We start from the raw sequence: 70,683 nt of genomic DNA, 5'->3' as shown, positions 1-70,683 counted from the left end.
TATTTAAATTCAATTCACATATTTTATATTTTTTTTCAATAATATGGCTTTATCAAACATAATTTCTAAAAAAATTACTATCTATTCACATACCTTTTAAATATAATTTGTATGAAATGACGGCATAGGACGCATTTCAAATTTTGAAAAATGACTGGGGATATCAAAGAGCTTAACCTCCAACGATAAAGCGATTTGTTAAGCAGTAATTTATATGTCATTGAAATAAATGTTTTTACTATTATCGATAATATATAGCAATGTAAAGTGATGTTTAATATGTCATATTTATTATTTTAGTGATATACATATGCATATGTAATAGTTTTTGCATATACGTAACATAATAAATACAAACTGAATAAAGTAGTGCATGTAAATATTTTTATGTAACTTTTATAGTAATGAAAGGAGCACTCGTAGGTGCGGATACTTAACTGTCAGCGGCGCATCGAACACGGGAATCCCTCGCCAGAGCGCTCTATATCGCCTTGTGATTGGCTGACGAATTTTAGGCTTGTTTTTTTTAACACGTTCACTGCGGGTCCAATTTTGAAGAACTTTCAGCTGGTGCGGCTGAGGTCGAATCAGCCTCAAGCTGAACTTCCTAGTAGTGCGGTTGAGGCCTTTACTGCCTCATGTTCATCAATATTTTTTACAATATTGTGTCAATGCTTCGCAGACATAAAGAAAGCTATATTTGTCTTTGTGATACCTCATACGGTTGATTGTAAACAGCCGCCGCACTAGAGAGAAAACACGAGTTTTACGCGCCGCACCAGTGCAAAGTTTACCATGAGGCTGAATCGACCTCAAGCCGCAGTGAACGTGTTTATTACTTCAATTAGTTTGTCACAGTCTTAATATATGTGTTACACCTCACACGTATCGGTAGGCTTGCATCGCTCCCGACCGCCGAGTAGTTCTCGCTTCGGAACACTACACTACAGTTATAACATTATACACCTACACTGGTATATTTCCTCTTCGTGCAAACGTCATTGTTGTAACTGGAATAGGATCTGCCATAGCAAAATTTTAGCTCAAAACATAATGGCGAACTGCGTAACGTCAAAGATATATCATACTAAAATATGAAATCTTTTTTGTTGGACTTCATGTTGTCATTACTTCCAAGGCCGGCCTTATGAAGAATTGTACAAACTATAGAAACGAGAATTTTACGAAATACAAAAATTAATATACCTAACGAATAAAAAGAACAACTTGAATTACAGGAATTGTAACTACGATCATATAAATCGTGTTGTATCTCCTTTTTTTAATGTTTCGTGTGTGGAAAATATCAAGAATTTTCGTAATTAAATATACCACCATTATTTATGGTTAAAAAAATTATCAATATATCAAAGTATGTTTCAGTACTTTAATAAATGATACAACATTAGTCAGCGGACTGAAATATAATTCCTCTCAAAACCTAATTAGGTTTAAGCCTCTAGAGATGAAGCGAGAAAGTTTCATTCTAATAAGATAAAGCAACTGTAGTCCATCAGTGGGAGACTGAGACTTGCGATCTTAGGTCGCTGGTTCTATTTCCGGGTTACAATCCTTGCTTGATTACCACAACTCGCAAACGAGTTTTCAGAGGACGGACTGCAGCGTCCTTTGCGTATCATTATACCATAGTAATATCCATTTAATGAAATCAGGCGCTACCTCGCGGAAGTCCATCCTAAGTAAGAAAAGGACCAATATTTAGCCACTTCCACACATGCAGTGGTAGTCGTGCAATAAAGTGCACCGCCCGCCATCCCGCTGATAAATGCGTATGCGGCAAACAATTCGAATTACACAACTACTACCGCCAAATTACCCAACACGTGTTTCACCCCTCCACGTGGCATTTTCAGTAGTAATGTTATACCGATTCGCTAAACCAAACACAGAGTCAATCGACAAAATCAAACGAGTCTCGTTTGCCGCATGCACATTTATCAGCGGGCTGGCGGGCGGTGCACTTTATTGCACGACTACTCCTGCATTGGCGGAAGTAGCTATATATTGGTCCTTTTCTTACTTAGGATAGACTTCCGCAAAATAACGCCTGAATCCATTAGAAACAAGTTAATATCATAAAAGACAAAATATAAAAAAAAAGAAAATGAAATTGAGAAAAAAAATAATAATCAAGATAAAAAAAAACTTTTGTGAATATTTTATATCAATAGCTACTATTTACTATAATTATACATAAATATACCATAGTACATATATGTAAAAATCTACATATACTATTTTTGTAAATATATTAAATAATAAAATCTAATAATAGTAATATTTCAGTTAGCTTGTTTAGGAACAGCTTTCAAACCTTCGGTTTAAGTTCGCAACGATTCCTGATCATCCTGAAATGCTGGGGGAGCGCGGTCCGGAGAAGAATTTTTTATTCTTTAGCCGTTTTATTTATTCTTAATTTTTATTTATTTTCTTACTATCTATATCACACTTGGAAGATACGTTACATCCATCGATCGAAAAATAGACATGTTATTAAAAAAATATAAATTAAACTGTAAGTTAAACATATATTACCTTTTACCTATAAGTAATATGCTTTATTTATTTTCATTAATTTTCAAGATCAGTCCTTTACTCTGTTTGTCCCGCTCCATAGTTCGTTTTTAACCAAGTCGCGAAGAAATCGCGTTTAAAGATAAGTTCGCCTGTAGTACATCATTTCTTTGCCCTATTACATGTTATATCTTTCACGTTTATTGATGTAAAATAAATACAATATGTCGTTTAGTTCACCAGTATGTCTAAAAAGGTTCTATTTGAAATTTATCGAAGCCAACCTCGTGAATGAATGGTCTAATAATAGATTTGCCAGACAGTACAACTCAATTCACAAGTGATATTAAAATCTTCGCAGATATTAAAACGTGTTTTAATAATAAAATATTCCTGTGAATTTTATTAAAGTGGAAAATTATCATTGCGTTAACAAATTTGTATTAAGTAAATAGCCACGTTAAGTTCATACATTCGATTTTTGCAATTAACGCTCTTTGACCAATACTGACTATATTTGTTTTTAATTACCTTTAAACTCTGTGTGACATCTCTTTATGTTTACTGTGGTATATTCTGTGGTGTGTTTATATCGGAAAAGCCCAAATCGAATAAAAATTGAGTTTATTTAGCAAAAGCTCAAACCGGAAATCGAGTCAAAAATAAGAATTTCTCAGATACCAGACAAGATTACCGACGTAGTTGGATGATCTGCCTGTTTGAAATGACAGTCATATCGCTCGTACATCTAACGGCTATTAGCCGACAGGTTCTCGAGTGGCGACCACGAGCTAGCAGATGCAATATGGGCAGACGCTACACTAGTTCGACCAACGATACAGTGGTCACGGAAAGTCGCTGTACGAGGAGATTTCAAGATTAGTCATCGTTGCGATCTTTGGGAGAGATCTTTGCGTTGCAGAGGACGGGTATGTGTTAAAATTATAACAATGAAATCGAAGATGTTCGAACATTTCATTCGATCAGGTTACTACATCTAGACCAGTGATTCCCAAAATGGTCTATATCGACCCCTAGGGGTCTATGACAACCTGCAAGGGGTCTACGTCAGCGAAAAAAAATTTGGGGGTCCATGAAATGAAAATGGGGGTCCACGATAGTGGATCTCATCACATACACTGATAGTACCTATTTACTTACATCATACTATCTTATAATAGCATCAAAACATTTACATTATTTATAAAAGTACTCGTACCTATGAAGTAAAAAAATTGTTATATATGCTTATAAAATTGTGTAAGTTGTAGGATGTTGGTATTCGTTTTGTGATCATAATACATGGTTATTTAATGTTACGTATATTTTACATAACAGATACAAAATTTTATTTTGAATAATTTTAATTTAAATTCAATTAATAAATGTATAAATTAACATGTGTTTTTGTTTTAAGTTTTTAACACTAAACTTCACTACAGTTAGAAATTTACAGTAAATCAATATCAGGTAAGTAGGGGGTCTGCCCAACACGGAAAAACATGGCAAGGGGTCTACGACACAAAAAAGTTTGGGGAACTCTGATCTAGACTAATAAAGCATACAAAATAATTTCTTAAAGCTAGAAGCAGATATAATGTTGTACAAGACAATAAATCTTCCAGGTTCATCACTTTGTACTGTGAATAAATGTTTATAATTGGCTTCACGTTTTCGCTGTACGAACCGTTTATTTGAAAGGACAATGCCATCACTCAGCCGCACGTCTTATGTAATATTACTAAGTGTTGCACGCAATAATTTAAAAGATTTCTTCTCGTTACTCTAGCTGACGTAACCGCTACGAAATTAGAAAGGTGTAGACGCAGTATTAACTTCCGGAACTAGCTTCAAATTATATAAACACCGTAATTATAATTGTAATATTAAGGTTTCGTAGGTTAGTTTGCAGAGAAAGTTGTTGTATATTTATTAAATTTTTCTTCTTGATGTGACGAGTGAAAATTCCAATTTCTCTTTTCGAAATTTCCTACAGTGTAGGCTTGTGATACCTATCTTACAGAAGTTTATAAAATTATATTAGTGTTAAATATCTCTCTTCATCACCAATTATTTTCCTTCACCTTTTTTGCATTTTATTGTATTTTATTACTCTACATATATCCGTTCTGCAATAATCGGCAAACCTCTATGTCTTTCTTCTTGTTCCATTACTTTCATGATGTTACCTCTCTCTTTTCCCACCTGCAACCTAAACTGGAGATCAGTTCCACCTGTACCAAATACGGGACAGCCATAATTTTTTTTTATTTGGACCCCACTGTTGGGGACCTCTCGTTTCCCTATCTCGTGTGGGACAGAGACTTTTTATTTCTAGTAATTTATTCATATTTTTTATTATTATCATTCTTCTCTTTCTTCTGTATTCATGTACATGTACATCTTATCTGTCGTACTGTTTCTTTCATTCTACAATTTTCCCAGTCTTTCTCTTTCATTCCATTAGCCAAATATCTATCCTCAACCACTACATTCTAGGTTTCCTTACTATTTTATTTTACAACATTACATTCTTTGTTCAAATATTTAACACGTATTTTCTTTATAATTCTCTTCATCTTATATTATTCTGTTTATTGCACTATATTTGGTACTACTATATTTCTTTTATTTCTATATTTTAGTGTTTGTTTTATTTTTACCTATTGCATTTGTCACCACCTTCCTGCAGTAGCTGAGGAAGCATTCTCTCTCCCCTTCGTCTTGCATGATGGCCAAGATACTCCTTTCCTCTATCTTTCTGCCCATCCGGCATTCGGAATCTGCGCGCAGTCTTCCGAACGCCGGACAGCGGGCCACAAGGTGGACCACGGTCTGGCCCACGCCCGGTTCACAGAAGCACGAGGGGTCCTCCTTGAGCTTGAACCTGTGAAGGTACTCAGAGAACCCCCCGTGACCCATGAAGAGCTGGGCCAAGACCGTATCCATCTCGACACTGCGGAGCACGCGGTAGGCTGAAATGGCATCCGGGAAAAAAATCCTCGTCACTGAAGCCGTACAGCCGATATTCAGGTGTACCACGGTCTGGTCCACAGCAGGTTTACAAGTGCACGGAGACTCTCCTTGACTTTAAACCTATGCAGATACTCAGGGAATCCCCCGTGTTCAGTTCTAATCGGCGGAGCACGTGGTATGATGAGACGACATTTAGGGAAAAAACTTCCTCGTCTCCGAAACCATCGTGACTTCCACATACCTCGTATTCTCGTAAGCTGTTGTTTGATGAATGAAAAAGAGATTTTTCTGTGATGCACTATCATTGTTAAGGAATGAATTTCTCTAACCAAGTTATTAAATCTTTAATGCCTTTACACCTATAAGCACTTACCGTGTAAATACAAGAGATTTCCTCCCATATACCATATCACCACGATATCTCTGGAACCATAACACACAAAGACCTAAAATTTTAAAAAATCCTGCACTAAGAAAAGGTCTGTTAAAAACGAAGGCATAAGAAGTGGATAGGATACGTCTAAAATGTGAATAAAGATAATGTATCCATAATACCGTAAAAAAGGTATATATAATTTTAATATGATTCAGGCGTACTAATTGACTACTTCGAATTTTCTGCCTTCTTATCTTTCCAATTTAAAAATACGAAATGAAAATAGTAAATTATACATAATTCCCGTTGCGGTAGCAACCTCACGTAATTGGATTTGTAAGTCAACTGTCATTTCGTCGACAAGCACGCATATCCTGTTTTTATTAAGTAAAAAAATATTTTTAAAACGTCGTAATTTAATTTCTTTGAATAATTTTATGCATATTCGTTATGAATAATAAACTTAATGCATCTTATTTTACTGAAGTAACGTATTCATGCTTTAAATTTTATTCTTCTTTCACGTTCTTTTTATTTTTATTTCTGACATTTATGGTTTCAGTATATTTATTTGTTTAAACTTTTTATACATTTTATGTATAACGACGAACTTAATGCGGATGGTATTCTCTGCCAGTTAATTGTTTGGGCGGTACAGAGATATTAATAAATAAACATAGGCGAAACTAGTCAATGAAATAGTAAAATCAAATTCAGAAGGAAAATAATCATATTAAAACACCTTATATATACTCATGGCTACTACATAATACAGTTGTATTTAAATATCTATATATGCTATTTAAATAAATATAATAAGTAATAAAATCCAGCTATCGTGATGATATATTGTAAATGTGATTTCTTGTGGTCGCATCAATCCAAGTTGTTTGTAGTAATTTATTTTATCATTTGATTCTAATTTTATAGACGCATGTCCAAAAGAGTAAATAAATAAATAAAAAAACAATTATTTTCTAAATAGATGATTCATAGTTTTTTTTTTTATATTTATATTTTAAATATTAAATTGTAGCGATAGGCACAAGTTAAGTAAAAAAAAATTAATGGAATTTAATATGACCAAACAATCTACAATACAGGAAGTAAATCTATAAAGACGAATGCATTTTTAAGATTATTTTTTGATTTAGACCTACATAAGGAGTCTGTTCACCGACTGAAGTGGCAGTAGGTGAGGTACATCGCTTGTGCATCGATGGCCACTTGGACCGAAAGAATCTCGAGGTCAGTCTGCTATGACTTCAAGGGGGCGTCTACAGAATGCAGCCTATAGAAGCCCGCTTGGCCGTATGTTTTCAATGATGCAAATAAAATTAATACATATACATTTCGTAACACGTCCACTGCTACATATAGGCTCTTTTTATTCGTTTTTAATAAGAACGATTGAAAGCGTCAAACATCTAGCATCTACCGATGACTTTAACAAGGTTATGTATTCACTACCGGTAGGTGTCCTATGCTGCGCTAGCCAGTTCCTGGTCTCCAGTTGATGATGTTGAACCATGTCATCCGAAAGATATCTATGGGTAGATATATCATAATCGCCATGCTTGGTAGATTGATTTGCGACCGTTGTGTTTTATAATGGTACACAAAGGACACTACTGCCAATCCTCTGGAGACTTGTTTGTGAGCAGAGGTAATCACATTTATTTAATGCACAATACAAAGTGTAAATTATATAAGATTGTCACATGAAATAACACTGTGACCTACGATCGCAAGTCACAGCGTTTTCCTACCATTGTTTAATACAACCTTATTCATTGCTAAAGTGATCGGATCGAAATCGTACCGCTGAAAAACTTTATTAAAGCAATTGCACGCTCAATACGACGGTTTTGCCTTTAATACGCTTTCGATGAATGAAGAGTGACGTAAAACGAATTGATTTGAACGGAACATTTATATAGAGTTTAGTGGTATATAATAATTCGGGTTTATTAATTTAATTATTGAAAATTTTAAAAAATAAAACAGACAAGATAATTTTTTTGACAGTCGTAAATTCTCTCGCTGAAAATCAAGATTTTGAAGCAACGAGGCTTATTTTAATTCGTCGGCCATGAAGAAAATCAAAACTGATGTTACTGGTCTTCATGATTCAGAAATTCTGGAATCGGATTTATTTTTTCGAAAAAGCTTAAGGTTAAGTCCCGGATGTCAATAGTGATAATAATAAACGCATGATTACGGATTTCTTTTTGACTAACCTGCGAGGTCAAACTCATCAGACGTGGTCCCAGCAATATGGTTCTACTCTAAAGGCTTCACCCTTTCCTACAAAAACTAGTCAGTAGTCTTGGGGATATTCGTAAGCACGAAGGTCATCTCAGGTTAATTCTAACGAATTTCTTGTAGAGTACCTCTAAGAGACAAATTACTATAACAATTTTCGAACTTCTGTGACTTTAAAAGTAGATATTTGTATAGAAACCAGCTAGATTAAACCAAGTCTGGTGCAGCGCTTATCGCAGTACACAAGCCTCCATTTTTGCAGTATGCTTAACTCCACAAAAGGTATTTAGCTAATATATTTTTAAAAATTAAAATCCGCATTTATATTATATATTATAATAATCTTGTAAAAACTAAATCATACATATTATATTTTTTATATAAGTTCAAAAATATAAATCTGTTACTGGACACTATATTTTTTGAAAAGTAGGTCCTTTTCTACTGTGGTGAATATCATTAATATTAAATATGTTTTAAATCTATCGTTCTTGTATATTTGAGTTTTCATGCTATTTTATCTTCACTGTAATGTAAATATTTGTTTAAATACACAAAAGTTTCAGCTAAAAAAGAAGTTACAATCATTTACAATTACTTTTGAAACAATATTCAAATTTAAATGGACTTTAATTAGTCTACCAATATATAACATAATAAATTGAGTATTATTATAAATCTTTCATGTTTTGATATACTTAAAGAAATTATTAAATTTTAAATCAGATTACACTTTCATCTGATATTGGTAGAGAAATTTTCAAAAGTGTGTTAATATTATAAGTAATTAATTACCTAATCATAAACGTCACCAGGACTGCGTAATATTTCGTACAGAGAACGAAATTAATGAGGCGCTTATTAAAGGGAAAATTAAAACGAAATTAATGTATCCATTACCTTGAAGCATAAATTTATTCCCAAATATATTCCGATACTGTAAAGGAGAATTGTATTTGTTTGTATTTTAAAAGCTGCAATGTTCTACGCCAGGATACGCGATATAAAATTAAAGAATCCATAAGGGTTTTGGAAGGACTATGTAAATAAAAATTGAAAAACCTGAAAAGGTCGTTTACCCGAAATGTAACATTCTCGAAACAATCATGGCAGGGAAAACTAGAGATCTTTAAAAACGGGGATCATTTAAAAAAATGAACTACACGTGTTTTGTACTGAAGGTTAAGAAAATTAAATGTGAATATCCTAATTTTAACTAGGTATACCAAACTACCTATCGAATTACGAGGTAGTTTAAAAAAATTAAACAAAAGATATGCCAGCCGATATATTATAGAAGCCGATAAAAGATATATCAGCCGATACAAGTCCGTTGTAAGGCGTAGGAATCCCTGCATCCTGCGATTTTCTCTGCCGAATATAAACTTAAATCTTCATAAAAAATACACCGACAACCTCTAATAAAGAAACTTATGAATCCTGGTACCACACCAATCAACGGATTGGCCTTTTTCATTATTAAATTATTCTATTTCAAATTTTATTATTCTATCTCAACACTGATATCACTAATATAAACTCATTTGTTAAAAAAACAAAAAAAAATATATTTCTCAAGTTTTTATCTTCTCATTTTAATAATAATTATACGTTAATTGCACATAGTTCTGAAAACAGATACCATGTGAGAAAAAAAAATACAAGATTAAAAAAAGAACATTATTCACAATTGTATTATTAAAAACATTGTTCCGTACGGAATAATCTTCATGTATGTGTTTGCAAGGGATTTAATTCACACGTGGGACTACAGACCACGACGGCGGGATGGTATTCCATAGGCTCTGTTTCTATCATTTAATTGTAGTTTACTAACAGCACCATCAACTCAAGACTGTCATGCTTTAAGGCCACGAACTACAGATAATGTTACTAATGTAGTGATTTATTTATTTAACTACATCATCGTCATTTTATCCACCACAGTCCACTGATGGACATAGGCCACATAGGTGCCCAAATAGATTGTGTGGAAGCGGCCTGTATCCACCGTTTTTCAACCAACTTAACATCATATGTTCATCTTGTAATATTCTAACAAAATTTATAATTTGGAACTGGATAATATATAATTATTTTTATATTTACCGCATATAATCATTGGTCAATACATGACGTTTAACTCAATTTGCGAATGAATTAAATCATAATGAATGCAATCGCAGGCATTCAGTCAATTTAGCGCTTTTCAACACAAATCAATACCTTGTTTTCAAATAAATTATATATTCATATCAATTAACATGTATTAATACGTCAAATAAATAGAGTCTAATTAATTTTTGTCTCATTGAACTGCGATAAGCATACAAAATTTTGCTAGTACCAAATCTGTTGGTGCAGCTAGTTTAATGAAATATATTATTATTACTCTAATATCTATACGGTACCTCTAGCCGCTGGGGCCTTATGTTTCTGTATCTACAGACCAACAAGCGTAACATAGATCATCCATCCACAAGATGGACCTTGTTAATGTTGTTGTCTCAACTTCTGCAGGGTCGTAGAAAATATCATAGAAAGATATCAAATTTAAATTAAAACGCTTGGCTAATAGTTAATAATAACGAAAATGTGAACAAATATTGAAATAAGGAAACAAAACAAAATGAAAATAAAACACAAAATGAATGAAACTGGAGATAAAATTGTCGAAATGTATATGCAAAATCTAAGTAAAAATGTAATACATTGTAATAAATAGACCTAGACTATAGTTATTGAAGATAGGATGAGAGGTGAGGAATAAGGGGAATAAAAGTTAGTGAAAATGTTTTAGAGCAAATGTTAAAAAGCGAAAAAAGAAAAAAAAGAGAAAAGAAACTGTGAAATAAAAAGAAAACTGAAAAATTATTGCCTCAACAAAACCCCGTTTCCAACAAAATAGGGGGTGATACGAGAGGCCCCCAATAGCTGGAGTCAAAAAAAATATCGTGAGAAGAGCCTAAATGCAGGCTGTTTTCATCTTGTCTCATTGGAAATCTATTTTGAAGGTCTATGTCCAGGAGTTATACAGTTGAAACGATGATGAAGATGATTCGCGCGGTCACTTTACATGCTCGGGATACTTTTCTGGATTAATCTCCCTCCAGCAATGGAAGTGATGACTTTATATATCAATAACATTCTATTGAATACATTTCGGAGAGTTTGCCTTGGAATCACACTAAATAATACCCCCATATCCTATTTTTTATCGAACAACAAGAAGCTCTGATTCATGACATCCGTACACGTTTGAAATCCCTTCCACCTGCACTTATCGTTTCGCACACACTTTTATAATGTAAACAGCCAAGGAGTGGAAAAACCAACGTAGGTGCCTTAAAGACAAGAGTAAATAGGTTTCTTTTAGGCAAGCATGTACCATCATATACCTCATCATTGCTTAAAATCAGTCGAGACAAAGATTTGACCTTTCTCTCTTTTTATTTCTCAAATAAACGATTAAAAAACATCTTTCTTAAATTTATTAAATATAACATGATACAAGTATAAAATTTTAGTATCTTAATTATCTCGATCTTAACGCGTCGTTTTGTTTTCCATATTCAGGTATATCCTTTTTTTTATTGTAACAGCCTTATTACACCTAAAATCGTTAATATCCACAAAGACTAATGAAGAAAGACAAACACTTACACACACACATATATATATATATATATATATATATATATATATATATATATAAATATTTAAATTTCACGATCACTTATGGAATTTATTACACAGTAAAAATTAGGTTGTTGTACCATTAATTTCGCACTATACTGTGCCTTATATATTTGTGATAAAACTCTTAATGGTTTGTACTTTTAAACAACAGATGCACGCGACAGCATTATGAAGTGATTTTTAGTCCTCCCTTACTTATTGCTGTGACTTAAATGATGTAAGTTTTTTGTTCAGCTTGTTATAGTTATCTTTATGTTATGAAGTATAAGGGTCAAAATGAGCTGTAGATTTGAAATGAAAAAAAGCAATCACGTCCGATACATTCTGGTAATTTGTTAACAGTGAAAGGCGAACGGCGCTTGCTTTCGACTGACAAAATCATAAACCTGTATTTATCGAGACACACTTGAAGCTGTGGGTTAATTGTTCTCGGAGTTTATTTCGTGATGCGGCTTCGAAATTTATATTTGAATCCGATGCATTTTTGTTACATCAATTTAAACAACTGTAGTTTTTTTTTTTGTAAAACCTCACTGGTCATTATCACTCGGCTGAGTTTTGTCTATTTATAAAATATATCGTAATAAATTAGAAAGCCGTGTTCACATTGGCTTACAAATAAAGGCCTTCGTAAAGTAAGAATACGTCTTTACAATGACATAAAATAACATTGCGAAGAATCAGTCATATCACAAGATAAATAATACTGAAAGATATTTAAAATCACTAATGTGTCCTGCCACTGTTTTAATATCTTTATAATTCTATTTGTCTTGACTTAATTTAACAAGCGTACACGCTCCGTAATGCTCGCCACTACGGCAATAATATTAGGGTGACCAGAAAGTAATGTCGTTTCTATCGACATATTTTACAGAAATACCGATTGATTGTTACCGCTCCGGCATTGAAAATTTGTGTACTAGTTGGCAAAGGGTTGTTGATAACGAAGGCGAATATATTGTTGATTAAAAATAAAAACTTGTGAAAAACGTAGTCGCGTGAATTTAATTTAAGAAAGTGACATTACTTTCCGGTTCACCTATTACTTTTACTATAAATCATACTTGCGTTCGAATTCAAATTCGAATGCTGATTTGAATTTGGGAGCCATCCATTATGTGATGGACCGTTGTGCTAGGGTCTTGTTAATTGTAAATACTTGTACATATGTGAATTTAACTTCTTCGAATACTCCTGGCTATCGTCACCTTCCATATTGGAGGAAGCGATAACTTACCTCTGTAACCATGTCGGGGTCTCCAATAAACGCGATTCACACAAGACAGGAGGAGATTTATTTGCTTTATTGGAGATAAAAAGTAATAAAAGGCAGTAAGAAAGTACAAACTTAGAAGCTTAGAAATATAAAATTAGTTACAGTTGTAACCTTATAACTATCTTACTGAGATTATATAATGATTTATAGTCAAACAAATGAAAAAACAAATGAAAACATTACTAAACAGATTCACACAACAAGGAGCCTGAATGTTACACACCTGCAATATATATATATATATATATATATATATATATATATATATATATGTCTTTAACTATGTACAAAAAAGCTTATATACAATTTTAAAAAAATGCTATGAGTAACCACCATGTAGTGAGGATAACACGCAAAGGAGACGTACTCCATCCTTTTGTATTTTATATAAAAAAGAATGTATGTTGCGAAAGACTGTCAAAAACATTGCAAGAAACAACAAAGCGAATTAAAGTCATTAATCTTTTATTTTCAAAGCATTGTTCAGAGGCATTGACCCAAAATTTATTTGAAATATTGCTAGGTGTTAAAAAAAAACGATAAATATTTTTTTTCATTGCGTGATATAATGCTGGCAACATAATCAATGGAAAAAGGAAAAATTATGATTACTGAGATATACATTCCCTTTGTTGTGCCGTTTATAAATAATTAAATATTATTTATTCGTAAAACATTTTATTTATTTCTCAGTTTAGCACTCTTGTCAGAGTGGTCGATGTTATGCTCCGATTGTTTCTGGTGCCGCCGCTGTTCTTGCTGTGCGTCGACACGTTGCTAGGTGTTTGGCGGAGTGAGAGCATTCATTTATTGAGTTTTTAACGTCAGTTTTATAAAGATCTGTCTATCTTGTTGAAAGCATCCATGAGAGTGCTTGCCTTCTACTTCAGCAAACGTTCCATTGAGTCCATATTACGATTGACATATTCGAACAACTTGAGGATTTGTTTGCACAGGCGACGATAACCTTTTATGTTGAGTTCTTTTAAGATCTAAACTTATATACAGTTTTTGCAATGTCACTTACTAAGATATACAGGATGATTGCTTATAGGTGTAAAAGCTCTAAAGGACATGCGGCACGAGGACAGATATGGAAATATAATAAGAGGTTAAAATAGACAGCGACAGCATCGCCTCTTTGTTGAGGAGCGTAGGATACCATCACACTTTCTTGCAATATGATTCAGAACCGTGTTTATGGCCAGACTGAATACACAATTGAAAAATAATATTAATATACCAAAACTGTACACATTTATTTACCATAACAACCTTTTACAATATATGGAAATTCATTAGATAACATGAATGAAATCGGTAAAGTGTTTTTCGAATTATGGCGTTACCAAACGACGGGATAACATTATTTATTTACATATGAAAACTTAAACAATTATTAATCACCGATATCAATATCTATTTCAAATTCAAGCTAAGCCGAATCAAGTCTAGACTAAAGGTTTATTAATTACTACTAAGTTAAAGTGAGAATGCACGATTTTATAGATATACCGGCCATTAACTTTATTAACACATTTAAGTTTTAATTTAAAATTGCATCTTCAAATTAAAATTCGAACGCCGATTTAAACACGGATGATGTCAGTCAAATAACTGTTGCAATTATTGTTGGATGATTTATATATTTTAATAATCTTTTTAATAAACACCAGTTAGATTGCAACAATATTTTATTTCACTCGTCAATTAAAAAAGAAGAGAGATAGATAGACATGGCGGTTGTAAATTGCTGTTAGTAAATCCGTATAAAGTAAACAAATAAGCCTTGTATGTTAAACATACGAATTCGGACACCATTAATATTGTCAAATTGTAAAAAATTGTTGATTGTCAAATAATAAAAATATTTTATTCTTAGCAGCGTAATAATTTTATAAGAAATAGTATTTTAAACATATTCATATATATCTATATACTTTTTTATTTATATATATATATATATATATACACATATATGTTACATACATACACACCTGGTCTTATTTTTCCTCACTATCGCATAACGTCATCCGAATAACGCGTATATACATAATCAACGTTTAATATCAACGATGTACACATGCGGCATTCTTAAAAGTTTAAGGTATTCGTATAAATTGTGTTGCTAATAAAGAAACGTTACAACAGATTTCACCTGAAACGGAGAAGCTGTGTGAAACTAAGGAAGTTAAATATTGATTAACAAAGAGATAACTTTTGCGTTTGTGGGAAACGAGTGTTTGCTTTGTGTAAACAACTTGACAAGACTTCATAGGCACAAAATGCGTACAGGTAAGTTTATAATATTGACAGGTGTTGAAAAATTTTGGCAAAGGTTTTTACTTGAAGATCGAATGGATACCTAATATCTTATTTATCTGTAAATAATTATATAACTCATATAGGAACAACAAGTGTAATGGACGACGTTCGCCGACAAAACAGTCAAACTCTGACTGCAGGCCGCTTCAACTGTTCATATTGTACATTATGAAGAAGGTTTTTAATGGCCCCTGTTTTTGGGACCTCTGGTTTACGTTACAATTTGGGGTTAATTGTTTTTTCAAGTTTTTTTTTTGTATTTATTAATCCTTCTTCTTTCGTTCCATTTTGTTTCAGTCATTGCGTTCTGATCATCTTTCATACATTAACTTTTTTCCATCATCTACAATCCTGGTATTGATTTTTATTACAGCATCTTTTTATTTTCTTTCCTCCTTTTTTAACAGTTATTATTGACAATTTATATTTGTATTTTTACTGTTATTTATTTATTTTTATTTTTCATTGATTTTTATTTTAATCTTTTATCTGGTTTAAGTTTTTGTAGTCGATCTTTAACCGAACCGTTATTTTTACTTTTAGTTCTACTTCTATCGATGATCTGTTGCATAACTTGTTTACAAAACCTGAGAAATGCAATTTATTGTCGCCCATAAGGGAAGAGACACTTCCTTCTTCTATTTTCTGTAAAAGGCTTGCGTTAAGAAATGATCATCCTATGGCTTAAATGATTATTAACTTAGCAGTCTTTAAAGATTAAAACTAGTCAAGCATGTACCATCGTAGATATTTTCATCGCTTAACATCAGGCGAGACATAAGTCGAATGCTTAAAAGAATAAAAAGATACAAGAATGTACATGCCTTTACCTTCTTAATTAAGACGTTTTCGTACGGAAAACATCCAATTATATTTAAGGTAGATTTTCACTTTCATTATAAAGGAGTTTTATTAAGTAAATAATGTTAAATTGGGGTTCATTTGTAATTAATGGAGAGTTAAATGAGTACATATTCATCCGCTCGTATTTGTAATAATATGAGACGTTTTAAGGAAAAAATGTAAATGTTTCTTATAACCATATATAATGTCCCTGTTTACGCCGAGAGGAAGTCCTTTTTCTTATCCTACGTAAGGTTCTACAAATATTTTTCTTAAAATGTTTTAGTCGCAGAATTAACTTTTATCATCTTAGTTTCAGTTATAGGATGCTCACTGCAGGAGATTGGTCCCCCCTATAGATTTTAAAAAGGTCCGGTTGCGACTTGTATCCAAACAAGTGAGGTCGTTAGACAGATTGTCTGTCTTCTGTGTTCCTTCTGAATGAAGTTCTTCTGAATGAAGGAATTTTACTAATTAAAATATCATTTACATCGTTACCATGTCAGCCAAAAACGCCTACTGCCGCTAAGATGACCGCGACGAATTTATGCTAAGTATAGTGAACTTAATACCAAAAGCATTCTATTCAAGTTAGTTAACCACTTGGGAAGAAAAGGACCAATATTTAGCCACTTCCGCACATGCAGTGTTAGTCGTGCAATGAAATGCACCGCCCGCCAGCCCGCTGATAAATGCGTATGCGGCAAAGAATGCGAATCACACAACCGCCACCACCAAATTACTCAACAAGTGTTTCACCCCTCCACGGGGCATCTTCAGGAGTTATGTTACACTGATTTGTGCCAAATACAGAGTCCCTGATTCAAACGCCTGATTCCATTAAATAACCACTTGGGAGATAAAGTAAAGAAAAACAAATGCATAAAATAATAATGGTAGAAGTTAGAATAAGTAACAGTTAATGTTTACGAGTGACGGCTACGTGCAGGTAGACACGGCGTGGGCAGGTCCCCCACTTGGTGGACCATTGATTTACTTAAGGTCCAGGAAGTCGCTGAATGTGGGCAGCGCAGGACCGGTCATCTTGACGATCCCTGGGAAGGCCTATGGTCTACAGTAGGCTTCTATCAGTCGGATCGCGAGTCTTATTCCTCTACCGCCGGGCCACCATTGCTCATAACAACTACAATACTTACACTACTAACTATCTGAATTACGTATATATATCTATTGAAGATATTTAAATCTAACAAAATTCTATATATGTTCGTTGCCAGAAAGATTGTTTTACAAACTATATTATATATTTATTGGCCGTTCGAATAAATATTTCTATAAATTATTAACCTAAACCTGCTATTGGAGAAAAATTAAAAAAAGTTTTTACAGTTATTTATTTATTGATTAATAGCGAAATAAATAAATAAAAAAATTGATCGCTAAATACTGACTGATGAAACTGTATTGTACCGACATAAATTGGCAGGGTCTTATCTATTAACACGGGCGAAGTTCACTGCGAACTGTCAAAGAAACTTATTACGAAGGATCAGATTTGAAGTTACAGTATTTGCTATATTTTCTATATTGTTTTACAAAAACTAAATCGGTAAATTAATTCTCAAATCATGCCAACTAATATATAATATGATATGATGTTTGTACATAGATATAGAGCTGTTGTATCCCAGCGGTAGATGATTTTGACGAAGATTTACTTTTACATGTATTTCAAATCATCTCGCTTTTATAATGACAATGAAAACGTATTCGACCTATGAATAAATTCTCACAATTAAACATCTCAAGACAGTAGTAGTAAAACGGTAGAAAACTAAGATTTACGATCGTAGTTTCCAATTTTCAAAATGGAATTGCCACTGCTCAAATACCAAGTTTCGGGAGGAAGCTGCGTCTTCTGTTTACCATAATACTATACTGCTGACGGCAATCTCTCTGCCAAGCGTTGCGATTATAGCATATCCCCAGTGGCGTACCTAGGGGGGGCGGTGGGTGCGGTCCGCACCGGGCGGCACTTACCTTGGGGCGGCATTTTTTATATTTACTTATAGTTGTAAAAAGCAACTTTTCATTTCAAATTTATTTTCTTTCTTGAATAATAAATGATTATTATAAGTTTAATATTTGATTTACATAAATTATAATTAACTTTATGATTTCGAATATTATTCCTCGGTGTATATAAATGCATTTTAGTGTAAATTTTGGATTCTAATTCAAGAACAAGATAATAATTTTATTTTATTGTATTCATTAAAATTCGTTGAATTCGTAAAAGGATCTTTACGACTTTGTTCGGCAATTTTTCCTAACTAAAATTTTTTGATGTCTGTTTATAAATGTCATTTCTTTTGAAAAGCTTATATGATTACTTTGAAGTGATATATCAAAATGTTTGAAATCAAAAACCACTATTTGATTGACATATAATAGAAAGGGCGGCAAACTGGAGATCGCCCCGGGCGGCAAAAGCTCTAGGTACGCCACTGCATATCCCCTGAGCTATTTATGGCCTATATCTTGCAGTGGGCATCTATGGACTGAAACGATAATAGGTATAGATAGGTTTGTAGGTTACTTCCCTTAAAAAGCACAAATTGTGTAGATTATTTAACATACTTGGATCAGAAATAATAAAGCTATGTGATCTGCATCAATTTACAGTTAGCCGTTGTTTTAGACGGGGATTACACTGGACTTTTATCTCAGCAACACATACATTAAAGGATTATACATAATGTTAATAAGTAACGGATCGTGATAAAGCTTTTTCGTCCGTCCGTCGACAAAGCTCAAAATATACAATTTAAGCTGAGATAAATTCAAATGAGTCATTTGATGTTCTACTCATCGGTCAAGTGAAAGTTCATCAACTTATGACAATATGACCTTTTGTTTTTATCGGTAGTAGACGCTAAAAAGTAACGCCATTTGAATAAATGAATAAATTTTAAGTACAGTCGCAGACAAATGAGTTAAAACTTTTATTTATTATCTGTATTTTTTGACAGGGATATTGCTGCATTATACTTAAAGAATGATTGGTTATATGTGTAAAAGCTTTAAAGGCACATAAGCCGTTTGTTTTCAATTGTAATTGTACACCTTTAACAAAAATCATTGGTTATAGAAATAAGATCTCCATGGAAGGCTACAACCATCCACCAAACAAAAAAAAAACAAATATATAAATACAAAATCCCATAACTAGGGAGACGAAAAGCACAAGACGAGAGAACTCTGATTATTTATCATCATCATCATCATCATTATTATTATCATTGTTGTTGTTGTTGCTGCTGTTGTTGTTGTTGTTATTATTATTATTATTAATACTATTACTACTACTACTACTACTACTACTACTACTACTACTACTACTACTACTACTACTACTATTATTATTATTATTATTATTATTATTATTATTATTATTATTATTATTATTATTATTATTATTATTATTATTATTATTATTATTATTATTATTACCATCATCATCATCATTAGCATTATTATTATTATTATGTTTTACACAAGGAACTTTTTGTTGGCAAAGAGCAAAGACTACTCTTCCTTTATATAATAATAAACCAACCATCTTTAATCTCTTTGTTGCTAAATATTTCGCCTATATTTGCCGTATCTACATCTATATTTAATTATATTTCTAATGTCACAGGTCAGGCTGTCTTTATATTTACACTTATACAAATAACTCGGACAACCCGTCGTGTCCCTTGTACATTTTTCATTAAGTATTGACCACGTAATTGAAGTTAATTAAATTATTTACATAAAACCTCTTTTTGTGTGTGTTCTCAATTTGAATTCGAATGCTTGACTTTAAATTACCAATTGTAGTGTGAAATAAATATTTATCTTATCATTTTTTTAACGTTAATGATTTGTACATTAATAATTCGATTAGATAATAGAAGTATTTTATGTGAAAATGTTACGTAAATCAGACCTTCACTGTTTAGAACTACAGGGGTACTCAGTTCAGCTATGTACCCGTGACATCGCTTGTGGAACCGCAAAATATTACGTCGCAGTCGAAGACGTTGAGTCGCCGGCGCAGCGCGTTTCGCTCGGTTCCGCCTTACTTCGCGCAGTGCAAATAAATTGAAGTTATTGTGTACTTAAGTGTAACTTTATGAACCTATTGCGGTGATCGGTGAGTTTTTTATACACTTAACAGTCTTTTAATTCCTCGGGAGCCTTTCTAATCATTATTTTTTTTCTATTATAACTTAGTCATTATTTTAAAGATTCACACCCTTAAAAATAACAATTTTTATTTACGATTTTTACATTGTTATTTACACTACTTCAAATATTTTATTGTATTATGTAATTCGAGGTATTGCACTTCAAATTATTTAATAAAATTAAATAAAAAATGTAAAATTATATGATACATTTTAATTACATCTCACAGGTATAAAATTAATTTATATAAAATAATTATCGTCTAAAAAGGTTTTAATAGGCAAATGAAATAAAAGAAGTCAGTATTGTTTTATTCTAAATTTAAAATTTAATTTTTAAGCAACGAACTACCCGGGGTGTAAAAATTCAAAATTCTGTTTATCGAATGAGCGTTCGTCGCATAAAGTACACCATAGAAATATTTGTGTATCGTTCTTCTACACTTTGTCTTTCAAAATGAATTTCGTTTATTCAACAAGGTCATTATATAGTATATATATTTCTCTTAAGTACTAATTATACCAAATAAGTTATCTGCATTCATAAAAGGAACAGGATATATCATAATATATATAGGTTCGCATGTGGTTTCGCGATTGCAGTGTGGTATTATGATACTCAAAGAACTCTGCTGCTGACCCTCTGGAAACTTGTTTATGATTACTGACAATCCTATGTAACGAATGCACGAAGTATTAATTATATAATATTGAATCCTGAGATTTCAACCCGCGACCTACAATCGCAAGTCTCAGTTCTCTACCGCTGCGCTACCACAGTTCAACCATTCTACTGCACGAAAATATAAATTATTGTGTTTTAAAATTTTGAGTACGTTTTAAATCCATTCGATGCACTTAAAAAACTTAAGTGGATTCTTAAACGTAAATTGAGTTTATAACATTTTTTAATATCTCATTTCATATTTCTCAATCCTGTCACGTAAGTGAGAAAACGAATAAGACTTCTTGAGTTAAATTTCCGAAATTGAATCCTGCTTTAATTTTTCGCTGACTATTTTAAAACACGCTTAAAATAAAATATAATATTTAAAACAGCGTCTCTTAATGTCATTAAACTTTAAATAGCCTAAAAATTTTCAACTTTTTAAAATTAAATTATAATTTGGTGGCGTATTTTAATTTTTTTTTGAAAACCGTGTATGACTTAAAATTGTAACAGTTTTGTAATGATATATCTACTTTTACATTTTAAAAAGAAGTAACGTGAACTTGTGCTTTTGGAAACAAAATCAGAAACATGATTTTGTTTATCCCAAGCAGTCTTGTTTTGTTTAAGCTGTTTTAGTGGGAGACAAAACAAATGGTAAATATTAGTAAGATCCGTTCTTTGCTCACGCGTGGGACACTTTGACAATTATCAATAACATTTCAGCAGCATTACGTTCACAGTTCTATATATGCCTTCCCCATAGATTTCCACTAAAATCGGTAACAGTCAGTAAGATATAAAGCTTGATATATCAATGTATTTATCGTATCGAAACAGTTGATTTATTTCTATACAAAAGTATTAAAAAAAATTGTTTAAACGCATGGTTACTGAACTATAAAATGGGATACATTGTAACCTGACATTGAGTATTTATTGAGGGTTTGAATTGAATCTTTGACATTACATTTTTGGTGTAAACAAACCTGTAATAGAGGATTACTTTTGTGACGTGTGAGGGGAATATACCTTAGGGAATATAGGAGGAAGACGGATCGATTTTCAACAAGCGTACGCAATAAAACAAACATAAAATAAAACAAACATTTATTTATAATTCGACTTTGTTATCGGCTCTCAGATCAGTGTACTTTAAATCCGATTTGATTCTATTTTATTACAAATCGGGCTCTTCCGGTGTTCATTTTGCGATATATACAAATGGTCACTACTAATAATCCTATGTAGAAATATTTCCTCATTGCTACTAAGCTAACATAGCTTTAAATGGTTCCAGGTTCATGTTCCGACAAAATCGGCATGTCTGATATTCTTATCACAATATGCATAAGTAATCAGTATAAATAGTATATATGTAAAGTATGTATAGGTGTAAAGTAATATATGTATTTGTATATATGTACACTCTAAACTGCCCTCTCTTTCATGTGCTTTACATAAATTGTTCCTTTTTTTAGTTATTTTGAATGGTGTACAAAAAAGTGTAAAAAATCAAGATATAAGGAAGTCATAATTTTTATTTTCATCTCAGGTCGATTTACAGGAATTGTTGACATGGATGAAAAATAAAGTGGTCTTTTGTTTTTCTTCCATTCGTCATTTTAAGCCATAAACGCCCAATGCAAAACATAGAACTGAAAGTAAAAGATTAAAATAAAACAATAAAAATATCAAATTTGATATATGGTTGAATAGCAAAAGAATGGGAAAATAATAAACAATAATAATATAAATAACGACAATAATTTCTAAGTTTTATTTCATAATTTTTAAAATTATGAAATAAATTGTTACACTTAAAGAATGCGACATAGAAAAAGTCGTGATACGTGTAAGGATTGTAAATGAAAGAAAAGAAAATACAAGAAAACGTAAAGAACGAAAGAAGATATAGTAAAAGAACTTGTAAAGGAAGAAGAGAACGCTAATAAAAATATTTACTTAAAAATTATCTGAAACAAAAGTCCATGTCATAGATTTAAAACAAAGGAATGAGAAAGAAAAAAGAACAGAACGCCTTTAAAAATATTTATGGAGTCATATACCACAACACCAAGCTTTACAGGAAAGTTAGAAATTGCGGTTTGGTATAATGATATGCACAAGATGCTTCTGCGCATCCTCTGAAAAACTTGTTTGTTAGCAGATGCAAATGTAAAATATAATTGAATGCACAAAGTGTGAATTATATAAAAATACTAGCTGATCCCGCAAACGTAGTTTTGCAAAAAAAATTAAAGATTTAATTAACAAATGTAAGATAAGGGTTGATCGTAGAGGGGTGAAAATTTAGGTTTGTATGTATTTTTGTATTCTGTATCCTAATAAAATAAAAACCAAAAAAATTGTCTAAAAAATTAAAAATAAAATTTAAGGGTGGACCACCCTTATCACTTAGGGGTATGGAAAATAGATAGTAGCCGATTCTCAGACATACTGAATACGCATGTAAAATTTGGTAAAAATCGGTCAAGCCGTTTCGGAGGAGTTCAAGTTCGAACACCGTGACACGAGAATTTTATATATTAGATATCGCGGTCGCAAGTCACTGTTCACTTGCTTTCATTGCTGCCAAATAAACATTACGGGGTCTTTACCATATCCCTTGATAACTAAAAATGTCGACTAAGTAAATGTTAGTAAAAGTGCTATATATTTGTAATGGCATTCTTTAAATACGTATAAAAGAGTACAGATCAGCAGTTATATCTGTACTATCCAACTTTCAACTTATGTACACGTAATTTGAAAGTCATAAGACATCCGTGTCCATCAAAGTTACCTTTCTAAGCTTTTGTACTGTTCAGAAATGCGACGCAGTTGACTGCGGCTTCAAAGAGCGTAATGAAATGTTAAAGACATCGTAACGAAAGTGATGATGAACAACGGTAACCTAGCGGTAGAGGACTAAGACTAGTTAGTGATCATTGCGAGTTCGATTCCCGGAATACAATCTTATAAAATTCACATTTTGTGCATTAATTATACAGGATTGCCAAAGCTCATAAATAAGTTTCCAGATGATGGGCAGCAGCGTTCTTTGCTTACCATGATACCACACTACAATAACTAACCCGTCTGCCAATCGTGGCGATTATGGTAAACCCTAAGTAAGAAAAGGACCAATATTTAGCCACTTCCATGGCTAAATATTGGTCCTTTTCTTACTTAGGATGGACTTCCGCAAGGTAACGCATGATTCCATTAAAATGATTATGGTACACCCTTCATAGTTAACTTCAGGGGAAGCCTATCCTGTATATTAGGAGTCTGTGGGCTGAAATAACGAACGGTAGAAAAACAAGGGAAAATTAAATTTTTCTTCCATTGCCGCAATTTCTCTAAATCAACGTAAGATGAAAATATTTTTTATATTCGATAATAAAAGTTTAAAGTATATTATTTTTTAAAATAAACATAATTAATTCCAGAATTTTCTAAGATTTATTTGTTAAACATTGTTTTTTTTTGTTACCATAACTCGGTTTGGTTAAAAGTATATATCTGTAAAAACGAATACAGGGTGATTGGTTACGGATGTAAAAGTTTTAAAGCGGTGAATGTATAGCTCATTTGCTTCTTATTAATATAAAGTACATTCTGTTCAAGAATGTGGTTTCAGATAGAATATATAACTTATTAATGATATATTAGGTGAAGTCGTTTTCAAAATTCCTATATAATACACTTTAAAATTAGTCTTTGTTTAGTATCTTATCCCTGTAGACTTTGTAATGTCAGAAGTTATTACCCAGTCTTATTCCAAAAGAATAAAAATTCAATATACTATATATCGGAGTGATCATTTTACACACCAATTGGAAGTGTACAAATCTATACATACATTCATATACACCTATACAGATTAAAAGAGATTGTATATATAAATGAAATGTATTTGGGTGTGTTACGAAAATTTATTTTACATTATGTACATTCCAATTTATGGTATACGAATAAACAGTTGTTTTAATGTATTTAAGTTTAAAAAAGGTTATACTATTTTATACGTATTTTTTTATGATGCAACTTTCATATTTAAAATATGAAAAATTTCCTAATATGTCAAGGCATTGGCGTTTGTTGAACTCAACAACACATGTGACGATTAATTTTTATTTATATAGAAGGCATTTAATACATTTATTTAATAAGAATAATTATTATGGAATAACACTCCAACTAACTTTTGAAATTAGTTTAAGGTATTAAATATGCTTGTATGTATGTATGTGTGAATAATAATGTATGTATTTGTATGTACGTACAACCTAAACTGCCCTCTCCTTCATGTCTCTCGTCTCCATCCAAAGGTTGTCTAGTAGATATCGCCTCGAGTGATAAGACCACCTCTTGTACTATGAATTGTTTCTTTTTTTATATTTATTGTGTATGGTATACAGATAATTGTTAATAATAATAAATATAATGTATGCAGGTAAATGTACTATTTTTAATTTTTTTTTGTTAACATAGCGCATGTTGAGTTTGCCAGTCAGTATCCCTTCCCTTATATTTTATTTTTTTTTATTCGTATATAATATAGTTAACTTTGTTGAAAAAAAAAATAGAATTACATGAGAAGAGTTATTCTGTACTTTAAATGTAAATTTAGGCTATTAATAATGGCTAATTCTCGTGTTAATATTTCTATGAGAAGTAATGGGACATCAATTTATAAATTTGTGTTAATCGATAGACGAATAGGCAATAAAAACTTTTGTATGACACGCCATTCTGTCACATGTTCTCGTGATTGTACATTCTGCAAACAATGGCTAAGTGGTATTGTGAAGCTCACGCTATTGCACCCCCCTCCCCTCTACTTCCCACACCTCAATACCTTCACTTTCTCTTCATAGAACGACCATTGAGATATGCTAACTACACAAACACTTCAATCTCTTTGTCAGAGAATCATGGGCTCAATGTATTTGACAGACAATAAATTTATTTTAAAACGCAATCGACGAGAGAAATAGGCGCCCATTTCTATTATCAAAAGGTATAATACGCATCAAACGAAATTCGAAATAAAACCACTTCGACAAAAACTTTGGCGTGTAGTGTTTGCTTTGTTAAAACTAGATGTTGATCAGAAATATCGTTACGAAATTCGAAATAAAACCACTTCGACAAAAACTTTGGCGTGTAGTATTTGCTTTGTTAAAACTAGATGTGGATCAGAAATATCGTTACGAAATTTTTTTGTAATGAATTTACGAAGGTTAAATTCGTGACGACTTGCTTGTTTACCATTTTTCTTTATTTGTTTATCATAAACATTTAATTAAAATTTACAGGTGTAGTGTAAAATTTCATCTGCGTGACATAGGTCTCTTATCACAGACTATTTATGTTAATAGTATTTCTTTTACTAGTATTTTAATATAATATATTATTTTTAAAATAAAATCCAAAATGGGCACAACGAAAATCATATTCATGAAATGAAATCATAATTTCAAATGTTACACGCCAATATCGTAGTATATTTTACACGGCATCATTTGCAATCTGATAAACATCTTTATTGGTTCGTCATTTAATATTATGAATATTCTTTATAATTATAAGATGATAAAACGTAAAATTTTATTAATTTATAATAATTTAAATGAAACAAGATTCAAATTATTAAATGAAGAATTCAGATTTAAATATATTCATTCAAGTAAACATTTATATGCATTTTTAAATCGATTATTTTAGCATTATAAGTAGTAATCTATTACCTTCTCGAAACAATGATCTGCTGAGAAGAGCCGGCTATAAATTCAGCAGTTGTTCCTTTTAAATTTATAAATTTTTTCATGTGTACATTATAATATCAATCATGTAAATGAGTCAACACACGAAGTTCCACACATTTTCATCAACTAAACACTTGACAATTATCGTCGTTGACGTTTCATCCCAATGACGCCCTCTATAAGGCATAGATAGGCCTTTCTCAAAGATATCTATGGGGGATTTACCGAATTCAGCACGCTTGGCAAGCGTGTTGGCGATCACAGTGTATTTATGGTATATATATTTAATGCACAAACTGTGAATAATAAAAGACTGTATCCCGAGAACCCTACGCGAGATCTGCAATCGCAAGTAAGAAAAGGACCAATATTTAGCCACTTCCGCACATGCAGTGGTAGTCGTGCAATAAAATGCACCGCCCGCCAGCCTGCTGATAAATGCGTATGCGGCAAACAATGCGAATCACACTACCGCCACCGCCAAATTACTCAACACGTGTTTCACCCCTCCACGGGGCATCTTCAGGAGTTATGTTACACCGATTAGTGCCAAACACAGACTCTGTGTAATACTCTCTTTGTGGGTAACGCCTGATTCCATTAAATACTGCAATCGCAAGTCTCAGTCCCCGACCGTTGGGCTAACACTGCTTTTGAATGAATAACTAGATTTATATAACATTACATTTTTAATTTTAGATTGAAAATAAAAAAGGAAGTCTAAGATATCCTGTAATACTTTTTTATATATACCTTTGAAGAATTTGTTAACTTTCTTATGTATAAATTTAAGCGTTACGAGTTTATTTTTAATTCTTATATTTATCATCGTGATTATAACTATTTTTAACGTTTTAGGGGACCGGAAAGTAATGTCGCTTTCTTAAGTTAAATTCACACTACTACATTTTTTACAAGTTTTTATTTGTAGTCAATAATATATTCACCTTCATTATCAACAACCTTTTGCCATATAGTATACAAATTTTCAATGTCGGTAAATATCAATTGGTTTTTCTGTAAAATATGTCAAGAAAAAAGATATAACTTTCCGATACACCTAATATGAATTTTTATTATGGCGTACGTAATGTTAAATTATAAACAACTGTTAGCATACCGATTTATTAAAAAACGACTCAACAGTTTTGTGTTATAAGGTATATAACACCTTATGTCTTTTTTCGAAATACGAGTGTTTTATTAACTTTATTTCACTGTTCGGTGTTGTAATTGACAATTTTTTTTATGTATAGCTTAGATATTTTAAAATCTTTTTAAAGGTTTTAGTGATTGTTCGGTATTGCCTACAGATAAAGATTCTTCCAGATATAAATCTGCCTTGTCTTTTTCTCAGAATATAAGCAGGTCTATGTTGTAACCAACAAGCCCTACTATCAAATAATTGATAGAAATTTGTGCCAAATGGTTAAATTTAATATAAACTAATTTACGCAAATAGCTTATTATACGAGTAGGTTTATCTTTTACTTGACGCAGAAACGAATCAGTAAAACTTTGAGCCTATATGCCTGACCGCGTTGGATTATTACCATTGTTGAGGAATTTTAGAAACACCTTGAGAGTTTACAGGATGTTTGGTTATAGGTGTAAGTTATTAAAAAGGATGAATACACAACTCATTTGTTAGAAAAGATTTGAATCTTTTATATATTTCCTATCATCCCGTATAATGACAATGAAAATGAATCGTACATCTAAATGACTTCTCGCAATTAAAAAGCTGATAGAAAACTGTGACTTGCATTTTAGGTCGCAAGTTCGATTCCCTAAACATAAATATTATAAAATTAACACTTTTTTCGTAAATTATAAAGAATTAAGACTGCTTACGAATAAGTTTCCGAAAAGTGGGCAGTGGGGTCTTCTGCATACCATAATGCCATACTATGATCGCAAACCCGCCTGTCAAATGTACCATAGTATATCCCCCCATATATATCTTTAGGGGAGACTTGCAATGGGCTCCTATGAATTCAAAGGAAGATTAAATAATTATTTAATTTAAAAATATAGAAATACGAACTTTTAAAACACTTTTCCTTACTAAATCATGATTACGTCATCTATTATTTCTAAAACCATTTATTTTTGTATAGGGTGTATCAGAGGTAAATTGACAGCTACATAAATTAACGACCTTTACATTCACCACTTTAAAATTTTTACATGTACATCATCCTGTATATAGTACCTTTATTCTTCACAGCGGTATAGTATCACTTTTCTCACGGGTCTTGTCGTGAACCGGGGTATTCAATCTTTTCCAATATCGTCTATATTTGGCGACAAAGTCCTTCATAATTCTATAGAGAATATTTTATATTTTCCGTACAAAGTGTTAGACCCTCAATACAAGGATAATTGAGTATTGTATAAATATAATATATATTTTATTGCCTACAAAAATACTCAATAAACCTTGATTACAGTTTTAGTATCTGTGTCTCCTATGGTTATAACATCGTAAGATTTAAGTAGTGTTTGTCAGTTCGTCACAATTTGAATAACGGATTATTTATTCGTTATAATCAAAACGACGACACCATAGTTTTTATATGCCTTCGTTGTAGGACCAAAATTCTTACAATACCTTCTTATGTTTTATTTCTCTCGGCTTCACTTTTTCATTTAAATGAACGCTTCCATTTCTTATATAGCACACAATGCCAATTAATAACTTTATTCGAAAATCCCGAGGTAATAATTTTAAAACATACTACACAGTTTCTTAGTAAATCATCAATATATTTTGGATAGGCAATTTGATTTGACATTGTGCAGGATACATCGAGCTTCGAACATAACTGACAAAAGTTGGACAGACAAACTTGCTGCGGGATACGTCCTTGCCCACTAGTGGTCGTCCTATGGCTGAAATGATATAGATGATAATATGCTGCTTGTATATCAAATTATTTATCAATGTCAGTAAGGTTTACGTATGTACAATAAAATTCCACTATCAATTTCAAATTGGTACTGTGAAAGATTTAAAACCAATATTAAAAAATATATTATTAATCTAATATATAAAATTCTCGTGTCACGGTGTTCGAACTTGAACTCCTCTGAAACGGTTTGACTGATTTTTACCAAATTTAATATGCGTATTCAGTAGGTCTGAGAATCGGCTACTATCTATTTTCTATGCCCCTAAGTGATAAAGGTTGTTCACACTTAAAAAAATTTATTAATTTTTTTAACGCAATTTCTAGTTTTTATTTTTTTATGATACAGCATACAAGAATACATACAACCATAAATTATCACCCCTCTACGATCAACCCTTATTTTTTATTTGTAAATTAAAATATCAATTTTTTTTTGCAAAACAACGTTTGCGGGATCAGCTAGTATAATTATATTATTCTAAGCAAGAATACTATACTGATGTTAATGCGTGGAATTTAATGTTGATGCTCGCTCAGGAAGCTAATTATTGTCGCGCACTCTTTATAAAACTACAAACGTAAAGAGCAACTGTTGAGTTTCTCGTTGGTTCTTCTCAGCAGAACTGTCTTTCATGTCAGTGCTAACTTCCTGTAGAGATAAAATTGCAGATTTTATACGTTGATTGACGATTTGAAAGTACTAATAATAGCTTATTTGAATAAAGAACGTTTTGATTTTATTTTTGAAATTAGAAAAGATAACTCTCTATAGATTATTATAGGGATTGTTAATGCATTATTTTTTACTGTCTTTTTTAATTTCATTTTCCTGTTACCATTTTTATTATGATAAGTAGTGCAATTATATTTTTATTATAAAAGTTTTAAGTATATTTATTTGTAATGTATATATATATATATGTTACCAATTAATTTTACACTAGTCGTTATTCCATACACCAGGGGTGGCCGAAGTGCGGCTTGCGAGCCCCATGCAACTTTATGAACGACTATTTTTGGCTTCTATTGCTTGTCGAATTATTTCAATATTTAAATTTATATAATCTATGTCAGCTCAATTATAATTATTCCACCACAAAATTAGCAAAATCCAAACACCTATCATGTACGTGACCATTTCTACGAACTATCGAGGTGCCTGGCCGCCCTAGATATATACATTTTATTCGTTCCTTTTTCGTATTAGTCGACTTAAGAATATTATTTGTTCGAATTCTTCGGTTGTCTCTAATAAATCATGTAAATGTCTTACTTATGTTATATCTTTTCAGACAATTTTACATCTTTTCGTTATATTGTTTTGTTTCCATTTGTATGTTAAATGAACATTAAAGAATATAATTATTATTATTGCAATAAGCCTGATGCATTCTACAGTCTAACTAGACTTAAGCAGTCGATTACTATGCCTTTATGAGGGCACACGTGTAGACGTTAAAATTAACGACGACATTAAACCAACACCAGCCGGACATGATCTCTCTTCATGAATAAGTCATCCTAATGTACCTATTTAGAAAATGTAAGAATAAAATAAAGATAAGAAATAAAAATTGTACCTAGCCACCTAAGAGTAAAAAAGATGAGAAAAGGAAGGCAACGAAGAAGAAGCAAGAAGGAACCAAAAAACAAAAAAAAATTGAAAGATATTGTGAGGAATAAAAGGAAAGAATAAAAGAAATCGAGAGGAATGAAAGTAAGTGTAGAATAGATAAAACCATGAAAAAAATATTTGTTAATAAAGTCCCTGTCCCAAACTAAATAGGGGTACGAGAGGCTCCCAATAGCGGGGGCCATTAAAAAAAATGTACCTATATATAAAATGACTTTAGTGATTTATAATAAACTAAATGTTAACAGTTTTAGTGTTTAATATCGAAATGGGACGGAAGTGTTAACGTAATCCGTTACGAAAGAGAACTGTGTAAGCATTACTAGAAATTTGCTAACCCATGGTTCAGTTTCGTTTTGATTGGACGTACGCTACGCTTACAAGTCTATTGTCACCGCACTAGAGCCTTAACATCCAAGCTAACTGCATGTTATGCTATATTAACTTATTATTATATTACAAAAAATAAGAATTTATAAATTAACATACATACATTAAAACACGTTTACACGAATCGTCTTATTGAAATCGTTTCTATGAGATTACAAAGAAGTCATAAATATTTTCACTTCTTTATACCTCAATTTTATACGGAGACCTTTTGAACGAATCAATTTTATTGAGGTCGTAGGTGATTTTTACGCCCGTATAAATCTATTGTCTGCAATCCGCTATCGAATGAGAAACAAGTGACCTAAGGATATTTTATTTTTGATAATAAAATTTCATGTTAGGCGAAGAATTTGAAACTAATTTATATAAAATACGTATCGGTTTCAGATAGATGTAATGAAAAAAAAACACAGAGCGTGCCTCCGTCTATGTTACAATTATTTCTCTGATAAATTTAAGACAAATAAATAATACGTAATTTAAAATTGGTTTATTTTCTTAACGTGCTTTTATCTGCGTGTCACCACCTTGTCTGATGGAAAACGACATTGTGGTCGAAGATGAAGCATCCAGGCTCAGTAGGTACCAACATAGTCGCACTCTGAAGTGACCTAAGTTATAATTCTCGGGAAATAAGGAACCTGGCAGATTGTTCCATACTAGAAACACTTGATACGCGTCCAAGTAAACTTTAAGGGTGAAGGTGGTAAGCGAAGGCTTTCTTCTATTCCTACAGAGAAGGGGTGACCAAGCTCTTTAATAGTTCGAGTCATTTTCCGAAATTTGAAATTATTCTGAGCAGCTATTGAATATGCATTTATACCCCGTAAAATTTTTTTTTAACAAAAATCATATATATTTAAATTATTTAAACAAAAGTAAAAAATATGAGAGCACTCCTAATAATACTTAAAATGCCGGTAAGTTAATTATGATCGGTGTTTAGATTTCACTATTTGATGGTGGAATAATAATAATTATTATTTAAACCGGTAATTTGTTTCGATTTCCCAGGAGCTGACATAGGTTATATAGATTTAAATATTTCGACAGTCAATCGGAGCCAAAAATAATTGTTCAAAGAGCCGTATGTGGCTCGCGAGCCGGGTTTTAACCAACCCTGCTATAGAAAATAAAAGGAGATCTGAAAGTGATCACAAAAACACTTCTTTTTTGTGATCACTTTTAATATCATTACTCTTTGTTGTGTTCTGAGTTTGTTCTGTGCTAATCCTTGATCGCGTCATCTATTCGAAACCCTATAATTGGAATATAAGTTAATGCCGTTACAACCTTCCCTCGATTTTATTCAAGTTTCTATTCAATTCGGCTCTTCTAGCATATTTCTCGTGACGTTTACAAGAAATAACTATAAACACTGCAAAAATGCTCTTTGAATAAATTAGTATATATATGAATGTATGGTAAACAAATAATTCTTATTTTCATGTTATACTGATATAAATATAGAGAAGCCGTAGTAGTAAGAAACGAAATAATGATAGAGAAATATTACGAAGTCGTTACCGTATCTTTTGATCACTGACTGAATAAAGTCGACTCGTGAACTGTACAGTAAAAATATATAAGGTTTACATATCAAAGTAAAGTTTTCCATAGTTGCTTTATAGAAACTGTACTGACTGTACTGTACAATTCATAAAGATTACGAACATTAAAGTGTCGTCCTTTTCCCTCTACAATATAAGAAACTTTATAAATCTTTTTTTGTTTCAGGTAAACGCAGAAAAAGTATGGCGAAAATCTTAGTGAATTCAACACATAGTGTTATAAAAGACACGTATGATTATTACTTATGGACATTGTCACTCTCAGGTAAATAACGAAGTAAATTGTTTGAATCAAATATTTATTTAGGCCTTGTGGTAGTAAACTAGGATACTCAAAAGGATAGGATACGCGTTGTGGTTGACACGGATCTTTTGTATCTTGAAATTAAATTTAAAAACATTATTATTTTAGCCAATAAACTCCAGTCATTGGCGTATAATTTTTAGGTCTATTAGTTGTACTCTGTGGTCAAAAAGTAAGGTAAAATTGTTATATAAAAAATTATTAACAAAGCATTAACAAGGCAGGTAATTTTCTTTTTCTGGGTTGGTAGGATTGTCTATTACATTTGGCAAGCATCGATTTGTGAAAAGGTTTAAATATCTCAGAGTTACTCGTGTTTTAGTCAAATATTAAAATTTTTGTCTAATGCGTCAAACATCAATTGGTGCCAAAATCACTCAATTTTTTGGAAAATATGACCCCAAAAATTTGAAATATATCGCTCCGCGATTTGTCTCTGTACAACTTCTCAAAAGGCCAATCCGGCGACGCCGTTTTGACACAATTGAGGAGATAAAAAACGAAACGAAAAAGGGTTTGAAGGCTATACCGGAAAAATACTGCTTCCGTTTAGAGAAGTGAAAGAAAACGCTGACAAATGTGCGTTTTATCAGACATTGATCACTTTGGATTGGTAGAGATTGATTTGGAAAAATAAATAAGAAAATACCATATACACACAAAATAATTTTATTTTTTTATCACAGTATTTTATGATAATAAGACATCTTAAAATAATCTTTTTTAAAACATATCTGACCAAAAAAAAACTTATTGACGTCCACTCATTTAAACTCTTTTAACAATGTTAGAATATTTTAATATATCTATATGAATTTAATATTAAAATCAGTAACTCATTTATAAGCTTTGATGATAAATTTCGTTAAAGTGCCTCCAAATTATCATATAATAAACTTACATATTTTCATCAAATAAAAACCACTGAGATATTATTGTAAAATATTTTTAATTTATAATTCAGTTTTAGTATGATTATTTTAATAACGGAATCTTTGAAAGTTATCATATATTAAAATACTGCGATTGCATTACTTTTGGACTCTTCGATACCAAAACGCCTTTGGAACTCTCATGGATTTAATGTTAAGGGTGTCAATATATGGGTGTTCCATTTTTTTCTCATTTCAACCAACACTTCGCTACTATTTCACAAATTACTAAAACACTCCATAGTCGAAAATAGTATGGATAAATAGTGTACAAAATATATATTAATTATTAAAAACTTCTGTTCAATAATTATATTCAATCATGAGCTACTAAAATAATACAATTAAATGACTAAATTTATTATTACTTAAAAGTGTTATTTTTGTTATAATTCAGTTGATAATTTTTTTTTAATATACGAGTATCTTAAATAAATTATATCGATTGATGGTAAAGGTTAAAATTTCTTGAATTAAAAATCGATTGAAATTTTTCGAGTATACAACGCTGTTATAAATCGTAAGACGCAAGAGTAAATAAATCTTTCAAATTAGTAAGTTTTAAGATTTCTAAATTATTATTTAGTTGAAAAATACTTCTATTTTTACGCTAGCACCAGATATTGATTATCTTAACACGTTCCGTGCCGCGGCAATTTTTGAAGTTTTTCTATTCAGGCCACGTGGAGCGTATACAACCCACACTTTAAATTTTAAAAAAAGTTGTTTAAGATGCACGCTTTACACTTTTTCAACACTGCAAAGCTATAATTAGCGGGAAACAGTTGTCAATTTTAATATGCATTACGTACGTGCATGCGTGATGTGAAGTTATATATTCCACCCTACAATTCATTTGTTCAGGAATCCTTTGTTTGTCTATGAGAACTGCAAATGGCCTGAACGAAAAGTGCAGCGGGGGTTGTATACGCCCCACACGGCGTGGAATGTGTTAATAACTTATAACAATCTTTAAAGCAAACGAAATCCATATAAATTAATAATGTACTAATTACAGTTTAAGAGGCAAGAGAATGTGCTTTTAATAATTATAATAATAAGTAAATACATTAAACGTATTTTTATTTTTTTACAGACAACAGAACAAAAGGATGGCCGTTAGTTGATTCGCCTTTACCAACGGTATTCTACACCATTGTGTACCTCTTCATAGTATGGATTGGACCAAAGATGATGAAGAATCGACAGCCCTTCAAACTAACGTGGTTACTGGTGCCTTATAACTTAGCGATGGCTGCTCTTAACGCATATATAGCGCTGCGTTTGCTGACAGCATCGTTTAGGTTAAGATACAGTTATATATGCGAGCCATGCCGGCAAAAATATGATCCGGATGAACTTCAAGTAAGTAGATTATGTACAATAATTATTATTTTATTCTCTATTTAACGTGAACCTTACAAGGTTGGTTGCGCAGTTAAGGTCGCGGGAAGTCATTGTGACCATCTTTAGGGGAGACCAAAGCTTAAAATGTGGACCTTCAGAAAGACGATCTCATTGCGGGTAGAAGCCTTTTAGATGTGGTGCTGAAGACGAATGTTGCAAACTTCATGGACTTCTCGTTGAATTATCGATTGTTATGGAAATCAGAGCGTGAACACTCTCCTCTCTATCTGCAGAAATCCGATTTTGTAGTTTCTCAGACACATAGCCAGTAAGGTGATAACTAAAAAAAAATTTTAGTCGCTAGTAAATCAAAAGCGTATGAACGGCGACCACCAAGCCGCACAATATCATAGTAGCCGAGGCAATAGACACCGCCGAAGACTGGCACAAACGGCGTAAAACAGTGTACGTTATCCCTTAGTAAGAAATACAACGCAAGGAGGTGAAAAAATAAAAATTGGTAATTAAAAAAATATACACATAAACCACAAAACAAAATACGGAAATATAAATAAAACAGAAGTAATGTAAATAAATTGAAAATCGTATCTGATGTAAAATGTAATAACTGTGTTAAATAAGTATAAGAAATAAGAATACGAAATAGTATAGAATAAAAATAAAGCAGGGAAATGTGAAAATTACCTAAACCAGTGGTATTTGAGGAACGGGGTGAAGGAGGAGAGGCGATGTACTAGAGGAAATTAATATGTAAAGGAACGCTAGACAATTATACAATGAAAGAAGAGGAAAGTTATATCATATGAATAAAAGAACATTAAGGAAATTATGAGGAAGGAAATGTTAAAAAAAATGCCATGAACCAAAATCAGAGAGGGGAGTAAGAGTCCTCAATTACGGGGGTCAATAATAAAAATGAGGAGAAAAGAAGATTTATATAATAATTCTTAAATATTTAATGGAATCAGGCGTTACCTTACGGAAGTCCATCCTAAAAAAAATCTGTGTTTGGCATTAATTGATGTAACATAACTTCCGAAGATGCCCAGTGGAGGCGTGAAACACGTGTTGAGTGATTTAACAGATGCAGTTGTGTAATTCGCATTGTTTGCCGCATACGCATTTACCAGCGGGCTGGCGGGCGGTGCACTTTGTTGTGCTGCATGTGCGGTAGTGGCTAAATATTGATCCTTTTCTTACATAATAATCCTTCTTTATACATATCCTAAATTATAGCAAAAAACGTTTGATTTTGCTTGATTTAAATGTATGGAATCAATACATGAGCAATGTTTAACATTACATAACTTTGCACAGTCATTTTCAACAGTTCGTCATAAAACAGTTCAGTACCAGGTTTGACCAGATAATGTCCACTTTCGTCGTCGTCATCCCATCTACGTTGTTGTCTCTCTCTGTTTCTACTGTGTTATTTTGGACAATATTCTGTATTTGTTTCCAATCATAAAATTTATTTTATAACGGGATACGCTAGATGTAATATCCAGCCGACCTTTCGGAAAATTGTGGGGGAGGCCTATGTCCATCAGTAGAGGTTTTACGGCTGGAATAATGACGGTGATGATGATTTAATAAACTCATGTTTACAAAGCAAAAGCACTCTCTAAAAAGCCTAAAAAGAGTAAATAAAAGGGTAAATCCAATAATAGTTCACACAAACTAACGGGTTTCATTTTGTAAACATTTTTAAAAATATCGGATATTTTTAAAGCTTCCCATTTCCATTCCCAAGACATATTGTTATTTTAATGTCCTTTACCACAATGGAAACGTAACTGTAAATACTCGCGGAACCATATTATTTATTCGAATGAATGTACACATTTAATATAAAAACCTTATCGTATATCTTCTGCATATCTTCTAGTCACATGCCTTCGTATCTCGCAATGTATTCAACCGCACAACAAGAGTGATGATACTCGACAAATGGCTTTTTATTCTCATAAATCCTGCAGTAGTTTAATGTTACTCAAAGCATTTTACAGAAAGAAATACATAATAAAAACATCAAGGAGTAGTTGTAAAACGAATCAAAATGCCAGGTTACTTCAAAACTTAACGTCTGAAAATTCCTATAAATTTAATATTAAATTCATATACATATTCAAGAGAAACGTTCTGATATTCAAAATAAAGTTAACGTTAAGTTTCTGAATTTATTTCAATTCATAGTCATCATTGTATAGAGTAATAGAAAGAGCTGCTAAGGCAAACCTAATGGAATCTTACAGACCCATTCTACACTATTAGATAACGAGATGATACGGTGAATGTATTTAATATACCAGGAACTACTGTATCTATGTCAATTTAAATGAATACATTCGTCTGTAGCAAATTTAAACAAAGATGCAATTTGTCTATTTGCTTCCACAGCTAGAAGAGTGAGATCATTCACTGTGTTTTTGCACATCGTGGATTTTGGAACAATGCATTAAAGTTAAATTTTGTCAAGTTGAAAATAATTGCAAAAGTAACTCATGAAATTTTAAAATGAGTGAATGGTGAAAATTGGTGACCTAAAGGCTGTTTATAAGTGGTATAAGGGATTTAAAAAAGGTAATCAATCCGTTGACGCAAAGGTCCGGAGGTTCTTCGATCTGAATAACCCTTGGTTCGATTAGACGATTGAGGATTTGAGAGCTTGATGAATGCGATCGTACGAAAACCGGACAATTGGCGAATGGTTTACTCCCTCATCACGCCAATGCTCCACCACACATCGCTACTGTTTCGCGAAGTTTTACTCTCCGAATTAAACACCATGGGATTTTCGCTCTTCCCAAAAATGAAAACCGTACTGAAACTAAATAGTTTTGACACAATCACCGACATTGAGAGAGCTACATCAAGCAACTGAAGTGTCTCCCGGAAGAAGCATTCAGAAGTGCTTTTAGAAGCACTAGAACAACGTTGATTTCAAGATTAGTCTTGAAATCAACGTTGGGATAAGTACATCGCTAACCAATGTGTACTTTGAAGGGAATTATTTAAATTTGATGTAAAATTAAGACTTTTTTCGTATAATAACATAAAACACTTGTAGTCATTAATTGAATATAAATAAAAACCAACTTAAAATTTTTAATAAGCTTTCGCTGGGTAAACTCTTACGGTAACTAAGACTGATGGCATTCAAATACGGTAATATTCCATGTGATGAAACACTGAGGTTCCCAAGGGAGCCCAGGAGGTAAATTACATAAACGATAAAAGCTAAGCATTTTTTGCGGTTGGGCCAAATCACGCCCGCGGAATTTGATAATAAAAATATAGTAAAATTTTAAAAGAATTACATATAATACTATTTCATTCAGTCTATTATATGCGAGTGTAAAAAACTAAGTTATTATTATACTGATCAATGCTACTTTAATTAATAAATTAACAGAAGCTCATGGAAACCATGTGTATTTTTACATGTTATTTTTAAATAAACAAAATAAAATGAGATTATTAATTGTAAAAGAAATCTGTGCCTAGAGGCACATTGAATTCCTAGACATACTCTGATTAACTTGTAACTTATAACATCTAAAACCTAAAGCAGTAATTTAGAACAAATAAGCATATTATAGATATTCATCATATTAGCAGATAGACGCCCATAGCATGGCATAGTGAACTTCAAAGATTGCCACGGTGACTGATCACACTCTTTCCGCGTCCACCTATTATTATATAATACAATAATAAATATGAAAAGAAAAACGAAATTATACTTTTGAAAAAAGACGAAAGATAAATTGAAGAAATGAGATGTCTATAAATCACGAACAATAATATTACTTTTATTTTATTAAAAAAGGGTAAGATTCGAAATAGAATACCAATGATCCGAACCTCCTATTCATTTCTTACAATGTATTTTCTGCGTATTTAGGCCGAAATAATATAAAGAGAACTTATCTACAGACATGATTATTTCAAACATTATATTTACGGTCTTACCAATACTTTCTGCGACATTAAACATGTCGTCGGTCCAACAACTCGTGATCGCTACTAGAGAATCTTTCGGCCCCAACGGCCATCGGCACATTGCCACTTCTGTTCTGTCGGTGATTTTGGTTCTTCTGCGGATCATTTCTGAATCGATCACTCAGTAAAACTCTTGCAGCAAAAATTTCTCTCTGAGTGATTTTGTTCCTTCTTTCTAAGGCCGATCATAAGTGACTACGTCTCAGATCCGTAAGTCATCACCGGCAACACACATTGTTCAAAGTCCTTCATCTTTTATCTTTATTAATTATATCCTTAGCTTTCATTAATCAGTAAATTTATCAATTGTCTAATCTATATATATTTTTTTTTTGGAATCGGTTATAAAAAATATTTAATGAAATCAATCACTGGAACCAATCTGACTCTGTGTTTGGCACTAATCGATGTAACATAACTCCTGAAGATACCCCGTGGAGGGGTGAAACACGTGTTGAGTAATTTGGCGGTGGCGGTTGTGTGATTCGCATTGTTTGCCGCATACGCATTTATCAGCGGGCTGGCGGGCGGTGCACTTTATTGCACGACTACCACTGCATGTGCGGAAATGGCTAAATATTGGTCCTTTTCTTACTTATTTCTGAATCGATCACGCAGTAAAATTCTTGCAGCAAAAATTGCTCTCTGAATGATTTTGTCCCTTCCTATAAGGCCGATCATAAGTGACCACGTCTCGGATCCATATATTATCTCCGGCAACACATATTGTTCAAAGTCCTTCTTCTTTTATCTTTATTAATTATATCGTTAGCTATCATTAATCTAAAAATTTATCAGTCGTCTTATCTATTTTTTTTTTGGAATCGGTAATAAAAAATATTTAATGGAATAATCACTGGAACCAATCTGACTCTGTGTTTAGCACTAATAGGTGTTATGTAATTCGCATTGTTTGCCGCATACGCATTTATCAGCGGGCTGGCGGGCGGTGTACTTTATTGCACGACTACCACTGCATGTGCGGAAGTGGCCAAATATTGGTGGTCCTTTTCTTACTGTAAAAAATATTTTACTGATATTTTTTTATAAATTGTTACTTATACATCTTTTGTAAAAGAACTGCACCTGAACTATGTTTAAATTTCTTTTAAATTCATAACTCTAGCAAAACTCAGCGTTTTACAAAATAGTAGTTCATCACCATCGTTACAGAGCCTTCTCTATCTAGTGTCTTCCCACGAACTTTAAAAAGGTAGTGGTAAAATATTGTACTAGGCTTGTAAGAATATAAGTAACAATGTATAAGATTTGATACTTCAAAGTTAGGTAACAGCAAAGTTTTGTGTAAATTTCACGATAACTTACTATCTTTCCAAATTTTTCAAAATATAAAAGTGCAGTGTAATTTTTCTAAAGAAAAAAAAATTATCAGAGACAATATATATAATATAGCTAGTTGAAATTGAATCGGACGGGGAACAGGAATTGACGTTAGAAAAAATAAAGCTTCTAAACAGAAACCTTTTACGATAAGTAGCTTATTGTTGTCAGATATTGGACACTTGAGAGTGCGCTTTTAAAACCGTTATGTAGAAATAATAATTTATTTATAACAGAACATTATTTTTAGATTTTTATTCACTCTCACTAATAAAATTTGATTTGGTCAGCGACTTTAGAGTATCCTACATATTTTCGTTGTTAAATCTAGATAAGCGATATATATTAAGATATGACAATGTTTGTTTTAGATAGCAGATGCGGTATGGTGGTACTACTTCTCGAAACTTCTAGAGTTCTGTGACACATTCTTCTTTATCTTAAGGAAGAAGGACGAACAGCTGACATTCCTGCACGTTTATCATCATTCAACAATGTTCAGTTTTTGGTGGATTGGAATTAAATGGGTGCCTAGTGGATCGAGTGAGTAAAACATTTTTGTTTTAACTTAGCTTCTTTAAAAATTAATATTGATTGCAATTCTAAATTTTTTTTGAAAGCTGTTTTAGTGGATATAACAGAATCTAATCAAATTACTTGAAGTATACCTTTATCTGTAAGTTGTTTATTAATAAATAGCTTTGCCCGCGGTTATCCACGTGTAATTAAAAAAAAAAGAAATATTAAATGTATTTAGTTTTTATTGTTTTCGTATAAAAATTCCAGAATTAAAGTAGCCATAATTACTTATTACAACATCTATATGCCAGTATAAGTCCCGTCATAATTGGTACAGCCATTTCAGAGATTAGCCGGAACAAACAAATGGAGAGGCAGAAATTTTAAAAAGTCTAATTTTTTATATATGTTCCCTATAAATATGTATTTAAATTGTAGTAAAAAGCGTTATTTTAATACTACGAACAGATATATCAATATCAATTTATTTATATAGATATGGTATTACAGATATTATTTTGCTTAGCTTTAATAGAGAAGAAGATATACGGCTCGTCCGATAGAAAAACTTAGATTATATGCTATTTTCCAATTACTCTGTGTAGAATGATCACTTGGAAAAATATTTTATTCTATTGATATGCCTCAGGATAATAACTTCTGATTGCTCGATACCACAGGGATAGATAGTAAACAATAATTACTTTTATTACATATTTCCAATTTTATAAATGCTATTTATAACCATATAATTACTTTGTTTACGATTTCTGAATAATTGACCTATTGATAATACTAACACTTAATAAATAAATTGAAAGAAAATGAGCTACAACTTCACAATTTTAAAACTTTTACAGGTATAACTAATCATCCTGTATAAACATTTATTAATAAACAAACACTAAAATATAGACATAAAAGAAATATAGTAGTACCAAAAAATAGTGCAATAAACAGTATAATATAAGATGATAATTATAAAGAAAATACGTGTTAAATATTTGAACAATAAATATGTTGTTGCAAAATAAAATAGTAAGGAAACCTAGAATGTAGTGGTTGAGGGTGGATGTATGACTAATGGAATGAAAGAGAAAGACTGGGAAAATTGTAGAATGAAAGAAACAGTACGACAGATAAGATGATACATGAAAGAGAAGAATGATAATAATAAAAAAATATGAATAAATTACTAGAAATAAAAAGTCCCTGTCCCACACGAGATAGGGGAACGAGAGGTCCCCAACAGCGGGGACCATAAAAAAAAATAACATTTATTAATTGTGTGATACTAGCAGCTCCCTCGGACTGTACTGCCGAAATTAATTGGCCTGTCGGATTCTAATAGAAAAAATAAATTTATGTAACATATTTCAGTGTTCACTTAATCTAAATTTTTATCGGGTAAACTTTTAAACGCGCGTCGTTCATAGCTTACTGTCAAGTACAGTTTCAATAATCATAACTATTAACATATTTTTTGAAATTTTTGTGAGTTTATTTTATAGTTTATTTATAACACGATATGCTATTGACGTGTGTTTATGCTATATTCTAATGCATATTAAAAATGATTATTTAATTCCAGCATTCCTTCCTGCTATGGTGAACAGCGGTATCCACGTTCTAATGTACACCTACTACGGTCTCTCAGTCTTCGGGCCCACAGTCAGTAAATATCTGTGGTGGAAGAAATACCTCACTATCTTGCAATTGGTATGAAATATTTTCTACATTTATAGTCATAAAGCCAACCCAAGAGTTTAGTTGGCGATGTCAATTTAAAATTTTAATATTAAAATTAGATTCAATTGTTACGTTCTGCATGTACAAGTTTTCTCATAAATCAACATCAAACCACCTAACGTTTGATAGGATTCTTGAAAAGTAATTAAAATTATTAGTCACGTATTTTTAAAGTTATTGCCGTTGAAAATGTATATTAATTTTAAGACCTATGAAGGTTTTTCAATTACTATGACAACAAATCTTTACTTTTTTTACATTTCGTGAAATCTCAAATTTAAAGTGAATTAACATTTTATATAACAATGATTATTAGATTTAAATTAAAATATGATATATATTTAATTTTTAAATTTTTAATTTTTAATCGAAGCCTTTTTTAGTCAAAGATTTAAAAGAAAACCTGTGAAAGTAAATGTGAATAAAAATATGAATGTGTTAATCCTGAATGCTGACTATATGGGAAGCAGCGTATGACATCGACCCACAACAAGAGCAGATGACTTCTTTGAGGTCATCTGAAATCGCTGGTTGCAAGAAATAGAGGAAGGGCTACCTCTAGCAGGCTTAAATGATGATGATCTTTTTATTCGTGTACTTTTGGCAAAGTGGTCATGGTCATGCTCCAGTCGGCTCTGATGTCCCTGCTGGTCGCTAAGCGTCGCCACGTAGCTCTATGTTTAGCGGAATGAAAGCTTTCTTTACTGACTTATTAGTGACAGTTTTGATGATGTCTATCCATCTCGCTGGAGAGCATCCTCGAAATCGCTTACGTTCCACTTTACCTTACACCACCAAACGTCCCATTAAGTTTTATTACGAGTGACATGTCCAAAAAACTGAAGGTTTCGTTTGCACAGTCGTCGATCACATCTCTTTTATGTTAAGTTCTTTGGGTATCGAAACGTATGTCCGATGCGTAGTCCACGGGATTCTGAGCATCCATCTCCAGCACCACACCTCTATGGCGTCAATTTTCCGATGATTTAGAATCCAAAGCATTCCAGGTCTCAGTTCATTATTATATGATAATAATGATATGAATAGCTTAAACGTTAAAAGAACATTTTTTTTATTAAAAACGTGCTAAATCTTCCTGGTCGTTAAATTTGCAGCAAATCGCACTTGTAAAAGTATATACAAGCACTAAGAAAATTGAAAATAAAACACCACTCACACATTAAAAAGACTTTTATGTTCCAATTTAATCTTGTCTATTTCGAGTCGAATTACACTTTCTAAAGTACCATTTAACCTTTTAGTTCGAACTCAATATCGTGGACGATTTAAACATATGAATATGACCCCAATTAGATAACTATGTGTAACTCACATAGCATATATATCCTATAAATGAAAAGCCAACTGTTTTAATTTAGTCTTAAAAAATAATTTGTATTTAGAATAGTTATATATATGAGATTTGAATATTGATACGTTCATCATCATAATTCATACTCATGAACATAGAGTTTTCGCCAAATATATCCAACAGAACTGGAAGCGGCTTGCTTCTAGCGTCAACTAACAAGTTCGTCTGTCTATAATGAAGGCGTCTTATGCTAAGTTTTCCACACCGTGATCTTTACCGTAGAACCTTAAATTCCCAGTGATCATCCATTCCGTGCGATATAAAGCCTGCTCCATTTAAAATCCGATGGGCTACGTTATTTTCTTTCGTTCAAGGATCTCCCGATACGATCCAATTCAGAGCAGAAAATTGTAAAAGGTTATATAGACCTTTTACAATTTTCTGCTCCACACTGATACCATGCTAAAGAAGTACGGTTACATTCACACACACACACAAACTAACGCTACTCCGTTTGTAACAATATACTCTATTGTGAAATACGAAACAATATTTACTGCAATAGATTCTTTTTTTAAATATCCAAAGCTTTTAAATGTTCAACTTTTTTATTTAGATTGTTACGTATCGTATTTTTTTCTTCATTTCTTTTATGTTGTATGTATTGTGTATATTAAATGTAAGTTACATAATTATTATTTATAAAACGTTGACGATCTATCAGGTGTTATATGACAAGTATTAATGTTGAAAATATAATTTCAGATACAATTCACATGCGCCCTGATCCTAGGGGTGAACGGCATAAGGATGGGTTGTGAGTTCCCCCTGTGGATGCACTATGTACTTATAATATACATGATCTCTTTTATCGTACTCTTCGGAAATTTCTACATGAAGGCGTATATTGCAAAGGTAAATTTATTTTATATTCATAGCATGGGACGTAGATACGACGAGAGATAGAATCTCTTACGTTTAAATTTCTTTCAAGTCACTAGACTTAAATATTTACACAAATTAAAGCAAAACTTTTTGATCTTCTAACTTTATGAATAATTATTTTTTTATTTATTTAATATTATAAATAAATGTTGACATTTTTAACGGATTGCATAAGCGACAACCTGGCTTTATATTTATTCTTACAAAGTTGACATTGATTAAAAACATAAAACAAAATGTTTTATTTGTAACATAATACCTTCAAATTTATGTTTATATATGTATATGTATATGTATATACATATAACTGTGTTTGTGTATTTATAGTAATGTAAGTATTTTTATGTATGTGCACCCTAAACAGCTCTCTCGTTCATGTTTCTCATCTCCATTCAAAAGTTGTCTGTAAGAGGAAGCCTCAAGCAATAAGATCGCCTCTTGTGCATATATTGATTCCTTTTTTTAGCTATCATTTATGGTGCACAAAAAAGCACAAATAAATAAAATGTTTAGAAATCAAGTTAAATTATGTCAATAAATAAATGAGAACAAGTCGGACCCAAGGAGAATGATTAAATGCTTACTAAAGTTGGACTATCTCGCAAACATATAACATATGTATTGTTGAGTCGCGGTAAAATATTGGACGCGATCCGCGTACCGTACATTTTTTTTCCACATGATGTCACAACTTTTTTCTGTGTAACAGCCAAGCATAACGGGTATAAAAATATTTATTTATACTCATTCAAGTACATTTAATGTTATCAGGAAAATTATAAAAAGATTTCCAAGATCGTCGCTAAGCCGATTTTCTATGATATAAAAATAGTCCTTGAATATAACGTTTTAATATATTACCTCCATTAAAATAACATGTATAAAAAATACATTAAATTTCAGTGGCACAAGTACATTAAGAAATTAAATATCTCCATTACTGTATTAAAAAAAAATTCTTTCCCGCGATAATTACTTGAACAATAAAGCTGTAAGATATCCTTACAACATTTCGTTGGATAATTTACCTTCATAATTATAACGTAATTGAACATTAAACTGAAGACGTTGATTTAATGTTTAAAGTAGAATCTGCTTAAGCACTACGGAATATTTTTATAGATAGCAATCAAGTTGCGAAAGACGTGAAGCAAGTAATAAGAAAAGCGTTCGGGTGAACATAAGTATCGGTTACGAGAGATGTTATGAAACCTTAAGTTCCGAGTGAAAGCGGACGATGCAACTGGCTCATAACAAGTGAGGTTGCGTAACCAGATAGTTTTACTTTCATGCACTCTTATATGGTGTATCGAAATACACAGCATCCGGTATCATATTTAAGAAAAAAAATATTTTACAACAACGCAACATTATAAATGTCATTATTATTTCGTTTCGTAACCGATCGATATAAGCTTTAATTATATTATTATTAACTTCTCACCGTGCTTCAACGAGTCTTATTTGTGATGAAAGTTTTGGTTCAAACATGAATATGACCAGCCAGGGTCGTAACGTAAACATCAAGAGCCGATTGAAGAGTCAAGCAAAAAATTCAAATATGCAATAATATTTTAATCATATCTCTGATTATATTATCTACTATTTGCATCATTTTCTTCAATCGATTTACGGATGTACACTTCCAATTAATGTCTCTGCATTATCACGTTATCGATAAAAAAAAAATCTAGTATCGGGTTAGTTAAAAGTTTATTTTTTTGTCTTTTATGATTATATCTTGTTTCATCTACTTTTATTAACTTATCTCTGCACCACTTAAACGGTTAACTAGTAAAGAAAGCCTTCGTCATTAAGTTCGCCGTTAAGTGTTAAAATAAATAAATAATACTTTAATTAATACAAGTGTTTAATATATTTTTTTCTTGCAGGGAAGCAAATGTATGGAAGTAAGATACGGACAATGTTTGGACGACGAAGAAACAATTTCAAGCAAAAAATTGAAATACAATTAATTGTTAAATTTATATATTATTATAAATCTAATTTATTTAAATCAATAGAATGTAAGAACCACATGTTTTGATGTTAATCTGTATTTATAGGTAAACTATTAAACGATTTACATACATTTTATTTGTAACTGTAATTTTAGTAACAAAACTTTAATTATACGTACATATTAGTAACAAACACATTTATTTTCTAATTTAACAACTTCAATGAACGATAAATTTGTATAAGAATATTACTTTTGTATACGAGTATACATTAGAAGCCGCTAAATGCGTTCATCATCTCAATTTTGGGGGGAGGCATACGCTTTGTGGTAGGCTCCGCTTACATGATGGCGATGATGAACATAGACAAGTTATAGGAAGCAAGCTCTGTTTAGGACGTTCATCACAAGGGTGACAGATGAATAAATAAAGGTCGTTAGAAAAAGCTGGATGCTAGCTGCTTTCAATTTCTCATTGGAAATTTGTGAATGAAGCATATATCCTGTTGTGGATGTTCTACTACTAGGGACAAAGGTAACATAGACAATATTAAACTAATAATAAGATAATAAATTTTTGAACCCCAAAAAAAAAAACTACTTTGATTACACTTGCTGGCACTGTGCTCGTGCCATGTAAGCAACTTTTTGAGCTCTCTGCACCACTTCTGGGCAACGTTTGCGTCGCATCATTTTACAGTCCTGGAAGAAGCCTTCGTTTCTTGGAAATCCGTTGCTACCATCGCTGAACGTCACCAAACCTGTAAAATTAACTGAGTTATATAAATAAATGAATGATTGTTATATATCTAAGAGTGAACCTTTTTTAAACCTACTTGATTTTCATTAAAATATTTATGTCATAAACTTTTGTTTACACTATTTACATTATTATTGATACTTGGGAGATGGTTATAGTTATAAAAAGTACACACTTTTATACTGTATACATATTTCCAATAAATCTTAAGTGATCACTCTAAAATATGTTACATTATTTTATAATATATATTGGAGTGCGATAGCCCAATAACTTCTTTCAGGAAAAGTTTCCTGAAACAGATATTAATCAATAATTAATTTAAATATGTAGTAATCAGAATTTTAAAAATGCTTTTTCATAGTGTATTTTCATTGACCGACATTATTATTAAAATTAGTATTAATACAAAATACGTTACTTTACGAACTAATTTGAAACCCAATTAGACGCGGCACATCGTTTTCGGTAACACAATGAAGAAACTAGTCTCTACGTCTATCCATGTACAAAAAATCGATAAAATATTTACTAAAGATACATTAAAAACTCTTTACTTTGAGCTATCTCTAATGCAAATAACATTACTATTTAAAACAGTTTCTAGAGTACTATTTATGTATTAAATTCATGTTTTATTTAAAGCTTGCTGTATTTCATTGTAATTTATTCCACATCCCCTTAATTGAGGGAACTATACGACGGAGCTGGGCAATTGTTCCGAAACGAGAACGCAAATCTTAATTTAGGCGTTGAATAAATTGTCTAAATTGTTAGCATGACAACAATGATATTAATATACATGATTGTATTAGTGTAGAAGTTAAAAATTATGACTCATGATGTTAGGTTCTATATCCCGAAGGTACAGTTTTTTCTTTAATTTAAATAAGTACACCTAAATTAATAGTAGCCAAGCTGTAGTAAGACTTGCGAATATAGGTCGTTCGATTTCCGGAATAAAGTCGTATATAATTCACACTGTACATTAATTGCATGGGATTGATATTGCTTATAAACAAGTTTCCAGAGGATGGGTAATGGCGTCCCATGAGTACCATAATACCATCCGTTAAAGATAGTTTTGGGGGAGGCCTATGCTTTGACTACATTATGTATATCATTAATACTAGAAAACATTTTTAATTATGCAATTGGCAAAACCTTTCGGTATATATCTAGAGATATCGATGTAGCAAATTGAAGTTGCAGGCGACAAAGCGCGCTAAGCCTTAGTTGGAGACCACGTTGCGGAAATCGCGACGTAGGTGTTAGCACTAGGTGGAAAAACGAACAAATTAAAGGCATCAGAATACGCTGAATCCAACTGTTCTCATTAAAACTTATGAGCGTGGCCCATGTCCAACAGTGTACTTATAGCTTAAACGTAACGATAATGATTTTGTTTTGTACATTCTACTATTTCATAAATATTACCCAAATCTCTCTAAAGTCGAACACATGTCCTGGGCTGAAAGAATGACGAACTAACTTATATGTACACCATTTATAGATACAGACAAAATTCTTTTAGTTAAATAGAATGCATAAAACTAAAATAATTTAAATACACAAATTTTTCACGATATATATAGATTAAGTCGCGTGTTGTTTAAATTTATTCTGCTGAAAACTTTAAAATAATTGAATACATTTAGGAAAATATATCGAAATTCGCAAACTTTCTTTGGTATGTTAAACAAAAGACTATTTATTCTGTTTAAAGCATAACTTGTAATCAGAAGTGTACCTTTGTGAATTTAATATTTTATCTTCTTTAATGTGTAATATTAAACGATTTTAATGGTAAGAATGATGAAATGGTAAGAGTAAATTTAAAATATTTTTAGTGGTTATAAAATTTTACAAACCCAAACCCCAAACGCGACCACCACGAAACTCGCCCTCGAACTTCATGCCATCAGCTCGCCAGAACACCCCATGCCCATGAAACCATCCCTGCATGAACTCGCCTTCGTATCTGAAAAAAGGGTATTAAATTTTCGTTTCAGGTCCATATATAATAAACACTATATAACGTGCAGAACAAATATCTTGAGCTGAGGTCTAGAAATTGGAATCTACAAAGATCATCTGAAGATTTCAATCTTCATTCAGGAGTTGGGACCTTTGAAACTGGCCGCTTTTTATCGGAGGACTATATTCAGCCATTGACCTGCTACGGTTGAAATGGCGATGACAAAAAATAAAGCCTTATTGCCCTTGGTCATGTCAATGAACAATTTGAAAACGATTTCATTTATCGTATTAATAATTATTTCAACTTTAGTTTAGGAACCGCATACGTCAATTGAATAAGAAAATTGATAAAAAGTACTTATGATATTAGATTCTAAGATCAAATGGTTTCTATATATGTTTTTTTAGGTAAAATTAAAAGATTTTGTAAAAGATACAGCCTACCCTTTTTGAATATTTATATTATTTAATTAATATTTTACTCTGCGTTATGAAAATTTTTTACTTGTGTTGTGACATGGTACGAAGGATTTTGAATATCAAAATCTTGGATTCGAAATGCTATAGTTAGTTCATGTTAATCTAAACGTGACATTGTACTTCTATAAAACGATTTTGATAAAAAAAGATCTGTGGTTATACTGACAATTTACGATGGTAATTCAAAAAGTTTTGACTATATACAACTTTTATATGATGAGTTAATAGAATTTAAGCTACATATGGAGTTTTAAATTTTTAGCAGCTGCATAACTTTAATTTCTAGTATACGGAATTGTAATTTTTGATGTCGATTTTAAATACCATTAGAATATAACGATTAAAACATATCTTATTTACTGAGTACAAAAGAGTTTTAAATAGATTTAACACTAAACATTTTTGTATGCATTTTCTATCAGTCAACTCCGAGTAGTGTGAAGTCAACTAGTAGGCAGGTTTGTAAATGTCGAAATAGAAAAAGGAATAACATTAAAATAAACTTATTATGTAATAACAAATGTACAATATTTTAAAGGTTTTCAGACTATGATTGGGTACATATTGATGGTTTCTATAAAATAAAATAATTACCTATGATAATAAAATCCTTTAAAAATCGTCATAAGCAGTTTTCAATGATTCGGAAAACCACATTAAGAGTAGGGAATAAAGGCTTCGATTTCCATCACTACCGAGGCTTCTATTTCTAACAACGAGAATTAGATTATGTTAATAATGCGTTCCGCTAATGAAGCCGGTTATTTCGTTAAGTTTGGTTTTATTATTATATTTTATTTTTAAAAACGCTTGTTGTAAAACAATGATTTGTTGTATGTGTAAAACGTTGAAAGGGCTGTATAATTTTTAAAACATTTTTTTGTACTATCACTATGTTATTTATTAATTCTGGAACCAATGATTTTTTTGGATATGATATATTATATATTTATTGTCGTCAAATGAGTTTCATTCACTTTTAAAGTTTTTACAACTATAATCACTAACCCTACATGTCATTAATGGTAGCATTGGATCGGTGTGGTGTATTTACACCTTTATTATTTTTGGTGGCTTTTTTTAGTTCCAACATTGAGAAAATTACAAATATGATATAAAAGGGATAAATTCTACCTCTTAAATTCAGGTGAATATTATATATGTGTCATATTAACATAGCATTCATTAATATATTTTAAAGCTTGTAAACTAAAAGAAGAATGTATGAATAAGCAGCATAACCATTATAATAACTCTCAAACGATAATACATTAAAAAATTCTTCATAACTTCCTACTTTTTCAACAACTGAAGAATATATAGATAGATCAATTCCCTTCAATTTATTAAACCATAAAATCTGACATCAGTCAAAGTCAAACTGGAAATTTCTTTATTCAATTAAAATTCGTTTCAAACTTTCGTGAATATTCAAATGTAGGGTCCTCCAGGATACAGGGAATCGTTTCCTTTTTGTACGGAGTGTCTGACGCGGTAATTAACTTTGAATAATTTTATTATGTGAAGAGATTTATGCATTCATTTCAATTTATTTTCTCCTTAAATGCTATTAAAGTTGTCACTTATGTACTTCACGAGTGTAGGAATGGTTCAGTTTTAGAATGGAATATGAAATTGAGATTATAAACTCAACCTAATTTGAAAAAAGCACAAAAAAAGTCAGACATATTATCATTTTGCTATTTAAAACGATTCCTTCAAACTATTAAAGTCAAAACCAAAATATTTTATGTTTGAACAGGCTATTATAAGTCCTCGGGAATCGTACATAAACATAAAATGTCAGCATTCTTACCTCAACAGTAAACTACCACCAACTCGGAAGGCAGTTTTGCTGAGAAAAACCGGCGAGAAAATCAACAGTTGCTCTTTAAGATTATAGCTTTATAAAGAGTGCGCTACAATAATTAGCTTTTTGAGTGAGCATCAACAATATTTTATTCCACACATTAACACCAGTATATTGTTCTCGGATAACATAATAACCTTTTTGTCAATAATATTTTTTTTCGGTTTCAAATCTCTCCAGTAGCAGGTCTGAAATTGGTTGTGGAATTTTATTGCACATATATACCTTGTGCTATGATGATTTATTTAATTTTTAAAGACGAAAACTAGGACAATTCAGTTCATTTTTATTGCTTGTATTATCAGCGTGTAAATCACAATTTTTTAAAAAATTTAGGACGTTTGTCATAGTCGTATTGAGATGCAATCGTAAGAATACCAAAGAATTTAAAATATTAACTAGATTCGGACACGTCATTAAAATGTTAACAAATATAGAACATTTTGTAATTCATATTAAATGAAATAACTCATTCAAAGGTTATAGTAGTATATTATAGTAATCTCTAACACGCTCCTAAATATTATTATCGATAAAACAATTATTAAAAAATAAGAAATATGTGTAATGGAAACTTTTTCTCAAACTTATTATAGTGCCTAATTAAAAAAGTGCTATCATCAGTTCCACATAGAAAAGCTTCCTGAGTTTTTTCGTAGCTTCTCTCTCTGATAGGTTAGGACCCATTATAAATTTCAAGTTCGTATATTAATGTCAGTCTGGTCTTTAAGTTACATTTATGTCATCATCACCATTTTAGTCACCGGCCTTCCAATGCTGAACATAGGTCTTTCCCGTAAATTTTCCAAAAGGACTTATTGCAAGATTTTTGTAGCTGGAAAAGTGAATCTAAAAGAATGACTTTCACTTGGACTCGCTTATTTATGGGACCCGTGTATTAATAATGAAATTTAATTTGAATAGAATAGAAAACATTTTCATTTTTAATATCATATAATAAAGTAAACATGAAGTTAATAAAGGATAATTTAATTATTTTCTACCTAAGAAAGCCGAGGAAATTATAAATAGTTTTATATTTCATAAAGAGGATTTACTTTGTATAAGCTGTTTGAGCTCGAAAATTTAAAAAAATATTTTATGTAGACACTTCAATACTTCAGATTTGTGAAAGTTGTTTTATGAAAAAAAAAAAAATATTGAGAATATTGGTAAGACGGGTTTAAAACATTAGTATAAAATTGACTTACTTAGCACCATCCGGAAACCCCATGACTCCTAAACCGGAACACATACCACCAGCTAAACTACCATCGTATCTCGTCCCGTCCGGAAGTAGTAGGTGACCCATGCCATGCTTTTGACCCTTGGAGTTCCATTCGCCAACGTAACGGGTACCATCTTCGTATTTATAGGCTCCTGTCTTCACGACACCTGGATCCACAACTGCGAACAGTGGCAGAAGTTATAGAAGATCTATTTAGGAAAAGGGGAGGTGAATTAGAACTAGAAAACTACCTGTTTATTATTACTCTATCTGGTCTTGTTGGGCATCCTTTTACGGATTTATTTAAATATTAATTGTAATTATTTTTAATTTTATCATCTGTGAATGTCACGTGTGACGGATGGACCACAAATTGGTAAACACAGCGTTGGATGTCAGCCCATAAGTTGACGGTTCCAACAGGTTCTATTGGAACTAGAAGAAGAAATTTGACCAGAAGTTATTGATCTGTTGCATATATAGAAAAAATAAATAAAAGTGACATATTTTGGAGTACATGCTCAACCTAGGGTGGCCTACCCTCGCCAAGTCTCGGGAAAAACTTTACGTTTCAACTGCCATCGGTTGCACTACCAATATGCACTGTTCCACTTGGAACAAGCAATTCTTCGAGGTACGCCAATGTCCTTGGTTTTTCTGCGGATCTCTTTTTTCAAATTCCACACCCTTGCATTTTAGGTAACCTAGAGCCTTCTTATGAGACCCATTGTAAGCAATCACGTCTCAGATGTATGTGTGATCGCTATAATAAAGTACCTATTGTCGTGGTATTATAAGTCGGCATTCATTACCGATTTTTAAAATATTATCATGTATTACAATTTCAGTGGTCATGACCACTACTGGCTTTTGTTTTTATAGACGATAGTGCAGGATAGAACTAGTCCGAAATATACGACTCTGTTTTTGTACGGTGGATAGAATTTCATAAGAAACATCACTAAATGACCTTAAAAACGGTTTTTAAATCACAATTAAAAGATATACATAGTTCTCTTTAATTATTAAAAAGTTATTCGTTAAAAATAACTCAAAACCTTACCAAATAACTGGGAACTGTTAAAACTAACGAAAATTATTTTTTGGAGTTTCATAATGGGTTTCAAAATTGTAAATCTCGTCACTTCTACCTTGTATTCGTTTATAATTGACTATATTTAGGTATCATCGCAACTATATGTTTGTATATTGTATATGTAAGTCTAGATAGCGTCAATTATGTTCCAGTTTGATTGAAATTAGCATACATTTACAGATATATACACAGTAAATAAATCGCACAAAAAAACAGCAATGAAACATGTTTTAATGTATTGCATCGTTTTAAAAATTAGTTATAAAATATTTGATATATCCGTAAGTGAATATTGTCAAAAAAATGAGACGGTATTTTGAGAAGAAAATTATAACTGTACAGGAATGCAGTTTTTATGTAATGAAGTTATGAAACTCGTGTTTTCGCTTAACAAACGTGAGATGAAATTGATTTTTTTATATTTGATTTTTATACAATAGAACGCAGCAGAGTTCACAGATGTTTTATATCTATGAAATTTAGACGTGCACCAAAAACAATATTGCTTCAATTAAAAAATCTCACGTTCACGTTAGAAATTTTTAGCTTTGTACGTTTGTCGATTTTACAACTTTTATTTTCATTAAAATGCAACATTCACGTCGACACGTCAACAAGAATATAGAAGTTTGGTTAACGAAATAAAAATAGAAAAGGGTTGTGTATAATACTATAGTAATACATATAAAGAAAATTATTAAATTTAAATTTGACAAGACAAAAATGAAAAAAGTAAAACTAAATCATCTCGTTGTTTCATTCCATAGAAGTCCACTGAAAAACTTAGGCCTCCACCAAAGATATATAAGGGGGGATTTACCATAATTGCCATGCTTGGCAGGCGAATTGGCAATCGCAGTGTTATATATAATTAAGGCAGTATATTACAATCATATAAGATTGTATCGTCTAGAGAATAAATAAGAACTCATCGTATATAAACTATCGGAAAGAAAATACTAAAAATTAAGTTTTTCTACAACTATATCTCTCATATATATAAATAATAATTAAAAAAATTTAAAACTTTATATTTATATATATATATATATATATATATATTAATACCTTTGAGACATCATCATATATTAGTATTATTTTTTTTCTATTGGAATGATACAGAGTAATAACTTTTAGCCGTATAAATTCTGCTGCGACAGACAGAAAACGATAATTAAATTTAATATCTAAAATTTCGAATTTTGTAAATAAAAACTTTTTGTTGGTATATTATCATTATGTATTTATCATTTTTAAATCTTTTGATTTTTGGACGATACATGAATTGTTAGCGAATGAGAAACACATATATACATAATTCATACACGATTTTTTTTTATAATTTCATTATAATATATAAATAAATAGTTTAAAAACCTTACCTTCCACCATGTCACCGCCGAACACTAACTGAGTGGAAAATGTACTGAAAGGTTTCTTCGAGTCGGATATAAACGTACTTGGTGTTAATTTAATTATTATAATCCTGCAATGTAATAAAATATTAAGGTTTTATTTTAAAGGCTGAATCCGTTTATGTGTATTTATTTTCGAGGCTATTTTCGACTTTTGAATTTCGAATTTCATTTGATTTTGTGCGAAACATATAATAAAACAAATATTTCATCGATATTTATATACTAACCTAACGACTCGTGCGTTATTTTACTATCATATATATGTTTGTGTGTGTGTGTATGTGTACGTGTGCGTGTGCGTGTCCGAGTGCGTGTGCGTGCGTTTGTTAAAGTTAAAGTTACTTTTACACTTTTACTTATTGCTAATAATATCATAATATATGGTGAAAAGATGGTTCCGCTGCTAAGAATAAAGGCTTGTGTTAGGCGTCGCAGCCTTTATCGTTTGACAATCCCACATATATTTATATATAACTGATGAATGTAGAGCAGCAGCCGAAAATTAGTTGTCGATTGCTTTTTATTTTTCCATATATTGTGTCGACATTAAATAACATGTCAAATTTTCTTTTATATTTTTTTTCTATTTAAATTCATCAAAAAGGTTTTCATGCGAACCTTGTAGACTTTATGTATACTACTACATAAATATTTATTTATTTAATAACCAACAGATAACCTACATAGATTATGGTCATTTGAATATGGAACAATTTAATTAAAAAATATATATATAATTACTTTATCGTCATAGGCATAGGACATTCGCTATTGGACGTGGACTTCCTGCATAAATTTATAATAAGATCAGTTTAAAGCGGGCTGCATTCAGATTTTGTTGCGAGGGACCTATAAATCTCAGTAATCGTCTCATCTGTGCCAATGTACGATGCTGTCTGGTACTTTAATAACTCTATCTCATCATTCAAAATGCCATAGCTTAAAGTATTTTCATTCAGAATCCCCTTTATTCATTTTATTTTATTAGCTAAACATTTATATGGGTATTGTCGTGTCGACGTGACTTACCATATTTTTGGATATGGAAGTTTTAAAATCGTCAATCGCTCAAAACTAAAATCAGCTAAGAAGTTGTGTGTTTATAGTAGAAGCCATCCAGCTTTAGTTGCTCGTATAAAATCACAAATATAAAACACTCGTGAATCGCTCGGCCTTTTGGCTTAGATTTTGGACTCTGTGTTTGGCACTAATCGGTGTAAAATAACTCCCGAAGATGTCCCGTGGAGGGGTGAAACACGTGTTGAGTGATTTAACGGTGGCAGTTGAGTAATTCGCATTGTTTGCCACATACGCATTTATCAGCGGGCTGACGGGCGGTGCACTTTGTTGCACGACTACCACTGCATGTGCGGAAGTGGCTAAATATTGGTCCTTTTCTCGTTTAGGATGGACTTCCGCAAGGTAACGCCTGATTCCATTAATTTTTTTTTCAGATTAATATTTGAAAGTTGCCGCACTACGAGACTAGTGTATTAAACTGAATATTGTAATACGTCGACATATTCGGTGCTCGCTCCACTTCACAGTTCAGCCTGGCATTGCAGCGCCGCTGGGATCGTTCCACATAAAAAATGTACTATGGTTATAGATAGTTGATTCAATTTCATCTCACATCGATTTAGTTAAAAAAAACTTAGTTAACTTAACTTTGTTAGTCCACCTTGTGGGGGCCGACTAAAAAACTACCATTACATACTACTAGTTTTATTCTAAATCTTACCAACACTAAGTTACTTTTGATCCTCCACAATGATTCTCAAAGATTGTTTTATTGCTATTATATCGTCCTTTACTTAATTCAAGTTTGCAAATAATAGCTTAGCAACTGTCGCACTGTATTAGTGTTATATTTGTGGAACGTTTTATTTGAGTAGTTAGCTGTGTTTATTTATGCAATTACTTCAATTACAATATAATAGATATTGTGATATTTAAAATCATATGTACGTGCACGCGTGTGCATTTAGTTTACGTATTGAGTATCCGATAGTTCTGTTTTAAAAATAGATAATACAATTTAAAATAATTTGTCTAATTTAATTAACTTTGCATTAAATTTATGAAAAAAAAAAAAACATTTAAACTATAAATTCTCTCGTTTGATTTATTGTAAAATAGTTGCAAGAAATGATTTCCGGCTGTCCTTTCAGAGACAGAAATCAAACAACAAAGAAGTCATTGGCAACCCTCTATGCGCCTAACATTACGTGAACAAGTCAATTAGCCGTTCCCGTAATTGCCGGTTAATAACGTGGACCGTAGACCGTCGGCATATCCTTATTAAGGCGGCGCTAGCGTACGTCCAACGAAGTCACTTTCTGTCAAAGATTAATAACATTGATATGCACATAGGTAAGAAATGATTTTAAATAATCCATGACTATTTTTGACTATATATTAGTTATTTATAATACTTAATAAAGGTATAAATCATATCCGTATTTTCCAACCTTTTTTTACCATGCCTGTATTACGTTCTCTATGTAACGTACATAATTTTTATAATACAAAGTTAAACTTGTGTGGAGTCCACTTTTTTGTATTGTCTTCTTAACAATCAAATTGACCCCATGTGGAGCGTAAGCTGCATGTAAGGGAACACTGTATTATAACAAAAAAGGGATCTTATGCGAGTTAATGACTATTGGAAACCAAACATTCTTACTTGTTCCCTCATGACTGTGCATTGTTGCCAACCTTGTCAGTTTCTGATACTAGATTTCTCTAGACGTTTCTGTTTTCGGATACTCTTATGGAGCCTAGCACGCTGAAATATCTGCATCTGTTCAGCCAAATATGTTCAAGCTGAATTATTTAGTCTTATCTTGATTGCAGGTCATTTACAAACAGTTCTATAAGTATATGTGAATCGTAGTTCTATGTATGGCTGAAATGTTCGTGAAGACCTTCACTGAATGTAAGTCGGTTATATAAAATAACGGAGGAAAATGTGAAAATTAGAAATTATGTTGTGAAAATGTAAAAACATGAAAATTGTGACAAATATGGCGAAGGATGGAAGGTGATACATGAATATTGAGTAAGTGCAAGCCGTGAGAGAGACGGGTAATATTATATTAAGGATGAGAGAAGAGATATTGGAAAAAATTGTGATTGATAGAGAATACTAGTAAAATGAACAGTGAAAATAAAAACATTTATAAATAAAAAGTCCACGTATATTGGCCGCTGCCGATCCATTCTATAAGAAATCTACGAAGAAGGCTTATGTTTATATTACCATAGATAACTAGCTTCACCAATAAGTTCATCTTGGTCCAACTGAATATGAAGACTACACTTTTCACTTTAGTAGTAACTAGTACGTAAATACAAAAACTAATAATAGGTTAACTGTTAAAGACCTCTTGGACAATCACCTGACTCTGGCGTGAATCTGCTATTACTACCTTTAGAAAGCAGGGTAAAAGTTGCATGGAAAGAATAAAAATTAGCAATTAAGGAGTTGATATGAAATATGATCAAACTGACCACGAACTGGAAAGCGCAACGTTGGATATCCACCAAAAATGTCCTTATTAAGTCATCGAAAGAACGTAGGTATAGAGCAATTGTAAATCTTATTACAAATCTATCGAGAAGCCCTTTATCTAGTTGAAGGTGACCTGGAGTTTAAATGATACTGATGAGTTGAGAAGAGCAATAATTAAAAGAACACCGACATTTTTAATTATTTAGATTAATAACAATTTTTATTATTCTCCTATGACCAGTGGTTGAGTCTATAGCATGTGAATGAAAAGAGATTAACGAATAAATAGACTAAACGTAACCGCACGTATCAATGCATGGTCTTTGAATAACGATGTATGTACCTTGACTTGATCAAGCATCACCTTTTGAATAACGACGGCGAGCAATCTAGCACTTCCCGTCGCGTCCACAGCTCCTAATAACGAAATGTAGTGAACAAAACTAACCCAAGTTCAGGGACGCTTTTATAGTGTTAACCAATTTCCTACGACTTGTGTGTCGCGTTCATACGTATTCATTTCTCTTGGCATCTAAACATCGTTTTAAAGGTGAAAACAATCTTTATATATATTCACATAAAGGGTTTTATTACAACAATCAAATGATCACTCTAGGATACATTCTTAATTATGATTACAGAGCAAAGTATAGATAAAAATACATTATTTATTTTATTATTATTATTCTGTACATTTTACTATATTATAATAATAAATAGCTGAAATCTAAGTTAAGCAGGTATATGCTGTATTGGACGTATGTTTTTACATTTTGTCGGAAAAGAGAGACACAAACGCAGTACTCTTGCAAAAGTGTAAATGTTTTGCATATGGGTAAATTTTGCGAAAACAATAACGACAAATTAAAACTATGGCAGAGTTATGGAAGTAGATAGTTAAAAAAATATTACAACTAGTATTGTATGGATTTAAAAAATAAAAAATCCGGTAGAAGGAGAAGGATATGCTGAAGATGAACCTAAAGTTCAAGCAATAAAGGCTAAAGTACAACAAGAGGATACATTTCTTGAAAACGATGAATAAGTCCTTTTATCACATCACAATACCAATAGTTACAACGATAACCATAAAGAACAATCTATTATTGCCTACCTAACCTAACCTAACCAGTTTGATAAAAGATGAAATATTTTAAGTCAATTTTAAATCAAATAACACAGAACCCATGCAAAATTATCATCTACAACATAGTGACGATCCATGTAATAAAACAATAGTAAATGATATCTCTCACAAAACTTAACAGCAGGGTCTTTTTACGCCTTATGTTTCCCTCGTCATAAAGACTCGTCATCTATGTCAAAATGTTGCATGTATTAGGTCATCTGTGCCGATCTTCGTCGATATGCAGTACTTTGGCTATTGTGGCATCAAGCATGGAATAAGAGTCCTCTCTTTTAATACATTGAAGTGTACATAGGTGAAATCATATATCCGGATATATAAAACAAAATATTATACTCTCACAAATACTGCAAGGCAAAATCAAAGTGACAAATTTCTGTTAAATAGATACAAAATGCGAATTGGCGTGTGTTATACATACAACGTTATTTACCGTTAAAGATGTTCTGGTGGCGATCGATGAAAGCACCAAGGTCAAGCCGCGGTGGGGTTCATTAGGACATAGAGTTAAGAAAGTATAGAAGTGGCGAAAAATTAATAATAACTCATAATGCTAATAAATGCCTTTATGGTAACATAAATAACACATCTGGAATTTTACACAGGTATGACATAACAGTTTATCCAGTAGTAAAAAAAAATAAAGACGAAAGGAATGTCGGAATATCCATTGATCAATCTTAATAATCGATACTGACAAACAGAAATTAACAGTAATTGAAAAATAAGAGTTTTACTCAAGTTTCTTTAATTACCAAAATTAATGTAATTATTTAACTGGAGATGTATTCTTAACTAAAACAAGGTTACTAGATAAAAGTTTATCCTTGTGTTTATTCATCTTGGATTTACAGTTTTGACAAACTACATTGCCGTATTTAGATAAGCAAGATTTTAGTCATATATTAATTTTAAGAGTTTATCTTTTAATTATGCTTGTAAAATATTACAATTTTTACAACTTATTTTCTTGGTTTAATATCAAGACAAAACTAAAACACTAAGCCATATCATTAACTAAGATTAAATAAAATAGTTTATTTAACTTTTTTTTATTCGTATGAACTGAAATAAAAAAAGTTTTATCTACAAAATCCATTAACTTTTAGTTATCTAGCAAACTTTGCCGGGTCTAGTTAAATAAATTGATTGAACCTACATTGTTATGACCTTGATTTGTTGTAAATTATCGAACGATGTACACCGCGAAATTGGTAAATGACAAGTTTATCATGAACATATAAGGTCTCCCAAAATGTTTATTTTTATCATTCCTTTCATATATATAACGGGTGTATATATTACAATATATAGTAATGTTTTATATAATTTATATCAGAGGGGTAATTTTACGATAACTATCTACACTAGAAAGAAGATTAACATTTATAATAGTTTGTTTCATTATTGATAAAAGAGTAGTGAACAAATCTTCTACAATATATTGTTGTATATTATATATATATATGTTGGATTTTTGTAATTACGTATACTCATATAAAAGATTGTTATAAATTAGGATGTTATCAATAGATGGCGCCACTAGTCGATTGCCTTGCGCTTTCGTTTAACGCGGGCTGTCGCATGAAAGCTTATTTGGGTCCGACACATCACATCACACCTTTCTACAAACACCTAGTAGATAACAATAAGCCAACAAATCGTATTCAGGCGACGCATCTGACGTAGATTATTTTTTTTTATTAGCTCGCGGATATCGAATCTGCGAGTCCTGAGTACGATGAAGAGGTGAAAGCCAAAACTGCTAACCCATAGACTATAACTCCAGCACCAATAGAATATAACCAGACGGACCCAATCCGATAACACTGTACGGTATAGAAGCCCATGTCGAGGTTCCCGACAGAGCTTTGCTAGTTATAAAAGCGGTTTGGACTAAGCGATACATGCCTAACATACTAAAAGTGCAAATAAAAATTTAACTGCAGTTTTGTGTAGAAATAAAGTGCAAATTCATTATAAACAGTAATCAACGGAGATTCAACGTATATTAGTACCATAGTACGTATGGCCGTGTACTGTCAAAAAAATCAGATTATAGTAATGGTCGTCAACAATCAATAATAAATTGGCTGCATTAAAAATTTGCTCAAGTATTTCTTTATATTATCGTCTGGAAGTTTACTTATTATCTGTTTTGGTAATAGTTTCTGTATTTACAACATAAAAAATTAAAATTTTAGTCACTACTTTTATTGTTTGCTAATATATAATACGTAATTTATATTTAATTTATCTTTTAATCGAAATCAGAGGTTAAATAAAAATTAGTTCAAAAAGACGCTTAATCATATAAGAACTGATATTTTTCCTACGTGTGAACGCATCCTTACCTCGTTATTACTAGCCAGTGAGATCAAGTGTTATTTGAAGAGATTTAAAAAGAATTATTAAAATAGTAGTGATCCCCTGTCAAAACTTTTTTTTGCGGCATAGTCTTTTACTGATGTCTTAACAAATATTCCTTAAATCTTACATTATAATTTTCTATTCATTTATTATGAACAAAATTTGAAAAGGACTATATCTCTTTTATTTTTACTATTACTTGCAAGCAGTTCGATGTCAAATAAATACATTTAAAAAACTTTTAAGTTAAACGGTTTTTTGATACCCATATTGTGGTGGTTGTGGAAAAATATGTACCTAGTCCGCCATATTGGAACGGCGTCCATCTTGAATTTAAAATTTTGGCCAATTCGCCTGCTAATGCGTGGCGATTATGGTATATCCCCTCATAGATATCTTTGGAGAATACATATGCTTTGCAGTGGATGTCTATAAGCTAAATCTACGACATCTATTCGAAAGATGTTAATACTATCCGCTTAGGTAAATTGACATTTATGTTTTTGAAATGGTAACCACTGTCACTGATTATCTATAAATAAGTGATAGATATAACATGATTCATAATAAGAATTTTTAAACACAATACTTCGTTTTGCAGTGTATGCTCTCGATTTAGCATGAGATATATGTAACGTATATATTGTTATTTTAAGCATGCTTATTTTGTATTTATTTTTTCATTTTACTGCAATTTGATATATTGCCATCATCTTGTCAGCCAATAGACCACCTCTGCAAGTCTTAATGTCTTAATCTGCAAGTTTTAATAAAGTATAATGGTCTAAAGTCATATATTAATTGTAAATAGTTACTAAATTTCTAAAGTAATATACGAGTATATTATAGTAATATAAAAAAAAATTAAGAGCAAAAAAAATCAAACGAAAAAAAAATCAAAATATAGCTATAGCATTTATAGCAATTATAGCACCTGCTATAATTGTTTAAGTACTCCAAAACGACGTAATTACGCTTGTTATTTACTTTAAAGTTTATTGTACGGTTTACGATATTCTGTTTGTGCGTTTGACGTATTAAAATCATGTGACTATATGATGATATCATATCGACTGTTCGTCGAATTATGTTTATAACTGAGATTATCTGGGATTTCAGAGAACTACGTAAATACAATGTACAGGTAAACGTTGCATAATTTTGTTTGTTACACGAGCACGGGTATTTTTTCTACAGAATGATTGGTTTAGTTTTAAAGTCTTTAAAGGTAAATGCACAGTTCACTCTTTGGTAATTCATGTATGGTATACGCTCTATCGAATAATACAAATATTTATGATATAAAATAGAAAAAATACTTTTTTTATAATTAGCATTACTGCGTATTAAAATTCATTATTATTTATTATCTATGCTGCAGACTCTGTGCAGCAAAAAGTTATAGGACTGTAAAATTCCAATAGAAAAAAAAAGTCTCATTTTAAAGAGTGATTATAGAATGAAATAGGTGCAAAAGCTTTATAGCTTTTTGCTGACGTATGAGCTATAAAATAACTCTTTAACAGCTTTTCAACCTATAAAGTACTCTTGGTATGGTCAAAACATTTAATTCACATTCTCTGGAAGTTGGCTTGTGTTTGAACGCATCGTTTTATTCAGAAGTGAGGGTCGTGATCTCTTGGATACTACTTCCTACTGGCATGAGGTTTAAAACAAGTTTCAACAAAGGCTTTATTATATCCTGACCGCAGTCTCAGACTCGTCTCTCAAGATGGACATGTATCAGAAATAGTATGGAATCCCCAATGATTATAATGACATATTCTAGACGATCCTTAGGAGTAAATTCATGTAAAATTTATAAGCGGTCGGGGTAAGAGCGAGGAGTATAATAGTGAAATCTCACTTTAATCCGTTCTCTTTATGAAATAGGCTCTAAGAGTAACATTGGAAGGTTCATATATGTAGAGAGAAAAGTCCTTAAAGGTTACGCTATTGTATTGAAATTTTGGTAACATTAGATGGTCGTCTTCTAGCACCGAAGCCAATCTTTTTTTCGTACAACGCGATAAAAATTGCATATACGTAACACAATAGATTTACTTATTATTAGTTCAAACTTCAAAATAAATTTTGAATACATTTGAAACAATGTTTTATGAAATGATATTCATCTATGGACATAATTAACAATAAAAATACCCCAGTATATGGTAGTCGTTAACAATATTTTTATAACTTCAGTGAATTCTACTATCGCGTGTTAGGTGTGCGCTCTTCTTTGTTACTTTAAGTACTGTAAACAGGTGGATAGTGCGATAACACTAACTTTCAACTTTCTTGACAAACTCCAGCGCTAACCATATCATAAACTGCACGTGATATAATAATTTTACTAGTGCATAGCATCGTGAAAGCACTAGAACAACAGTATGTTTTGAAAGCACTTAAGATAAACAGTGTCACGTGGAATGTACTGGGAATATACATCATAAGCACACCTAGAAATTCTATCAACAAATAGTGCGTCCTGGAAGTAGCAGCAAAAAATGCGTTTAGAATGCACTAAACATAAACAGCTTGTCGTAGAAGCACTCTATTAGGTAAATGCATCTTAAGTACTCTAGAAGAACATGTGAGAAAAACTAAAAAATACTGCGTTGTAAAAGCACTAGTAAAACTGTGTGATTTGAAAGCATTCAATGGTGTATTGCGAAAGCACTCTATGAGCAGAAAAACTGCCGATTAAAATAGTTTTAACGGTGTAGTACGTTTATCCGACATTCGTGTTCGAAATTAAAAGCGGGGTTTATCAAATCCGTTGTTCTTAGCAGCCGATGGACGCCCACTGCAGGGCATGGACCACCCGCAATCTTCACTATGTCGTCTGTCCACTTAGTGAGTGGCCCAGCTTTGGGCCACAACGGCCATTAGTTGTATGAGCTGCCATTTCAGACGAGCAATTCTTAGAGCTACGTCGATGATGTTGATTCTTCTGCGCATCTCATTTCTGATTCCATCTCACGTGGAAACTCCGAGTATAGCCAAAGCAATGGAGAGCGATTGCTCTCTGGGTCTTAAGTCTTCTAGTCTCTAGTCTATAAGTCTTCTCATGAGGCCTGTCGTGACCATGTTCTATTGCCTTTTATATTTGGTGTAAAGTGATGAACTTAATAATATTCTCACTACTGACTCTAATAAACGCTAACTAGACAATATAATCAAATCAACGATACAACTAGGTGTATGAATGCAATCATCACTATGAGTCAGTATAGTAAATATTTCCATAACAACTGTAGCACGTACGTCATTTAGATGCTCTAACAAGCAGAAATAGCAACGTTTAGTGTTAGATCTGTTACAATTTGTACAACATTCTTAAGTCAAAAGAATAGTGATATCTTATGATCTTGTAGAGAATATTACAACATATTGAATAAAACAAAACGCAGATTATACGGAGTGGTCATGGCTTATATGCATAAAATCTTTAAAAAGGTAATTTTATAAGTCATACAACTAACCATGAAATATGTTATATTAATTTATATATATCATAGAATGTCAATAGATGAATAACTTCTGAAAAAACAAAGTCTGCAGAGATATGTAGTAAACAATAGTTAATTTTTATATATACAAATCAGATTTTTAAAACCTGCTTTCTTAGTACATTATCATTACGCTTTAGCAAATCGTACGTGATTTTGAATATTTCCCCAAATTTTGCATCTGTATTTGACGTGTTCTTTTTTCGTTTTTTTTTTATTTTTAAATTTATCAAAGAGGTTTTAATGCGAACCGCATAGACTATGTGGTGAGAACACTATATATAGGTATTTATTTCTGAAATTATTGATTTTTGGAAAGGGTGTATACAACATGAATTGACAGCAAGAAATCGATATATTAACCCCGTTAAAGGTTTTACATATATTATCAATAAGCATCTAAAGTTAAATCTTTAGCGAATCTTATGTGACGTTTCTATCATATACATAGTTCGTATGTGTTGAGCGGCAACCATAAATCGCTTGTCGATAGTTTGTTACTTTTCCCATATTTTGCATCTATATTTTACGTGTTCCATTCATATCCTTTTCTATTTGAATTAATCAAAAAGGTTTTAATGCAAACCGTACAGAATGTTTAACTAACCCTGTTACAATTCATGCAACATATATACCAAAGTAATCGACAAATGAAACCGCCATCTTAATAGCTCTGAAAAATTATTACTACGTATTAATTAATAAAAAGGTGTATTAGGATATAAACATAATTTATCCTTAAGAAACATAAGCAAATTTTAATTAGGTAATTAGCGGGGAGTGTTTTAGGGGCCACTGCTTTTAAACAAAAACTTTTTAATACGGCACCCCATCTGCGGCTGTTATTTCCGGCATTGATTCAAACTGATGATATAGATTCAAATACGGTAAGATAATAATATATAGCTTATAACGAAGAAGAAAGATGAGGTAACTTCCGCTGAGGAGTGCTTTCAACGAGATAAAGTAAAAGGAACAATTGTGCTCATGGCGTGAGACTGATTGTAGATAAACACAGAAAAATATTTTTTATAAATATTTGTACAAATTTTGAAATCGTGTATTAAACATGTGATAGATACTATAAAGCACAGTCCATCCACAGAGGGCGTTCACAGTAAGTCGCCATCCTGAGGAGTCTTGAATCTCGCGCTTTACTTCGCTCCACGACATCCTTCACTTCTGCAGTGATCATCTGCCTCCAGGTTTGCTTTGGACGGCCACTCCTTCACTTTCCTTGAGGATTTCATTTTAGGGCTTGCCTCGATATGTAATTAGGGTTCCTTCGGAGCGTGTGGTCTATCCAGTTCCACTTGCAGTGTTTGATCTGCTGGTCTATCGGCATCTGGCCGCAGCGTTTCCAGAGATCTACGTAGGAGACATTCTTAGGCCAGTATATGTCGAGAATACGTCGAAGACAGTTGTTAACGAGCACAAAACTAATATATACTAGTTTTTTTGTAATAAAGATATTTCTTTACTTTTTGCGAGTAGTATAGAAAGCGTCTGGAGAGGAAAACGCTGTGTTACATATGAATGGTATGCGAAAAAAATGAGGCAAATTTAAATATATCATTTTGAGAGTTCATCATTTTATCACGTATCTTTCCTCGTCTTCTTTTTGATCGTCTATCTTCATTGTTAAACATACCCTTCCCGTAAAGCCTTGGTTCTGAATTCGACGCATTGCATCCGTAGGTTTCTATGGCCTGCTTTTCAGAGTGATTCTGTTATGGAAAGTCCTGTTACCAAATGCACAGAGTCCGCCCATAGGGTTAGTGACTGCATTCTTGGACTCCTTCCTTCTTCTTTCTTACGACAACCGCTTTATAGAGTATTTCGTTGCCTCTGACCTATGTAGCCCAAGTAGCCCAGAATTTTGTGGTAGCAGATGGTCGAGAGCCTGGTCTTTATATGGAGTTAGTCAAAAACAACAAATGTCGGTTCTTCTTATAATCCACGATATATGTTACATACCTGCCAACATCATATTTCAAGTGTTTTCTTTTTATTATTTTCTTTCGGTTTGCCATACGGATTGTTCGGGATACAGCTACTGCAACTACTGAATATAATAAGGAAAAATATTGCCTTTGTCGATTTCACAGAGTATTTCAATAATTCATAAAGCGGTGAAAATAAATACGGCAGCGGCTGAACCACGCGATTTCTGTATTAACATTAAAGTGTAAGTAGCGTAAATAGGTTGAAGTTGCTTCCGCGAAATTTATTACCATTTTGTTCATAAGCCAACCATAAACAAGATTTTTGCCGCAGCTTGGTATAGTTTATGATTACAATTATTTTTAGGGGTGTTTTATACATAAATAAATATATGTCTGTCTGTACTAGATAAATTTTAAAACCATATAATCAATCGTCGTGAAAATTTGGTTTGAAAATTATTAGGTAAATCTTGGGAAGAATTTTGAAATTTTTTTGTTTTTTTTTCTTGTATTTTAGTTATCGAATTTTTTTTTTTAGGTTTTTAATTAGTTATAATTATTTAAAACTTAGTTCTAATTATTTTTTTTTAATAATACAGTTTTTATCGTATGATATTTGCTTACATTTACATCTTTATTTATGTGAGAGAACCATATCATATAATCTTTACTTACCAGTATTGAGATAAATTGACGGTTGTGTTCATTGCCGTCACGAGAAAAATTGACTTCTTTGGTGTAGTTTTACAAAAATTTTGAATTATCGTTAAGGTTTATGTGAAAAGGCATTATGGGTAAGGCATTTATGTGAAGACGCTTTATTAAGGCTGTCGGAAAAAGTTATTTAAAGGTCCTATTTGAAATCTATTGGACACATTCAGTCATTCCACAATTGTTTGATGTTGAAAATAGACTAGATAAATATACGGCCTCTTTAAAAACAATAACACAAATAATCTGTACAAAATATTTCAATGTAATCAATAACATCATTGTTATTACTATTTTATATATTGGTGTTGATATATTTAAATTTAATTTATTTATTCAACCGAAAACTGCGATGCAGCATTTTTGCGCTGTAAGTTTCAGTGTATCATTGTTGATCTAGATGTGCGCCTCCCTCTGATGCTACACCCATAACATATTTTAATTTATTTTTTACCATATCACTGCTTCAGACTATCGTAAGGGAAAATCGTATTAAAAGAATTATAAAAAGTTATTGAGATTGTTTTATTTGACAACATGCATTATGTCCTGAACTTTTCGTACATTATTGCAAATATTGTCCACCGGCCATTCGGTTAACACATTTTTAACACTTCTCGCGTAACCAAAACCTATCGGTATTCGGAAATATAAAAAAACAATGCACTAAAGTTCACTGCTAAAACTGCGAACTTTATATGGTGACCTAGGTTGTTTATAATTATTTTTTTTATTCGTTCTCTCTGTTTAGTGTGGGTAT

At 31.8% G+C, this 70,683-nt stretch overlaps 2 protein-coding genes across 2 annotated transcripts; one reads left to right on the top strand and one right to left on the bottom strand.

The window, feature by feature from the left end:
* The first annotated feature begins 20,421 nt into the window (after window positions 1-20,421).
* Window positions 20,422-47,904, top strand: LOC137928836 (very long chain fatty acid elongase 4-like). The gene is made up of 7 exons (XM_068771825.1): window positions 20,422-20,460; window positions 33,620-33,718; window positions 35,786-36,054; window positions 41,775-41,946; window positions 43,514-43,641; window positions 45,749-45,898; window positions 47,821-47,904. Exons 2-7 carry the CDS (start codon window positions 33,637-33,639, stop codon window positions 47,902-47,904), a joined length of 885 nt encoding a protein of 294 aa, XP_068627926.1. The 5' UTR covers window positions 20,422-20,460; window positions 33,620-33,636.
* Window positions 47,905-48,493: 589 nt separating this feature from the next.
* rtp (retinophilin) lies at window positions 48,494-56,756 on the bottom strand. Its single transcript, XM_068772022.1, has 4 exons — window positions 56,685-56,756; window positions 54,190-54,385; window positions 50,520-50,629; window positions 48,494-48,649 (listed from the first exon to the last, which is right to left on the bottom strand). Exons 1-4 carry the CDS (start codon window positions 56,692-56,694, stop codon window positions 48,495-48,497), a joined length of 471 nt encoding a protein of 156 aa, XP_068628123.1. The 5' UTR covers window positions 56,695-56,756; the 3' UTR covers window position 48,494.
* Window positions 56,757-70,683: the final 13,927 nt, after the last annotated feature.

This window comes from Battus philenor, unplaced genomic scaffold, assembly GCF_028537555.1.
Source record: "Battus philenor isolate CCGP_79_NKW_IND1 unplaced genomic scaffold, ilBatPhil1.0.hap1 SCAF_4, whole genome shotgun sequence".
Classification (NCBI taxonomy): domain Eukaryota; kingdom Metazoa; phylum Arthropoda; class Insecta; order Lepidoptera; family Papilionidae; genus Battus; species Battus philenor.
This window is presented reverse-complemented; position numbering and strand designations above follow the sequence as displayed.

Bases quoted from the DNA above. Each gene is read 5' to 3' on its own strand.
- rtp (XM_068772022.1), bottom strand. The intron at 50,630-54,189 runs GTAAGTCAATTT...CCCTTTTTTCAG, and splicing joins GGGTTTCCGGATGGTGCTAA to ATACGAAGGCGAGTTCATGC. The intron at 48,650-50,519 runs GTTTGTAAAATT...TTAATTTTACAG, and splicing joins TGGTCGCGTTTGGGGTTTGG to GTTTGGTGACGTTCAGCGAT.
- LOC137928836 (XM_068771825.1), top strand. From the start codon at position 33,637: ATGGCGAAAATCTTAGTGAATTCAACACATAGTGTTATAAAAGACACG. The intron at 33,719-35,785 runs GTAAATAACGAA...ATTTTTTTACAG, and splicing joins ATGGACATTGTCACTCTCAG to ACAACAGAACAAAAGGATGG. The intron at 43,642-45,748 runs GTATGAAATATT...ATATAATTTCAG, and splicing joins ACCTCACTATCTTGCAATTG to ATACAATTCACATGCGCCCT.